The sequence below is a fragment of the Gracilinanus agilis genome, chromosome 3 (genome assembly GCF_016433145.1).
Source record: "Gracilinanus agilis isolate LMUSP501 chromosome 3, AgileGrace, whole genome shotgun sequence".
NCBI classification, from domain to species: Eukaryota; Metazoa; Chordata; class Mammalia; order Didelphimorphia; family Didelphidae; genus Gracilinanus; species Gracilinanus agilis.
Window position 1 is genome coordinate 90453166 of NC_058132.1, and position 63232 is coordinate 90516397.

General features: G+C 37.2%; 4 protein-coding genes across 4 annotated transcripts; 2 read left to right on the top strand and 2 right to left on the bottom strand.

Moving 5' to 3' along the window:
• The first annotated feature begins 10905 nt into the window (after window positions 1-10905).
• LOC123242864 (olfactory receptor 51M1-like) lies at window positions 10906-11844 on the top strand. The gene has a single exon (XM_044670975.1). The coding sequence runs from the start codon at window positions 10906-10908 to the stop codon at window positions 11842-11844; it is 939 nt and encodes a 312-aa protein (XP_044526910.1).
• A 23788-nt stretch (window positions 11845-35632) lies between these two features.
• On the top strand, window positions 35633-36595 carry LOC123238755 (olfactory receptor 51I2-like). The gene has a single exon (XM_044665959.1). It carries the CDS (start codon window positions 35633-35635, stop codon window positions 36593-36595), a length of 963 nt encoding a protein of 320 aa, XP_044521894.1.
• A 7748-nt stretch (window positions 36596-44343) lies between these two features.
• LOC123241181 (olfactory receptor 51E1) lies at window positions 44344-50837 on the bottom strand. Its single transcript, XM_044668885.1, is given in 2 exon segments — window positions 44344-45280; window positions 50821-50837. Coding segments are annotated over 2 exon segments (954 nt in total).
• Window positions 50838-57057: 6220 nt separating this feature from the next.
• On the bottom strand, window positions 57058-57999 carry LOC123241183 (olfactory receptor 51D1). The gene has a single exon (XM_044668886.1). It carries the CDS (start codon window positions 57997-57999, stop codon window positions 57058-57060), a length of 942 nt encoding a protein of 313 aa, XP_044524821.1.
• Between the last annotated feature and the right edge of the window lie 5233 nt (window positions 58000-63232).

The window sequence follows — 63232 nt, forward strand, 5'->3', positions numbered from 1 at the left end:
ATTATTTGCCTTAACATATGCACCGTGGTCATATAGGTTCCCTATAAATGTGTCTCTCTAAGAACGTTCCTGGCGTATGTCAATTCATTACAATATTGTTGCATGTGTTTGGTAGATTATGCCCCAGGTTTGTGATGAATATGCTATCATTATTTTTATTATTGAATTCTTTCAAGTGATTTTGCTTTGAATTTAGTTTGTCCTCTGAGTGATTATTAAAAGTAAATACCTTTGAGGGTATTTTGAGGGTAATACCTTGTCCCATTGTTAGATCTCATGAGCTATAGTTTTAGTGACTGCAAACCCATAAGTACCCTGAACATGAAACAACCACCTTTAGGGGACCTACCATTATTTAGGAGTGTGCTTCCAGGTACTACACAAATAATTGTTGATTGTAACTGTCAAAAGGGAAAAGATGCCAAGTAGGTGAATTATTAACCATTTTGCACTGCTTTCTCTTCATTTTTCTTCCTATGGAGAGACTTTTGATGTCATTCTTCACCTTTTTTTTCAAGTAGGAAGAAATGACCCCCTATTTTTGTATTCAATAAGCTGCCAAATCCTCGGATTCTACTGTTCCTTTTCTCTGTATATCTCTCCTTTCTTGTTTCTTTCTCTTTCTTATCATCAATTTTCTTTCTTATGACCACCTATTGCCTTCTTTCTTGAATCATAGGAACATGCTGAGTTCTGTACCTTATTTAGGAATGTCACTGATATATTTTTTTTTAAACCCTTGTACTTCGGTGTATTGTCTCATAGGTGGAAGATTGGTAAGGGTGGGCAATGGGGGTCAAGTGACTTGCCCAGGGTCACACAGCTGGGAAGTGGATGAGGCCGGGTTTGAACCTAGGACCTCCTGTCTCTAGGCCTGACTCTCACTCCACTGAGCTACCCAGCTGCCCCTCACTGATATATATTTTGAAATTTATTTACTTTTTTGTTACACTAAAATACCCAGGTAACTTCCTCCTACTCTTGCCCACTCCTACTAGGGAAGGTATCTTTTGATGAAAAGATATATGTATATGTAAAACTATGTCTTACTTATTTTTATTTCTCAGTTCTTTTTTTGGAAGTAGACATACACAACTCATTCTTCAAACAATATTTCTGTTGCTATATATATTCTCTTGGTTCTGCTTATTTCATTCTTCATATTCTCATATAGATCTTTTTGTTTTTAAAAAACTAATCTGCTTGTCATTTCTTACAGTGCAGTGGTATTCCATCACAATCATATACTATAACTTGCTTAGTAATTCACTCAATTGACAAATTCACTGATAAATTGAAGAACAGTGGGGTAGCTAGGTGACTTAGAACAGGGGTCAGCAACCTTTTTGGCTATGAGAGCCATAAATGCCACATATTTTAAAATGTAATTTCATGAGAGCCGTACAGTGCTCACAGTGCCGCTCCTGTAACAGTGCCTGAAAAAAAATGGACTTTATGGCTCCTGTAGAAAGAGCCATATCTGGCCCTCAAAAGAGCCAGATATGGCTTGAGAGCCATACGTTGCCAACCCCTGACTTCGAGGATGGAGAACCAAGCCTCCAAAGAGGAGGTCCTGGGTTCAAATTTGACTTTAGATACTTCCTGGCTGTGTGACCCTGGGAAAATTACTTAACTCCAGTTGCCTATCCCTTACCACACTTCTGCCTTGAAATCAATACTTAGCATTGATTATGAGAAGGAAGGTAAGTGGTTTTGTTTTTTTTTTAAACTGAAGAGTGGTCAAGGAATCTAGGATGATGAAGGACCTTGAATTCATTTCACATCAAAATCAAGTGAGTAATCTGGGGATGTTTTGACCTAAAGAAGAAAACACTAACAAGAATCACAATAAATGACTTTGCACATTTAAGGAACTCTCACTTGAGAGAAACCTTAGATTTCTTTTATTTAGCTCTAAAGGGAATAACCAAGAGCAATGGAGAAAGATATGTGACAATGGTCTTCCAGAACTTACTTTTTCATTTTAATTATTTGCAGACATGGTCACATGTTTCCCCCAATGTTTAATAAAAATTCAGTTAAACAAGGAAAATTAATATATCCTAAGACAGTGATGAGCAAACTACAGCCTGTGGGCCAGATGTGGCCCCCTAAAATGTTCTATCCAGCCAGGCAACATTATTCCTAATCTGACGAATACAATGAGTAAGAAACAATACAATGAAACTTCCAAAGAGTTGCCTTAGAAACAGGTTGACAGATGAGCATTTCCTTTCCTTTGGCCCCCTCTTTAAAAAGTTTGCCCATCACTGCCCTAAGAACAGAGACCATCCTTTTCTTATGTTCATGTGCCTGTAGATGTTGTCTTAGTAATGATTCAAAGGTTTAGAGATCAGTCAATCATTCATTGAGTATTTATTAAATATCTACTTTTTTGCTAAGTGGGTAGCTAAGTGGCACAATGGATAGAGTGCTGGGCCTGAAGTCAGGAAGATTCATAAAACAGAGGAAATCAATCTTCCACATTTATTCAGCACTATGTACCAGACTTGATGCTAAGTTCTGAGGATACAATGAAAAAATATTTTTTTCCTGTGTTCCTGTGTTCAAGGAGATTACAATCTAATGAGGGAAATTGTATTTACATATATGGGTACATATAAGATATATACAAAGTAGATTCAAGGCAGCATTAAAGAAGAAGATTCCAGAAGTTAGTGGTATTGGGAAAGGACTCTTAGAGAAGTTCATACTTTGGTTGAATCTTGAAAGAAGCTATGGATTCTAACAGGCAGAGTAGGGAAGGAAAAATTCCAGGAATGGAAATGAACGATATAAAGAAATATAACAATATAAAGAAAGAAATGAACAGTATAAAGGTATGGAAAGAAGAGAAAGCATTCTGTGTGAGGAACAGCACCTAGGGACAATATATCTGGAGGGTGGATTACAGAAAGTAGAGTAATGTATAAGAAAATTTGAATACTAGAAAGGTGCAAGGTGGTAAAGAGCTTTAAATGCCACACAGAAGTAATCTTAGAGGTAATAGGAATCCAGTGGAATTTACTGAGTGGAAGGAAGGGTAGCATTGACATTGTCAAGGCTGGTGTTTTGGGGAAATCATTATGTTGACTGTGGAAGGGACAGATTGGAGTAATGAGAGACCTGAATCAGGGAAGCATATTAGGAATACTTTAATGGTCCAGGAGAAAAGTGATTAAAGCTTAGAACTAGGGTGACTTTTATGCAAGAGGAGAGAAAGAAATGTATGCAAGATATTGTAGAGATAGAGATGACTAAGAGGTATACAAAATAAATTCAAAGTAATTGAGGTTAAAGGGAAGCAATAGCAGTTAGAAAAGATTTAGGAAAGGATTCTTGTATAAAATAGTTTTTGAGCTGATCTTTGGAGGAAACAAAGGATTCTATGAAGTGGAGATGAAGGCATGCAAAATATGAATGGGGAACAGCCAATAAAAAGACATGGAGACAGGACAAATAATATCCTGTATGAAGAATAGCAAGCAAGCTCATTTGGCTATACTGGAGGGTGAAGGGGAGTTCTTATTGTCCCCACAACTAGATTGTAATTCGTTAGATAGAGCAGTGACTGGCTTTTGCCTTTCTTTGAGGTCACAGTGCTTTCTTTACCCAGTGCTTGTGACACACTGGATGCTTAATAAATGCTTATTGACTAAATGATTAATTATGAAAAATAAGAAAAGACAAGCTGGAACCAGGTTTTTTAATATCTTTAAATGTACATTAGAAGAATTTATAATTTATTCTAGAGGTAACAAAAAGCCAGTAGAGTTCATTGAGCAGGAAAGTAGGATGGACAGAATTGAGTGTTGGGAAAATCACTTTGACATCCAAGTGAAGGATGGATTAGAGAAGATAGCTTCTTCAGTCAGGGAGATTACCAAGGAGGCAATCGCAATAATCTAGGGAAGGAAATATATGAATGATATTATGGAGGTAGATATCAACAATATTTAGCAACTAGCTGAACATGTGATGTTAGGGAGAATGAGAAAAAGATTGAGGTCTGTGCTTGGAGCTAGAACAACATAAAAGCTTCATGTAATAAAGGAAATGAGAAATTGTCTAGAAATCAAAAAATTCAAGTTCTGCTCTTAATTCTTTCTTTGACTTCCTCTGTGACTTAGGGCAAGTTAATTCACCTTAAAGGGCATTAAGTTCCTCCATCATAAAGGGGTAATAACAATCTTAATCTTCATTGGCTTACAGGACTCGTGAAACAAGAAAAATGAAAAAAAATTCTTAGGAATAAATCTCATAACCTAAAAGTGAAAGAATTTATCAGTTACGATTTTTCCATCTGGGTCTCTTGGGGCTTGTTTTGTATAATTATTCCCCAGGCAGTAAACTAGTCTAGTAGAACTTAGTGGCCCTGGGGGAGGGACTAAAAGAGAGATATTACAAATACCTCATGACCTTCAATCAGTCAGTGTGAATGATATGTTTATGCCATTTTTTTCCTCGTGAGCAAGCTCTCTATACTTAGCTATAGGCTCTAGGTAAGGTCTGTGGGGAGTATGGGAGGTAGCAAGGGTGATCAATTGAAACTTATGTAATCAGATTTTTTGATTGTTTACAAACATGAATATCAAAGTTCTCTAAGATAATATCAAGGGTTGACATGGTAAGGAAAACCATTTTAGTAAGGTTATCAACTCATTGAGAAGATTAGAAGATAGTCTTGGAGGTGTGTTGATGACAAGAGTAGAGACACTGTGGCACAAGGAGTAGCAGCTACAGATAGCCCAAAAGAGGAAAGACTACTCTGGAACTATAGTGGGGACCAAAGAGAATAGCTATCCTCCTCCTAGTCTGGTGAATATGAGATGCCATCTAATGTAGAACATTGCAAGACTGGGTGGATCAGAGAATAGTGTTGGAGTTGGAGAGAGAAAGATCTAAGTTTGACTCCTGCCTCAGCCTCTTACTAGCTCTATGATGCTGGGTAGGTCACTTAAACCCTCTTAGTCTCAGTTTCCTCACCTGTAACTCTCTTAGAGTTGTTGGAATCAAATGAAATAGCTTGTCAAGTACTTCCCAAACCATATAGTACTATATAAATGTAAGCTATTCCAAGAGAAATGTAATCCTTTTGAAGGGTCAGCTTTTAGTTTCAGTGGAGGAAGAAGGAATGTTGATTGTGAAGTTCAATGTTTCAGGGCAATTTGTTCACAATATAACAAGGATTCTAAGGAACATCTATCTGTCTACCCACCTGGGTCGTTATGACCAAGCGATCTGTAAGCTTTAACATACTATAACAATGTAAGTTACTCCAGTTATTATTATCATTATTGCATAAGATATAAGGTCTGTAAGAATGAAATTTTAATGTTAAAAATGTAGCTATTCTAATGAGGATAAAAAGGAGACCTTATAAAAAGAGATTGAGGTAAATGTACCAGGACATTATTAATAAATTTAGCTTTCTAAAAGATATATGCATATATATTTTAGAAAGCTAAATTTATATATATATATATACATATATTTATTTATTTATATTTGTATGAATTATGATAGAAACAAGATCAAGAGAAGGATGAATTCAAATGAATGATCTGGTCCTGGGACAAATACTATCAGAACCAGGTTGACCCCATAATAAATTTAAGAAATCAGTTAAACTTAAAGACAACAAAGCAAGAGAAATCAAAGTAGGATAAGACTATTGCTTGGTATAGATGAGGTGAAAATAATGGCCAAAGACAGAACTACTTACAGTTAATGAGCTTCTTCTTTACAGGACAAGAAGAATTAACTCTGAACTGGGAAGAATATATGAAAAAATGAGGAAATGAAAGACTGAAAACTAAGATAAGTGAGATGATAGTAAGAGAGGTAGTACAAGCCTTCAAATAATTCAAGTCACCAGATCCAATGCACAGCAATGAATAGCTAATGTATCACTGTCAGGAATTTTTTTTAATTACTGAGAAAAGCAGATGTGGCAAAGGATCTTAGGAAACAAAATATATCCAAATTTCAAGAAAGGGGAAAAGGTTTCTACAAACTATAGAAAATCAATATTGAATGTGCTCCAGATGCAATTCTTTTTCGTTGTTCAATCTCTTCAGTTATGTTTGACTCTGTAACTCCATTTGGGATTTTCTTGGCAAAGATAATGTAATGGTTTGCCAATTCTTTCTCCAGCTTATTTTACAGATGAGGAAACTGAGGAAACAAGGTTAAGTGACTTGCCTAGGGTCATCCAACTAATATCTGAGGCCATATCTGAACGCGGATCTTCCTGACTCCAGGTCAGCTCAATTCTAGAGTATATTATGAGAGAGATTATTTATGAATATTTGAAATCAAACTTGCCAGTTAAAGCTAGCATACTTTCATTAAGAATAGATCATTTCGGACTAGTCTAATTTTTTTTAGCCAGGATTAATAATAACTCTTCTCACTTGGATTTCAGAAAATCAGTTAACAAATTGATATACTATACTTGAGGATAAAATGGGAATATGTTGTAAATGGTAATTAGTTGAATGCATTTGAAAATGAAAGAATTATCAGACATCAAGAGCATCTGTGAATGACTTGATATCAAATTTGAGGCAGGTTTTTAATGGAATGTGTAATATATGTGTTCTTGGCTCTATGCTGTTTGATATTTTTATCAGTGACAAATGCATATGTATATTTGTATATAAACACATACACACCTTCATATGTGTATATATGCATGTGTGGTGCATATATCATACCTACCTTGCAATTTGCAAAAAATAAAGAAAGGAAAAAAAGTTAACATGTTAGTTGACAGTCCAAGAAAGGCCTCAGCAAGTTAAACTGAGTGGCTTGATCCAATAAGATAAAGTTTGACAGGAATACAAGTAACATCCTTCAAATGGGTTTCAAAAATGAACTTCATGATTAAGATGTAAGAGATATTATTTGTTGAAAAACAGTCATTTGGGGGGATAAAATCTCAGGATGATATGGAAACTTCAGAATCAGTTCACAGTTTGAAACAGCAGTCAAATAATCTAACAACATTGCAGATTGAATTAAGAAATGATTTCCAAAACAAAGTAATTTATAGATGTACTATGTTCTGCCATGATCAAACCATTTCTAGAATACTATATTCAGTCTTGAGTGCATCATGCTAGAAAAGACATTGGCAAGATGAAAAGCATCTAGATCAAAGGTTCTTAACCTGGGGTCCATGGACATCAAAAGAAGGAATCTATGGATAGATTTCAAAAGATCCATGAATTTGGAACTCTAAACTTTCTGATGCCTATATTTGAAATAGTCTTCTTCCTTTGTAATCCTGTGTTTCTAACTTATACACTTAAAACACATACAATTTGAGAATCCTAAATCTTGAAGATATTGACCAGGGAATGGATTGGAGACTATGATATATAGGTTGAAGGATCTGGTGATAATTAGACTGAAGAATGGATGATGGTGGCATGATAATGTTCATCAATTAGTTGAAGAGCTGTCTGTGGAAACGGGACTAAACTTATTCTGTCTCCAGATGTAATAACTAGAAGTAGTTAGGAGTTATAATTGACTTTAGAAAATATTGTCTAAAAATTAGTTTTTTTTCCAAAAGTGAAATAAGTTGCCCTGGGAGGTAGTATATTTTGCTCTACTGGGGCTCTTCAAAGCAAAGGCTCTGTGGTTAATGGTGAGATATTATAGATAAGAGTCTTGTTCATGAATGGACTGAACTAGATGATTCATCTTAAGTCCCTTCCAGCTCCAAGATTTTGTGAGTCAGAGAATGTCAGAGATTGTAAGGGAAATTAAAACTAAATAGGAAGAGTACAACAAAGGTTATTAATCTGAGGTCATGAATTTTTAAAAATGATTTCTATACTTTAATATGGAAACAGAAAGAAGACAAACACCAGAGAAGAAAGAATAAGAGGCAGAGGGGAACAGAGATAAAATTGAGGGAACAGAAAACTAGAGAGATGTCTCTTCCATCTCTTCCTAGGGACTATGCCCAAACCACAGTTTCTTGCCATGCTTCACCTGACACTCTTTGTGAAAAATTTTGAGCTTCAAGTGGGACTGAAAAGGGCCACATTAGAGCCCATAGGCAATAAAAGGGAAGATCCTTCAGCTGAGGGAGGAAGGAGCAAAATTAGTTTTGTCTTCTTTTGTCTCAAGTGACCTGTTGAAGTTATTAGATAATTTGTCATTGACAAAAAGGAATGAGAAAAAAAATGGAAGCCAAGACACAGGAGAGAATTCTTCACAATACCCCCCAAAATCAGAGGTTCTAAAGATTCTTTCCTAGTCATACTAATATCTCAGATCCTCTATCTTGATCCTCAGATCAGGCAGGGGTAATTTCAGAGAAAAAAAATTCCAGGTCCAGTTTATTGATGTTGAAGGAATCTAGGAGCACGTTATTACAATCAGCAAAGACATCAAGATATGGAAATCCAAATAGTTAGGAAGTTAATCAAAGAAAAAGATTTGTGAATGCTTTTGGTAAGAAGTCTGTGTGGAGGTAGCTCAGATAAATTAGATTGGATCTCTTCTATCATATTTTTCATCTATAACATTATACTGCAACTCCAAGTAATCTTCAAATCATCTTGTTGAAATAGTTACAGAGATGTCACCTACTCCTTTACCCCTTTTGGTAGAAAAACAATTATTGCATGCAAGACATTGTGCTAAATACTGGGGATAGAAACACAAATAAGCCAGAAAGAACCTACTCTCAAGGAGTTTATATTCTAGTGAAGGAAGACATCACATACAGGAATGTTAGACATGAGAAATTAGAGGAAGAAGTGTGGCAATGTGACAAATGAGGAGAAAGAGATGGAACTTGGAATTCATCAAGGTAAGAATGAGGTGAAACATAATTAGAGTACTTTCTTAGTTAATGCCCGTCTTCTTTTTTTTTAAAACCCTTACCTTCCATCTTGGAGTCAATATTGTGTATTGGCTCCAAGGCAGAATAGTGGTAAGGACTAGGCAATGGGGGTTAAGTGACTTGCCCAGGGTCACACAGCTGGGAAGTGTCTGAGGCCAGATTTGAACCTAGGACCTCCCATTTCTAGGCCTAGTTCTCAATCCACTGAGCTACCCAGTTTCCCCCGAGTCCTTTCTAAAATGGAATTTCTGAGTAGAGACCACCAGCGAGAGGAGAGTCTTATAAATATTTCCTAGGATGGCAATATAGAAGGCAAGGAGAGGTTGCACTCCAGTCCCTTTGGAAACATGGTGGTAGAGGTGAAGGCGGAGTATCTCTGACTTCTGTTCTAAAAAATCCTCAGGGGTATTGAATCCAATGCTTTTCCTTCCTTTGTTTAATTCAAGAGTTTGAAAAAATGAAGTGCTTACATTGTTCAAATCCCTATAGTAGTCTCTGAGAATATAAAGATAAATAAAATATGACCCCTGACTTTTGCAGCACTCATACAAATAATGGCAATACAAACTGACAATGATAGGTCCTTGAAAGGAGTACAAACCAAAGGCTATTTGAATTCTAAGAAGGAAGGAAAAGATCGTTTCAGGGAAACTTTCACAGAGGAGACAACATTGGGCTAAATTTGGAAGACTGCATATAATTTGTATATGTTACTATAAGTAAAAGTCATTGTTAATATATTATTATTATTGTGAGCAGCATTCTCTATATGAATGTTTCCTTTAAAAATCCATTGTTTTATGGAAGTTTTTTCCACCCTCTCTAGAATGCTCCTTTTTATAAAGGTCTTCATTAGAATGTTCATTTTATTTTTTAAAATATGTATTGTCACTTGGAATACTTCTTTATGAGAATGTGCTCCTTCTTAGAATGCTCTTTGTTAGAAAGTTCTATTTTAGAAGGTTGATATTTAGACTCTTCCTTCTTGGAATGTTTTGTTAGAATTTTCTTTAGTGTAGACTTTGATAGTCCTTTTCCCAATCCCCAGTCTTTTCAGATGGATTTTTTCCCTCTCCTTGTGTTTCTAGGAGGAGAGAAAGCCTAAAACCAGACCACAGGGTGTGTGTATTTAGTCAAAGATATGAAAAGTTAGGTATCCAGATGACATACAAACTCCAAAATGCCTTTCCAAGGACAAATCATTCCCCATCTCATTTCTAATTCAATGTACCCTTTTTTTTAATGTCTCCTGAAATTTCCCAGCTCCATTAGAATGAAAGTATCTCTACTCAGTCATACTATGAAAATATTAAACTGAGTCTCAGAGAGCAGGAAATGTGCTTTAAGCAAATAAAAGACCTTTAAGATAAATAGTCCCTTAGGAAAACTCCTTGTAGCTGAGAGTACAGACATCAAAAGTCTAATCTTTCCATAGCTAGTGACTCATTATAACGCTACCAACACCCACAAATTGACTTATTATTTTAGATATATTTAACCAGTACAGTGTGAGTGTTTTTGGACAAGTCATTTAATCACACTGGGCCTCAATTGGGCCATCAATTAAATGAGGAATGATACCCGATCCTTGCTTGATTTACTCCTCAGGGACCATGAGGAGTAAATGTCTAAAGTTGTTTTAACTTAGAATTCTGATAAACTAAATGGAAAAGCACTTTGGACAGATGATATGCCAATAGAAGTATGAGGCACTTGTGGAAAGAGCTATGGTTGTAAAGTCATAGGACTTCCATCTTCAGTACTAGTACCTGTATGACCCTAGAAAAGTCACCTTAGCTCTCTAGGTCTCAGTTAATTATCTCTAAAAGAAATTAATTGTGCTACATGGCTTCTTAGATCCTTTCTACATTTAAATTTTGTAGTATCTTTATTTCCTTGTATGTAATATGTGGGGAATATACTAAATGATATCTAAGAACTTAACATTTTAAAATCCTAGATCTATGAAATATCTCTAATTGTTATTTTTAGGTTCTCCTGGTTTCTTTCTATTCAAAGGGACAAAGACCATGTATGCCATGTCTACCCACAACCACACTCACTCTGGTGTGCTGACCTTCCTCCTTCCCAGCCTCCCAGGGCCAGGGGGCTCAGGATTCCTCACCATCCTTGGTTTGACCTATAGCACCACCCTTCTGGGAAATGGTCTGATCCTCCTCACCATCTGTGCTAACACCTACCTGCACCAACCTCAGTTCTTGCTACTGGCTCTGTTGGCCACTACAGACCTTGGTCTGGCCCTTTCTATGCTGCCCACCATTCTGGATGCTCTGTGGTTCCCAGCCCCTATTATCTCTAGGGATGTATGCCTCCTCCAAATGTGCTGCCTTTATGCCATCTCCACCGGGCAGTCCTCCGTGCTGCTGGCCATGGCCTTGGACCGTTGGCTAGCTGTGTGTCACCCTCTCTACTATGTGGCCTTCCTTACCCCCAACCGCCTTGCCTGGACCAGCCTGGCTTTCATTCTCCGGGCCACCATCCCTCTGTTGCCCACACCCTTGCTGATACCATCCTGCAATGCTCATAATCTCTCCCTCCCTTTCTGCTTCCCAACAGAAGTGCTGAAGCTATCCTGTGGAGGACTAGGGTGGACCTATCCAGTTGTGACTATGCTTACTACAGCCACTATGGATATAGTCCTCATTACCATCTCCTATAGTCTGGTCCTCCGGGAAGTGATGCAGAGGATATCTCCTGCTGGGCAGCACAAAGCCCTGAGAACATGCACTGCCCACCTCTGTGCCCTCCTTGTTTTTTATGGACCTCTTTTTGCTTCAGTCCTATTCCCTGACTCACTTCCAGGAAGCTTTGCCTCTCTTGGTCTTCTTGCATCCCCTGCCCTCCATCCCCTTGTCTATGGGATACAATCTCACCGGCTCCGGCGTGGCCTGCTTGGTGTCCTTGGTTGCCCCTCGACTTCAAGGATTGCTCCCAACCTAAAGAGGCCACGTCCCTAAGATACAGACTTTCCAAAGTGAACCAGAACTCAGGTTATTATTGGAGGCTGGAGCTCCTCATTCCCTCCAATTCCATGTTTCTTGCTGATCCCAGTCACTCAGACATCTAGGAACAGGCATTCAAAGACATGCAGCAGGATGGACGGAGGTTAGATACCAATATTAAGTTCTTTAGGGAGAGAGCAATATTATTCATTCTTGTGTGAGTGAAGAGGTGATGGAATCCTGTTTTTAAGGGACTAGAATAAAATAAACCCCCTGGATTATGCTCCTCATCTCTTCATGCCCAGGTACAGGGGAAGAGTTGTATCAACCAGTACTGCCCAGGAGTGAGACTGAGATGAGGGTTTATCACATCTTCCTTTCCAATGCAGATTCAATCTGGCAGGAAAGGAAATCCATCTAATGGGATTTGATGGGCAAAAGGAAGAACTCAAGAAGGCTCTAAGAATGATTTTGGCAAATATTCCAAAGATTGGCACTGATTTTTCTAAAATATTCTACCCATTAGGCTTCAAGGGCTAGACAATGGGTATCTTACAGAGATCAGAAAGTGATTCTGAAGAAAATCAGTCATCCTGACTTGAAAGAAAAATATGATACTCATTAGAGGGAAGAGGAGTTAAGTGCAATCAAGAAACAATTTAGCTCACCAGATGGTGATCCTGTATTAAGTACCTACTATGGTCTGGAGGTAGGTGGGGTGAAAGCTAAATGGCACAGTAGATACCATGCTAGGCCTGAAGTCAGGAAGACTCATCTTTCTGTGTTCAAATTTGGCCTCGGACACTTGATAGCTGTGTGATCCTGGGCAAGTCGTTTAACACTGCCTCAGTTTCCTCATTTGTCAAATTAGCTGGAGAAGGAAATAGCAAACTGTTCCAGTATCTTTGCCAAGAGATACCGTAATGGGGTCACAAAGTCAGACACAATTGAACAGCAATGACAATGCTCCAGGAACTTGCTAAGTGCTGGAAAGAAAACGAAAGGAGAAAAAAAGTAGCCCCTGGTCCCAGGTGCTCACATTCTGATGGAGGAGAAAACAGGCAAACTACAATGTACAAACAAGAACCATATAGAGAAAATCTCATAGAAGGGACAGACTAACATGAAAGGGGACTCAGAAAGGCTTCTTGTAGAAGTCTCTAAATTGAACTGAGTCATTAGCCAAGATCTGAAGGAAACTAAGAAAGCTAGAAAATGGAGATGAGGATGGAGAGAGTTCCAGGCATGAGGAACTGAGAGTGAAAATTCTTTTCTGGAGATGGAATGTCATAGACAAAGCAATACAAAGAGGTCAGTCTTGCTGAATCAGTGTGGGGATGAGAAAGATGTAAGAAGACTATAAAGCAAAGAGGGAGCCAAGGTATGAAGGACTATCAAAGCTGAACAGGGTTTTACATTTATTTGGGAGGAAATCGTGAACCCCTAAAGTAGAGAATGCAGGGGAGATGTGATCTGATAGAAGCATTAGGATTCCTAATTGTGGGACCCTATTGTGTTTGCTATGGCAGTTTTGTGAGGGAATAAAAACTGCCCTCCTCAGCCCTATCCCCAGGGATATCACAGGAAATGGACCAATCCCAGGTCAATCTATACCCAGAACATTCTGGTCTTAAAACTAAGCAAATACTCCACATTCTTGTATTCACGGAAACAGCTCCTTAAGATCCACCTACTTTAGGAAGCCTTTCCAGGTCCATGGCTGGGATGTTTTTCCTCTATTTTAAGCCATGACTTCATGAACCTCCATGCTCTGAATAGATACTGAATTCTCCTCTCTCTGTAAAACGAGGATCTGTTTTTCATGACCTACTTATTTGTTGTTCATTGATGTAGGTCAGGATCTTGTTAGAACTGGAGAGGAACTAGTTAACTCCTTACATTCTCACAAGACCAGCTGGTATTGTTGTGAGCACGAAGACTTAGTGTATTCCTAGAGAAATTTGGCTTCACTTTGCTCTCAGATGGATTATCTGGGGCCAGCTATCATTATCATCATCAACAACCAGCTTTTATAAAAATGCCTATTATATGCCAGGCACTCTGTCAAGCACTGGAGATGTAAAGGTATAAACTGTCAGAGACCTTGAGGAGCTCACATTCTAATTGGGGAGACAATATGCAAACAAATATGTATACATATGATATGAATAGAATGAATGGGAAACAATTAGAGAGAAAAGGCTCTAGCAGTGGGGAGGGGGGAACCATTAAAGGCTTTCTGAATAAATCTCAAGCATTTCTGAGTGAAGAGGATGTAAAATTTGTCCGAGATCTTGCAGAGAGCTCCCAAGTTCCCAAAAAACCTCTATTTCGATTGCTTTTAACCTCTTTCCCACTGACTTTTTATCTTCTTAAAATTCTTTTGAACTACTTTTGAAATGTCTTAGGTCAAGAAGTATTGAATATATATACATACATGCACATATATGTGTTGTGTATGTGTGTGGTGATTTTTAAAAAAAATTACTTGTTTTTTTCTTACCAAGAATCATCCCAAATAAGAAGAATATAAACTAGATGATCATTTATTTAACTATGTTTTTTTCTTTTGAACTTTTTTCAATTAATTTAAACCTTTTTTTTCTTTCTCCCACTTCCCTATCACTGAAAAAAAAATAGAAAAAGAAAGTCATGTTACAAATCCTGGTCCGTCCATTCATTATGCATTCCAGTATTTCCTTAGCCTATTTTAAACTCAAAGCTTTCACGAATCCATTGTCTGTTTTTTATGTATACTTATGTCCCAGGCTCTATGTCAAGATCTCTGCATCTGGATCAGTCAGGAGTCCATGAGATTAGTGTGTCAAACTAAGCGCCTTAGAAGCAGAGTGTGTATATCTGTGACAGTCTGGAGAAGAGGTCCCTGCGGGGAGGCAGTGTGTCAGATTGGGGTCCCTGGAGGCAGCGTCTTTGTGAAAGTCAATTCAATGTAAGCTAATTCAAATCAGTGCACACTTATGAAACTTTTTCTATGTCCTGAAAAAATATAATACGTTCAAAAGGAAGAAAAAATGTGTCAGCAGAGTCCCTGCTCCTATCATGTTTCTAGTCTAGAAAGAGGAGAAGCTACAAACACAGATAGACAGTATATATAATAACACAGAAGTACACTGGAGATGTGTCCAGTGAAGTTTTATGTGAAGCCTAAAAAGGAAGTTTATTTCTGACTGAGGAAGGATCAGGTTAGGCTTGTTGGCAGTTAGCATTTCAGATGGGCTTTAAGGAGGCATACAGCTACAAAGGCATGAGAACTGAAAAGGAGACTCACTGTGATAAGCAATTATTAAGTGCCTACAGTATACTAGTGCTGAGACCTAGGGAGGAAAAAGACAAAATCAAAACATTCCAAGCATGGGAAATGGCATAAGTAAAGGCATGAGATGGCAGAGTGTCAGCTCTGCTGACATAAGCACAATAATCCCAGTTGGGTAAGAATGTCGAATTAATACATCAGAATAATAAGAGATAGGCCTAATGAGTTGAGATAGCACTAAATTGTGAAACAACTTGAATACTAGGTTAGTCTATTTAGCCAATGTTAGGTATTTAATAGGGAGCCATTCAAACTTCATTAACAGATTAGTGAATTGGAATCATCTGAGGACAGGACAAGGTCTGTGTCTTTAAGTCAAATGGTAGACTACAGGACAGAATCTCTGTGTTTTTATGTCAGATTGAGAGTCCTTTGCTATATAGTGCCTAATTTAATCCAATAAATATTTGTTATTTGCCTACCATGTGCAAGGTAGCCTGAGCCTGTGTTACGGTTTTATAAAAAAATGATAATTATATTTCAATATAATTGATTTCATTCATATTCTTATGTATTTTATTTCATGCATTTAAAACATTATTCTAAGAAGAAATTCATTGACTTCCACAGATTGTCAAAGGGGTTCAGGACTCAAAACACTTAGAACTAGTAGTAAGCACTTTCTAGTTGAATTCCTTGCACACAAAGTGACAAGAATAGCTACTGGGTATCTTGATCAAGAAGCACTTGTTTAGGAACAGTGAGAGGAGACAATAAAAGGAAGAAAGTCACTATCACAAAATCTTTAAAGTTGGGAAAGATCTCAAAGACATAAAACTCAAGCTGGAATTGCAATCCAAAAACCCAGGATCCAATACCCCAATGAGCAGTTAGCCAATCTCTGCTTGAAACTCTTCAATAATGGGAAATTCACTCTTCAATGAGGCAGTCAATCCCATTTGGGGGTATGGTAATTATTAGAAAGCATATTCTTATGTTAAACTAAAATATGTTTTTTCTAAAATTTTCACCCATTTTTCTTACTTCTACCTCCTGGGACCAAACAAATGAAATTAAACTCTTCTTCAACATTGCCTAATTTCAAATGCTTCATAATAATATGTGTGAACCAAGTAAAGTGTTCCCATCTCTAGGCTTCAGGTCAACCAGGCTTTTATGACATAGTCTTTAGCCTAATCATACTTTTAGTGTTTTCCAATGTGGCAATACTCTCTTAATATCGTACCCAGAATTGAACATAAACATTTTCTGACATTTCTTCCCTCATTCTTGTTGTTCTAACTATATAAATCTAGTTTTCGTTAGACCCAACTCCCTTCCTTTCTCTAACTCATTACAACTTAACCCCTGTACCCCACATGCTCTCTTCATGATATTCCCTCTGGACCTTGAGTACATAGTCTAGAGAAATAGTGGCCAAAACATACTTTACTTATATGCAGACTTTTTTCCTAGAAACTGGAATTCAGAAGGAAGCTGTCATAGCCTGTATAGAGACTTCCATAATGCATCACTATCCTTGGTAATGCATTGATCCCATGGGCCCTAGATCAACCCAATTATCCTGTCAACTGTATGCTTGTAAAGTTGGAAGTCGTTGCCTTCCAAGATGAAGTAATGCATTATGTAACAGAACCACCCTAGGGTATTACTGACCACATAGTTTCATCACATATTAGTTCCTTCTCAGAAATTACCCATTGGGTTTGGATTGGATTTGGTCAGAGTGTTCTTTCTTTTTTAAAAAATTACATTTTCCCCATTTGTATATAGACATGATTTTAATAGTCATTTTATGACATTTTGCAATCCATGTTCTTTCTTTAACTCTCTCCTTTAACTCTTCCCCTCCCCAAGACAGCAAGTAATGTCATACAGGTAATACATGTGCATTTCAATGCATATTTCCATATTTGTCATATGGCTTATATAAGAAAAAACTCTTAAAGGAAATAAAGTGGAAAATGATTTTCTTAAATCTGCATTCAGACTCTATTAGTTGCTTCTATGGTAATGGATTGCATCTTTCATTATTAATCTTTTGGAGTTGTCTAGGATCCTTGATGACAACATTATTTTAGTTAATTCTATTACTAACAGTCACAGAGGTTAAAACAAAGAACTCAAATGACTGAATTGGCTATGAATTGGTCTTGCTTAGTTCCTAGAACCTGGAGGACTACATTTTTAAAAAGTCAATAAAATTATAAGAATCAGAGATGAACTTTTAAAGATAGATAAAGATTGAATTAACTATGAATTGGGTTTACTTCTTTTCCGAGGACTGAGTTTAAAGAAAAAAAAACACCTTCAATTATATCTCAATCACTCAAACACCTGGGATTCGACTACAACTAATACATCTTTCCCAAGCATCTCTGACTTTCTTTCCTAAGTTTCAGTGAACTCTTGTGATCACATTATTATTCACCTCTGTCCTAAAACTAGATAGGAATTCCACTTTCTATAGATCAGTGAAAATTACCAGTATCACATTGCTGGTATCTTTTCCCAAAACTATAGTCATCCCAGGCCATGGCTTTGTTTGATGGTTTTGATTATATGCTCTCTTTCCCTGAGAAAACTTGTTATTATAACTACTACTCTGGGAGTTCTGATTATTTTTCAAGTTGACACTGATAATAGTTAAATCATTCATAGTCAATCATCATACATTATTGCTGTTTCCATGATTCTGGACATTTTGTGTCACTTCATAGATGTCTTTCCAAGTTATTTTGTGGTTATCATATTTATCATTTTTATAGTACAATAGTATTTTAACATAATCATATACGACAACTTGTTCAGCCATTCCCCAGTTAATAGATATCCCTCCTGTTTCCAATTCTTTGCCACCACAAAAAGAGCTATTGTAAATATTTTTGTGCAAGTAGAGTCTTTCCTCCATATTTGATCTTCCCCCTGTCTTTGATATAGACATAGTAGGTATATTTGCTGGGTCAAAGCATATTCCCAGTTTTAAGGCCCTTTGGGCATGTTTACAAATTGCTCTCCAAGACAGTTATATCAGTTCACAGCTCCACTAACAGTGTATCAGTCCATTTTTGCCATATTAGCCAATTTGTTGATAGGCATGAGGTGGTTATCTCAGAGTTGTTTTAATTTGCATTTTTCTCATCAATAATGATTTGAAGGATTTTTTATCTGACTAAAGACAATTTTATCTTCTTCATCTGAGCATTGTCTGTTCATATCCTTTGACCATTTGTAAATTGGGGGATGCTTTGTATTCTTATAAATTTGACTCCGTTCTCTATATTCTTAAGAAATGAGATTCTTGTCAGATATACTTTCAGTGAATTTTGGTAGAAGTCTGGATCCAGCATGAGGGAATCTTGCATCTGATATTGTCAAACAGCCACTTCCTCAAACCCCAAAATAAGTTCAAGTCCCCTTTCTTAGTGCAGAATCTCATCAAACCCACTGGGATTGATTGGTCTCCTTGACCTTGTGCTCCTAGGCTTGTGCAAGTTAACTTTGTGCTCCTTGGTACTATGCAGTGGATGATCCCTCCTCCTGGAATCAGACACAATCAATTATCAAAGTCTGTCAGAGACCAAGGATCAAAACTTAGAGACCAAGGATCGAAACCTAAAAACCATGGAGACCATAGAAACGAAACTTAGTGAAGGATTTCCCAAGAAACGAAACTTATGTTAGGAATAGAAACTTATCCAGCTTCATCCGGGATAGGCGTGGCGAGACCAACGGCCCGAGACCACTGGAAAATTCCTTACCCCAGTCCTAGAAGCATATAAACCCACTCCCTGCACTCAATAAACGAGCCTTGTCACAATTAAGACTGATTTGTCTTTATTGCGCCTCGGTCTCCCTTCTCTCCCCCTATGGTTCTTCCAGGTGGCTGACTCACGGGTCTCTCACGGTTGTATCCGGCTGGATCCGGATAAAAGTCCCATAATATTGAACAATCAATGGCAGGTTTCCATAATATAAAGCTTTTGGGAATGCATTGACATTAGGGGTAATGGACATTTTAAAGTTATCCTAGAGCTAAACTAAAAAAGCATTAATATTGGTAACATGTGCTTTGAGTACAAAAAAATGAGAGAAAAAAGAAAACTCAAATACTCTATTGCACATTCAAGGAAAAACAATAATAATTTTTCAAAAATCTAAATATATAGTTCATATTCCATGAAAAAGGGATCCATGAAAAGGGGCTCAAAATAAAGGTTTCTCACCTAAAAATGAGAACCATTTCCTTTTTAACTTGGCCATGATCCACAATGTGAGTTTACATGATTTTCACCAAGTAACAGCTTTATAAAAACAGTAGTACAGCAGCTAATGCACATTCAAAGAAGTACCAAAATCATAAGAACACGTCAACTTCTCCAAAGATTACTAATACAGGTTTTGTCCAGCTAGTTTATGGACTTTTATAATGAGATTTTCTCCAGTTCAGGCATAAGACAGTACAAATAAAGACAGTGCAACAGAATATATAGCTAATAGCCAAAACACAGTAACAGAAAGTGACATATTGTAACAGAATATTATAGATTAAATTAATATATAAACTTAAAAACAAAATTAAATCTTAAAACAATCAGCAAATATAATAAGCATGACAGGATACAAGCACTTAGTGTTAATAGAAGGTTTTACATGGGAGCAATCAATCCCAGAGTCCTTTTCTCCGATTCTAATAGCTGCGTTACAGAGACTTCTTCACTATTTGGAGGGGAACAAAGTGAAACAGTTAGCATCAATAAGACAATGGAGTCTAAAAAGGCTTAAAATTCACCTCCAGACTCTTGGAGGTTCCTTCTCCTCCCCAGAATCATCATCCATCTAGATTCCTTTGGTCACACTTCTGGGGTTCCCCATAGAGGGGTGGATTTCCACATTGAGCACAGTGTGGACAAATCCCATATTAGATGTGTTGCAGAGACTGGGCATGCTTAGATAGTAAGGGGGATGAATCTCCCTTCTAAATCTTGAGATCACTCAAGCTAACAGCAAGGACAAATGCACCCAGGAACAGTAGTAAGAAAAGATATCCTAAAACTTTGAGCTGTGCGAGTTCGGTAATGCTCTCCTGGAAAGGGAGATATTTGAGAGAGGCAAGAAACTGGGCTATGCTTGCAATTCTACGTCCTGTCTGTAGGTGATGCTAGCCTAGTATGTACTGGCTAGGAGTAAAACCTCACATGGCTAGTAGATGGAGACACGTCCCAATCAGCCTTTGAATGAAGGATGGGGTGAAAAGCCCTTAGCCCAAGACTAAATTTAGGAGGGGAAACAAGAAAAGGCAAAACAAAACACAGTCTTGAAGGTAAAAAAAAATTCAGGAGTTAGCTAAGAGGTTTGGAAGTGTTACCTTCCTTCCCCTCCCCAACAGACGTAAAAACACCAAGGATCTGCTTGCTTCCACTATCATGTAGTCAGGGATTTAAGAAGGTGGAAGGGTCCCCTCAGTTAAAAGCTTTTAGGAAGCTAATTGTTGCCTAAGAGAAACACCCAGGCTTCCAAAACAGCAGCAAGCACTCAGCTGTTAATAATGTAATGGAAATTTATACTTTACCCTCCACGCAGAAAACTGCTCACACTGGCCCCCAGCCAATGTGCTCAGAAGAAGTGGCAGTGTCTGATCAAATGTGGGAGGTAGAGGCAGGTGAGAAATGTGGTTTTCTCAAAATAATCTACTCCCTATCTTTACTCTAAGACTCTTTTAAAAGAATCAAGGATTCTATCCCTTTGTGGCTCACCTACAATGTTAAATTTAAATTAATATCCAATAACTCAAGTATTATATTTTATAAGATTTATTAGTAATCACTTGAAGTAGAAGAAATACAAGAACACAAGTAAAAGCCTGAGTAAAGCCATGTGAGTAAAATTCTCCTACCTGGCACTCACTCAACTGCCACAGCCGCCTTCCTGGGAACAGAGAGAGAGAGCAGAACTACACAAAACTTATATCTTCCCTACATTAGTACATTAGCATAAATATGCAAATGGGATGCTGGGAAAGAGAGTCCTGGGGAGCAAATTCTAATTATATACTTTCAATCAGATTAATTTCTCTACTTCTGCAATAGACACTAATACCAGGTGCTCTCATGATTCAAATATAATTCTCTTTTCTTTTTTCTCCCTTCATTACTTCTGTCTATGTATTTTTAAAAAGGTCTGGATATTTTTTTTGGAATTTTATTTAAAAGAAGAAGTGTATATACAAATATCAAGAATAAATTTGCAGAACATTAAAGGTGCATAAAAATTAAATTACCTAGAACTGACTCGAAGGTCAGAGAGAGAAACTCATTTGATTCTCATGCTCATCCTGAGAGATAGGTGCTTTTATCATCCCTATTTATCAGTTGATGAAGCAGAAACTGGGAGAGATGAATCAGGATCACACATCCAGGAAGTGTTTGAGATCAGGATCACACATCCAGGAAGTGTTTGAGAAAGTAGGATTCGAACTTAAGTTTTCCTGATTCCAGATGTGTGTGGGACAAAATCTAAGAGTGAAAAGACTGGAGAGTGGAAAGATTCTATGGTAATCTCAAATGGTTTTTGCAGTAGGTGGGTAATAATGAGAGATTTAATTATATATAGTGACTAGGATTATGGGATCATAGTTATACATGGGAAGAGACCTCAAAGGCTATTTGCTTTAATCCATTTTAAAGAAGAAGAAATTGAAGCTTAGGAAGCTTAAGTGATCTGCCTATGATCACACAGATACTAAGTGTCAGAGATTGGATTTGATCTCAAGACCTCTGAGCCAGAGTTTTCGTGAGAACAGAGAAAGGAGAATGTATGCAAAGGGATGTTGAAAAAGTTTGAATGATAAAACTTGAAAACTGAATAAATATGAAGGGAACTGTCAAAAGAGCGTTAACAACAGTTGACATTTATAAAGCAGGCTTAGAAATGTAAATATGAAAAATGATAAAGGCTGGTATAAATATATAAATTAGTATTTTAATTAAAGCCATGTTGATAGATAAAATCATTAGACCACGCGCTTGTAAGCATTCAAAACTGCCGCCTCCATACTGTCTCCTGTTTCCTGGAAGCGCCTACTCGCCAAAGAGAGAGACCACTCCCTCCTAACCCACGAGATTTAAGCGCTCCCCTGCGTCAAGACGTCGGAAACGGAAACCAGTTGGACCATGTTGGATCAAGGGAAATGTAGTTTGTTTTTTTTTGTTTTTTTTTTTTTTAATTTTTTTTTTTTAATTTTAAACCCTTAACTTCTATGTATTGACTTATAGGTGGAAGAATGGTAAGGGTAGGCAATGGGGGTCAAGTGACTTGCCCAGAGTCACACAGCTGGGAAGTGTCTGAGGCCAGATTTGAACCTAGGACCTCCCGTCTCTAGGTCTAGCTCTCAATCCACTGAGCTACCCAGCTGCCCCTGGGAAATGTAGTTTTGATACATTTCCCTTGTCCATAGAAATATATACATTTTTAGATGGTTTTTTCCAATTTCCTTTTTACAGAAAGCATTATAACATTTTGTCATTTAATCTTTACAACAACTTATAAAGTTGATATTATAAGCGTTAGGCTCATTTTATAGATCAATTGGCTAGAACAAGTCACTTTAATGAGTGTCAGAGGGGCTAAATGATTTGTTCATGGTCACAAAGCTGATAAATATTGGTTATGAATTTCAGCCCTGCTTTTCCTCAATCCAGGCATAGCACTTACTCCCTGTGCCTATATTCTTCTCTAAGGGAAGACATGAATAGAATACCAAATTTAGGAATCTGGAAATCAGGATAAATAATGTTGATATTAGTAAATAATAATTAAATCAAAAGGAGAAGCAAATTAAGAAAGTATGAGAATTAGTTCAATATGGGACAAGTTACATTTTAGTTAGCTTTGTGAAGTTCATAAGATATGTAGAAGAGGTGTCCTGTAGGCAATGTAAGATACAGGTCAGAACCTCAGGAGAGGTTAGGACTGGAAATCTAGATTTAGTCTTCATCTACATGGACCAAAAGTAACCACATTCAAGTGAGATTTGCCAAAGGAAACAACAAAGCAAGAAAAGGGAAATGAATTGACAACAGAACTTTCCATCCCAGGTAAAGCTGGAATGATTGAGCTCAATGCCCTGTCTCTAAGAAGACATTGATAGTGCAGGCATCTTGTAGTGTAACAGTGAGAACCACAGAATTACCCACCCCCAGAGGACCAGGACTGACCCTCCACTGTGGGGCTTCCCAAAGATGGACTTCAGACTCTGAAGTTCATTCTCAAAGAGGTTTGGAATGGAAAGGGACACAATGTCCAGTCAAATTCCCTTAATAAGGAAATGGGAAAACTGAGGCCCAGAAAAGGGAGGAGAAGTAGACAAAGCAAACACACATCCAGAGAAATCAGTGTGGTCTTTTAGAGATGAGGAAGTAGGGATGTTTCATATTGATAGGAATTTGTATGCTTTGGTCTAGTAATTAAATGATGAAGGCTGTGATTATATTGGACACCTTGTATTTGTTCTTTTTCTCATTATCCCTCTGACACTCATTAAAGTGACTTGATCTAGCCAACTGATATAGAAAATGAGACTAATCCTAATAATGCCAACTTTATAAGTTGTTGTAAAGATCAAATACAAAAACAAAAAAATACAAATACAAAAGATCAAATACAAATACAAAATACAGGCTTTCCAAGCTTGCTTTATAAATGTCAACTGTTATTAATGCTCACTTGACAGTTCCCTTCATATTTATTCAGTTCTCAAGTTCTATCAATCAAACCTCAACATCCTTCACATATATTCCCCCTTCTCTGTTCTCGCCATCACTCTGACTCAGAGGGCATTCCTGGTCCAAGAAAGGCTATTCAGTGGTTCCCAAATTTTTTTGGCCTACTGCCCCCTTTCCAGAAAAAATATTACTTAGCGCCCCCTGGAAATTATGAAACTATTTATTGAACTCAGAATAGAATGTAATACAAAAAAGTGTGGCCATCACCACTCTCCTAGATCGCTGCAGCACCCACCAGGGGGCGATAGCACCCACTTTGGAAATCACTGGACTATCTCATTCTAGCATAGTTCCTAGTCTGAACAGGGAGATTTGGTTCATTCCTCTTAAGAGTTCCACTTTTGACAGGATTACACTAGGCAAGGAATGATATCTATGCCCTCTTATCAGTGACTACCCAGAGCCCTCCCTCCATGCTGAGGGGATTCCCCCCAACATACACATCCAAAAGCAAAGATCATATTGAGCACCAGAGGCTTCTTTGATAAAAATACTATCTCCTGCCTCATTCAGAGAACTCTCCAAAAATAGGGACCATATGTTTCTGCTCAGACAAGGCATAGCCAGTCTTTAAGAATAAAATTGGTCTGACCAATTCTGAAGGATCGTTTTAAGGCATGGCTGCCACATTTTAAGAAGGACATTGATTAAGCCAGAGGACATATGAAGGGGTGATCCAGGATAATGAAGGGTCTTGAATTCATATCATACCAATAATAGTTAAAGGAAATAGAGGTGTTTGGCCTGGAGAAGACTTTTAAAGTTTTTTAAAGACTTTTAAACTTTACCAGTTTAAAAGACTGTTAACTTGCTTTATTGGCTCAAGACAACAGAAATAGGGACAATGGATATAATTTTTTAAGAAGAAGATTTAGGTTTGACATAAGGAAAAACTATCTAAATACAGTAACTATTCCAAAGGCTTAGAATCAAATGAGATATTTATAACATGCTTGGCACTTGATAGATATTAGGCATTTTTCTTTTAGACCCTTACCTTCTGCCTTAGTATCAACCCTAAAACAAAAGAGCAAATCTAATATTTGGTGATTCTATGCCTGGAGCACGAAACAGATGACTATCTGGCTAAAAAGATGCTAAAGTAGGACACTAAGCTGTTGAGACAGTCCTTTGCATCAGTCACTAGAAGATAGAGAGCCTGTCATGGCCACTGAGCTGTCATAGAAGAAGAGAGGAAGGTATCAAAGGGATATTCTCTTTTTAGGAAGGCTTCCTGGAGGAGAAGGCCTCTTGGGATCTGCTGCAGTTGAACCAGCTTGCACAAAGAACTTTGGCTTGAGTTATGCCAGACCCATGAGGTCATGAGAGCCACGCAGGCACTTGTTTCTGTAAGAGAAATTTGTTTTTTTTTCCCCAGTGAAAGAGTGTCTCTGGGGAGCAAGGGTCATAAAAATCTAGGCTTGATTCCTGGCTATGTTTACTTTGGCCTTGTCAGCCCAGAGCACCAAACTAGGCCTCAGTTCCCACTGTGACTCAGAGAAGATACTGGAGTAGGAAGAATCACAGGTTGCTCAGGTCAATTCCTGCCTTACAGACCAGATTGCAACTAGCCCAGGGCTTAGGCAAGGAAGTAGGGGGTCGGGGGGGGAGGTGGAGGGAGGTCTCCATACTTGGAGAATCCATGCTGGGATTTCTATAATTACACAAGAAAATATTTTCACATGATATATATTCCCAGAAAGACAATATCAGAAAGGAAATTGCTTGATGTAGTGGAAAGGATGAGTTGAGCATCAGGAAAGATCTGGATTTAAATTCTTAATCTCTAATTTACTAACATTTTGACCTAGGACACATAATCTCTCTGAGGCTCCATTATTTTATCTGTAAAATGGAGGGAGTAAAATGGGTTTGTTGTGCAGAAAACTATCTAGAAACCTTCCCCCATCCCCGACAAAAGTTTCACCCAAATTACCATCCTCCTGTTTCCTTTGGGGCTCCTTCCTTTTTTAAAACAACCTTTGATTGTTACTTCTTTCTCTCTGCCTCTGGTTTCCTATGAAGCATTTCAGGAGGGGATGATTTGCTGCCTGTAAAATAGAAACACAGCCATTCAGGGATTGTGGAAAGGGAACACCGTTCAAAAGTAAACCTTAGGATACACTTTATTGTTATTCTTCAGTCCTATCTGACTTTTTGTGATCACGTTTGGGTTTTCCTGGCAATGATAATAGAATGATTTGTCATTTCCTTCTCCAGCTCCAGACAGATAAGGAAAGTGAGGCAAACAAGGTTGAGTGATTTTCCCAGGGGCACACAGCTAGTAAATGTCTGAGGTTACATTTGAACTCAGGTTTTCCTGACTCCAGATCTAATTTTCTATCCACAACATCACCTTGCAACCATGTCCTTTCTGGGGTTTGTTTTTTTTCCCCATTTTTCCTCAACCAGGCCCAAACTATAGAACTGTGAAATGTTGGTGGGGAGGAAAGAGAGGGGATGAGGGAAGAGCACCTCTCTCCCAATTCCCTAGATCTAACATGGAATAATTTAACTCATCCACTCGCATGTTTCTTGACACATTCAATGGAGTGAAATGGAAGAGTATTGAACCTGGAGAAGCAGATCTGGAGGGAGTAAAATACTCTGAAGGAGCAATATTCCATCCTAAAGCAAGTCAAGTCAGGAAGACTTGTGTTTGAATGCTGCTCTGGTACTTACTAGCTCTGCAACCTGCACATAGAGGAAGTTAGATAGATGTGGTGGTTGGATAGAAATCCAATCCTGGAGTCAGGAAGACCTGAATTTAAACACAGCCTTAGACCTTTACTGGCTATGTGACCCTGGCAAGTTACTTAATGTTTATTTCAATTTCTTCATCTCAATATATTTCTGTAAATATATGAAAATACAACTTTTTATTAAATATATACATACATATATCTTTATAAATAAATATAACTAAGCTCTATAAATAGAATCTCCAAATATCTCTCATGATATATTTGCTTAGTAGCCCAAATTAGATTAACTTGTGTAACTTCAAGTTCCATTTTTCCCCTAGAGAATATAAGTGGATTGATATTGCTCGCTATAGAAGACACACACACATACACACACATTTCCTCTTCTCTAAAATGGAACTGATAATAGTCTCTACCTCCCAGGGTTATTGTGAGAATCAAATGAGATAATTATTACAGATTGCTTAACACACATTAGGTGCCTGGCACACATTAGGTGCTATATAAAGGTTAGCTTAAAAAAGTCACTAACTTTCTGAGTCACACTTTCCTCAACTGATAAATGGGGATGAAAAACACGTGTAGTTGTAGTGGTTGTGTGACTCAAATGAGATAATAATGGATGTGAAGTATTTTAACACCATAAAGTAGTATAAAAATGTCAGCTATTAGTAGGAGTACATACAAGCTCTGTGAATTCTACCTCCTCAATCTTTCTTTTATCAGTAACATCCTTCCCTCCATTACCATTGCCATCATACCATTCAATGTGTCTCAGTAGACTATGGTAATAACTTCCAAACTGGTCTCCCTTTTCATCCCATTACTCATATAGCTAATAGAGTGGTTTTATTAATCCGTAGGTCTAACCATGTCACTCTCCAATTCAGGTTTACTGGTTCCTTATTTTCTGTAGGGAAAAAAATCCCTTATTTATTCCCAGTAATAAGAGAAGGCATATCTATGGTATTTTGAAGTTTGCAAAACATTTTTAAAATATTATCTCACTTTCATATTATCTTCTGTAATTGATAATTAGTCAAAAGATATGAATAGACAGTTTTTGGATGTAAAGAGGCTAAGTTATATACATGTATATAGTCATATTTAAAAAGTTTTAATCTCTACTGATTAGAGAAATGAAAATCAGAACAATTCTGAGCTATCATTTCACACCTATCAGATTGGCTAAATAATAGCCGTGTAAAATGACTAACGTTGGAGGGGCTGTGGAAAATTGGAGAAACTAGTAAACTGTTGATGAAAATGTAAGCTGATATGGCCATTTTGGAGAGCAATTTAGAATTACACCCCAAAAAGTATAATGCTGTGTATCCTTTTTGACCCAGAAATACCATTGTTGGATCTATTTCCCAAGGTAATCAGAGGAAAAGAAAAATAAATCATGTTCTAAAATATTCATAGCAGTTCTCTTTGTGGTGGCAAAGAACTAAACGCTGAGGGGATGCCCATCAATTGGTGAATAGATGAACAAATTGTGTCATGGGATTGTTATCGGATACTACTGCAGCATAAGAAATAAGAAGCAGGTTGATTTTTTTAAAGGCAAAATAAGAAGTACATGAAATTGTGAAATTGTGAAAACTGAAATGAGTAGTACCAACAACATTATAGTCAGCTACAGAATTAATGTTTGAAGACTATCTTGCAAATATCCAATTCCAGAGAAAAAACTGCCAGAATGTATAAGTTGGGTATCATGACTAGGATACATATATATACACTTACTTTGAGCATAATAATTTTATGTATGTTCATGTTGACTCTCCTTGTATAAACACACTTAATGTAGGGAATATTTCATTTTTAGCTTTGTTTTCCAAGTACTTTCACATAATCTGGCACCTATTAGATGCTTACTAAATCCTTTCAGTTGTTTGACTTGGTACCTGGCTTCAAGCAGAAATGGATTACAATATGAAATGGGTTTTAACACTTGCCCAAGTTAGACATAACTAGGAAGGAGTTGAAGTTGGAAAGAGGTAGGTGAAGGTTTAATGTAATAACAAAAAATATTTAACATTTAGGTAGCCTTTTAAGGTTTGCAAAGTGTTTTGTATTTATTAGCTCATTTGAGCCTCACAACAACCCTCTGAGATAAGTGCTATTATCATCCCTATTTTTTTACAGATGAGGAAACTGAGCTATGGAGAAGTTAAATGATTTCCCCAGGTCACACAGCTAACAAGTATATGAGGCAGGACAAGAACTCATGTTTTCCAGACTTTAAAATTGGTTCTCTAACCATTATGCCACCTAGCTGCCCAGTGTAAAGACAAATTTCTTTACAATTATAGCCAGCCAAAATTTAAAGGGGAATGAAGCATCTTCCCCTTCTTGGAGGAGTTCAAGAAGGGATTGGATGATCACATGTATATATTATAGAAACTATTCTTGTTCATCTATGGGTAGGATGAGATGGACTTCAAGTTACCTGCCAACTCTAATATTCTATGCTACAGGACTGTAAGACCATGAGATCCAATGAATTTCAGGTCTAATCCTCACCTGTTAGTACATCAGTTTGACTTAACTGAGAAAATAGAGAACTTGGTCCTGAGAAGGATGAGACAAGAGTTCAAACCACCATTAACTGACACCTATTGTTGTACTTAATATATTTTAATTGTTTTTCTTTTGTTCTCTTTTAACCTTAAAACAAATGGAAAAAGATTTCCAGCCTCCCTGATTATAATTTTATTAATGAATGCCTTGGCAGCTAGGAGGCATCACACATAGTGTCAATTCTGGTTTTGAGAAAACCTAAGTTCAACCATGAAGTCAACCATTTAATTAGCAATTCTACTCTGAGCAAGTCACTTAATCTCTGCCTCAGATTCCTCTTCTGTAAAGGGATCATAATAATAATACTTTCCTCCCTGGGTTGATGTGATGATTAAATGAGATGATATTTGTAAAATGCTTCATATAAGCACCCAGTAAGTGCCATATAAATATTAGCTGTTATTATTGAGTGAGCCCAAATGCTCTCATGGTGTGCCTAGTCTGATAGGTTTGATCATTCCCATGACCCTTATTAGACCATGCCAAGAAGATAAGGAATAATATTACAATCCTATAACTCTCATTCCCCAAAAACAAACCAAATGGAGGAATTTAAACACATGAGAGAAATTGATCAATGATCCTCATTTTAAAACTCCTAGAATTCACACAGAGAATCCTGTAATACTGCATATAACATGATTTTTGGAATATGTTGATTGGTTTTGATTATTTTTTCTCTTCTTTATCTCTCTTTTTTGAACTCTTTGTTATAAGAGGCATCTCCCTGGGGGAGAGAATAAGAAAGATACATGAGAAAATATTGGCAGTGTTAAAACAAAAGATAAATAAAAATATCTTTTAAAAAGCTTCTTAGAACTCACACAATGGACCCTCATTCAAATTGTTTCAATGAATGACCCTCATTCAGATATGAGAGGTACAAGAAAGGCTTTCTTATTCCTTGAATATCTTGCCACTGTATTATAATTGATATCTGAACACTTCCTATCCCTACCCACCCCATAAAAACCAGTAAGGCTTTCATCCCATGAAATAGGCTTTGCTGTCTTTAGACTACTTGAAGATCCCGAAGTCTGATCTGAAAGCAAAGCTAACAGATAACACCTTTCTCTTCACCAATCACTTTCTTAGAACCTTGGAAAAAGAGGGAGCATCCATAACATAAACCAGAGGAGGGACTTTTTCTGCAAAGAAGGTAATTTCAGAAGCCATCTTGGAAGCTGTCACAGAACATATTTAGCTCTGACAATTATTTATAAATAAATAATTGCTTATTTATTTATATGCATATTTGAAAAATAACAATACATTCTCTTTTCTCTAGCCTTCTCAAGTGCTAGAGAAGGGTTCTATTAGCAATATATAATAAGTTTTATTAAATATCCTTTGGACCTAAAAGTCTTATGTGGCGATTTTCTCTTTTACCCTTCACAAATACAGATACTGAGTTACTGGAACAACAGTTGTAGTAAGGTTGAATTGACATACAAGGTCCATTCCTTAGAGCATGTGGGTGACTATGTGGGAGCTTTAGGGACTGCTTCCAGCCATTTATGTTAAAGGATTGAGGCCTCTTATTGGCTATGGAGTTAGAAGACCTGATGACTCAGTGAATGTACAAAAGGGAATGACTGACTTCTCAACTCTTTCTGCCTTTTCAGCTACAAATTGTTTCAAGACTATCTCATGTTGCTTTCTGAGAGGGGGGTCAAGGAAGGAATTATATACCCTCATCCTCACCCTGGCCTCTATTTGCCAATGAGCATCTGGGATCTATATCTATATCTACATCTGCCTGATCTAGCCTGAACCTGGTCTGGTCTAGACTGTGTATATGTGTATACGTATGTCTATTTGTGTCAGCATGTGTACACGGACTCTGTGTTTTCTTTCCTGATCTTACTTGGGCAGATTTCTTTACTAAAATGGCAAAGTACAAATTGGAAAGCAACCTTGTAAGTTCTAAAACATCTGGAGGTCCTGGGTACCACTGTGTGAGAGCTAAATATGCACAGGGACAGAATGCCTGGTAACTGGCCAGTAGCTTAAAGAGGATGTCCATTGACAAAAGGATTAACTAAAGCTAGCTATTTTATCAGCAGATGAGTACTATGAGTTTTCTGCTTTTCCCTACTCATGTTTAGAGCTAACATGATTGGTAAAATGCCTAACTGAAAGTCCAGTAAATTGATTTATGTGCAGATGAGATTTAAGTATCATCATTACCAAATTGTAATAGTAGATATAATTTAAGTTATTTAATCAAGTTTTTAAGTAGTTCTAGTAATACTTGGTATGAGTCTTCTATGTTTAGCATTTCTTTTGTGTGTAAGAAGAAATATATGTCCCATTCTAGCATATTGCATATTGAATAGCTTTCTTCTACCTTTTTGGGAAATCTCAGACAATAATTTTAAATAAAGCTTTAAATAATTTGTTCCAAGGGTGTAGCAATGAGGATTTAGTGAGCCTATATCTTCTCTTAGTAGAGAATAGGCTCCTCAGGAATAAACCCTGCCCAAGTTACATGCCTGAATAGAGAAATGGGTACCTGGGTAGAGAAATGGGAGTAGCAGATTTTTCAAAGTTAGACATTCATTTGGAGAGGCTTTTGCTGACAAATGTAGAAGTTTAATCAAATAGTGGAAATTGAGCAAACTTTAAAACTTGTAAAATTGTCATGCTCATCCATCCTTTTTAAACAATTAATTTAATTTTCAGCTCATTTTTGTCTGTTCCTTTTATTTTAAAAATAATTACATATCTGCTCTCTTCTTTATCACTTTAATACCTGAGTAGTCCCCTGAATTTCAGTGGCAAGTCTTTTCCCACTCGGCCCCATCTAAAACATCCATCACAAAAGGAGTTGGTCAAACAAAGCTATTTCCTCTGAACCCTAGCCAACTCAGAGACTCCTACTCCAGATTTCTGTGTTCCCTTGGGGGCTACAGTTTCCTGGTGAGTCTTCTACAGAAGTATAAAGGAGCATCACGGGTGCCTTTTGGCTATGCAAGCGGCTGTATGAGGCAGAATGAACAGCAATATCTAACCATGATGTGAAAGCCGAGGTTAGTGGCCATAGGCTGGTACCCTACCTAAAACAGAGTTATACATAACTATCTTTTAGAGCTTTGTCAGGTATTTAGAGATAGATAAGATAGTTTTCTTCTCTTTATATTGAATTTAGATAAATGTACTTCATGGAAATCTTCTAATATTTTGGCAGTTGGTTCCTTCATCCTCACCTATTGCTATTTATGGATAGAGAGCAAATCAGATCTGAGGTTTTCTTAGTTGTCCAATTCCTAATATTGGAGTAGTTAAGTGAAATTACCAAAAGATAGGAATAAATGAGGTAAGAAGTAGATAATACATGGTAAAATATAATGAAAGATGGGGTAGAATATGGCTCCTTCCTAAAATATAAGAACTGCTTGTCAGAAGGAATGACCCAGAATATTATGAAACCATAACTGTAGTAAAAGAACCCACACAAAAATCATGTGTGCATGTTTGCATTCATATCTGTGTGATTTTTTTGTGTGAAAATATGTTTATGTGTATTTGTATCAGAATTCAAAGGAAGCTCAGACACTGTCTAACCCAGTACCTTCATTTTGCAAGTAGGGAAGCTGAGACTATTTGCATCTGCCCAAATTATGGCAAAGAAAAAGAATCAGGATTTTAACCATGGTTCCCTGAGTCCTAATTTAGTGAACTCTCCATTGTATCATAATATCTCCTTAAGACAAGAAATTGTATCAATGATCAAATAAGTTTTACTCATATTTCCATAGTCATGGTCTCTTCAAGCTGCAGGGACCTTTCGATGGGAAATAGAAAATATATGTGTGGTGTGGGAAAAGAGGCAGTTAATGAGTCAGTGTTACTCTAAGTACCAAATCCTTTCCAGGAAAATTGAAATATCACATTCTAGAATTTTAAATCTGGCAAATATTTTAGAGTTTATCCAGTGTGATTTCATCATTTTATAGAAAAGAAATAGAGATCCAGGGATTATAGTAAACAACTTGTCTGAAACTTCATGTTACTCAAGCCATCAGAGGTAGAGCCTCCCATCTCAAACAAAGCTGCATAAGCAATAATCCTTTCCAATTTGAGATTTTCTTTGTCCTTCTGCTCCTGCTTAGGTCATACAAAGATTCAGGTTCTAAGCCCAACCTTGACTCAGGAGAATTAAGTCCTGAGTGGTCTTTTTTCAACTTAGCTTCAGTGATTAGGGATGGTATAGGAATAGAGAGAAGTAAGACAACAGGAATTTCCCAACCTGGGGATTGATTCCTTCTGTAAGTAGAGTCCTGGGTTAGAAACTGTGGGGAAACTATGACTTCCCTTTTAGAGAATCACTGGTATGAAGATGGAATAGATCAAAATAATTGACTTGTGAATAAATATAAACATAAACAAGCAATCCTAAATATGGAGCCAAATGAAGACAGAATATAGGGAAGTTGAAAATGACTGAGATTGATTGGAGAAGGCTTCCTGGAGAAAGTGAGTTATGAACCAGGTTCTTTGTTCTTTGTTCATTTATTTTTGAGGAGATAGTCATGCATTGATGATGAGGAGAGAAGAAGGAAATACAAATTTGAGGAAATTCATGGCCAGGGATGAAGTAGCCTAAAATATACAAGCCATTAAAAAATGCCTGCTGTCTTACTTTTCCCCAATCCTTTGCCATCCCCAGTTAATTTGAGAAATTCAAGCCCAACCAAGATTTAATTCTCTTGATTCAAAGTTGGACCTAGGACCTGAATCTTCGTTTGACCTAAGCAAGAGCAGAGGGACAAAGACAAAATTGTGTTCCCTTTTCCCATTTTTATGTCCCCTCAAAGCTAGCTAGTGTTTAGTAGGTGGTTAATATATATTAAATGATGCTAGGAAAACAAAATTAGAATGCTAGAGAATCAGTATAGGATATGATTGGAAAGGGACTTAAAATCCTGGAATAAAGCCTTGGCATTTGTCTTGTGTTGTTGTCGATCTAATCCATTTGAGGTTTTTGTGAACATAGAAATAGTCTGGAAGATTACCATGGCAGCATATGCATGAAGGACTGGAAGACTAAACATGTCATACAGTTCAGCCAAAAGATGATGAGTGTGTTGTGAGAGGAGGGGGGAAAAGAGAAAGATTCAAAAGGTAGACAAAGTCAAATATTTCTCTATAAAAATGAATTTTTGCTTGTATTTTTATCTTTCTATCAATTTCATTTCCCTTTAGTATTCCTTTCACTCCCACTCCATTCTCCTTAAGAGCCAAGTACATTTTTATTTTAAGAGAAAGGAATAAGAAAGGAAATTTTCAACAAAAGTAATCCACACAGTAGAAAAAAATCTGACATGTAATGTTCTATGTCCCTGAACACACACTTTTGCAAAGAAACAGAGGAAGTATCCCTTCTTTGGAGGCAAACTTACTTCTTATCATTTTTTAACATTTAATTTTCATTGCTTTGTGGTTGTCACTCTTTCCATTGGTATTGTTAGTTACTATGCATCTTAATTTCCTGTTAAGTCCATTATAAAATGACTCCATTAGTTCCTGATCCTGTTTTTACATGAAATATCCTATCACTAGGAAAGAACAAGATAAGGAAATAAGATAAAGGAAAAGAAGGTTAGACTCTTTACCCTGCCTCCTAAAAGAAAGTGTGGAACATTCAGTAGAGCACTACAATGCAATTGGGAAGATTCCCACTTAACTCTTAACTCAGAGATTTATTAGTTGGTGTCCTTAAGTAATTCCCTTAATTTCTTAGTCTCCTCATCTGTAAAATGAGAATAATAATGGTGCCTCCATTATTGGGGGTATCCTCAAGATCAAAGGAGATAATGCAAGTAAAACATTTTGCAAACCTCACAGTGCTACATAAATATGAGTTATTAACTAAGGAGTATTTCTCTCCTCACAGTCCTCCTAAACTGAATAGCAGAAAGAAAATAAAGCCTCATAGCCTCTAAAATCCTTTTACTTTAAGACTTAACTATGGATTGAAACCCCCTAAAATCAAAAAAGCCCCCCCTCCAAATTTCAGTCATTCCCACAATTCTATTTCCCCAGTGCCTAATTAAAGACTCTAGGTCTGGCAAAGGCACTAAGCTAGTTTATGTTAAACCATGGTTTCCTTTTCTTATATGCCCTTTAAAAAACTGAAGTTGACTAAATCCTGCATGCTTCCTATGGGAAACCATCAGAATTCTTTCATTCTCAAATTTATCCAAATCTATTCTAGTTTAGGGCACCTATTGATAGATCCCCAAATACTGCCTTATAACTCCAAAGAAAGCCAAACTCTACTCTCTGGAATCTGCAAAACACATCTAGGGACCCTTCTGCATTGTCTTGGAAGAAAAAAAAGTAGACTTTTATTTTAATCTCCTCTCTAGATCTGTCTGGACAGACTGGGGAAGTGTGATCTATTGAGAGTCTGCTCTTTCCCTCCAAGGATGTCCCTTCCTCATTCCCATGACAACAGCTCCTTCTTCCAACCATCTACTTTCCTGTTGATTGGTGTTCCAGGTCTGGAAGCAGTGCATGGATGGGTCTCCATCCCTTTCTCTTCCATGTACACGGTGGCTCTTACTGGAAATTGCCTGATCCTGCTAGCTGTGAGGAGGACACCCAGTCTACATCAGCCCATGTATTACTTCTTATCCATGTTGGCTCTCACTGATCTGGGCCTTACGATGTCCACACTTCCCACAACCTTGGCTGTGCTCTGGTTTGACTATCGCCGCATAGCCTTTGATGCCTGCTTGACCCAGATGTTCTTCCTCCATTCCTTCTCTGTTGTGGAATCTTCAGTACTGCTGGCCATGTCCTTTGACCGCTTTGTGGCCATCTCTAACCCACTACGCTATGCCTCTGTCCTTACCAACAGTGTCATTGTGAGGATTGGAATGGCTATTGTGGCTCGTGCAACTATATCCCTTTTTCCAGTCCCCTTCTTACTTAAGAGGCTGAACTTTTGTCCTAGAAAAATCCTTCTGTCTCACTCATTCTGTTTCCATGCAGATGTTATGAAACGAGCCTGTGCTGACATCACTGTTAATATCCTATATGGGCTCTATGTAGTGCTGTCTACAGTGGGTATTGATTCCTTGCTAATTGTTCTCTCCTATGGACTCATCTTACACACAGTGATGGGTCTAGCTTCTCCTCGAGAACGAATTCGGGCCCTCAATACCTGTGTTTCTCATATTCTGGCTGTTTTGGTCTTCTACATCCCAGTAATTGGAGTGTCCATGATCCACCGCTTTGGTAGGCATGCACCTCCCATTGTACATGCCCTTGTTGCCTATGTCTACTTGGTAGTGCCCCCTGTGCTCAATCCTATCATCTACAGTGTCAAGTCCAAGCACATCCGGGAGGCACTGCTCAAAATGCTAAGGAGAAAGGACCAGGGGTGATTTGGCCAGGAAATAGTCACAGGATCCTAGGGATGTTATGGTGGTAGAATGGATACTATGGGTAGGCAGATAGCACCATGGACAGAATAAGCTCTTTTTCAAAGGCCTTCTACTACAGTGAATAACACAGAAAGACCTCTCAAAGAGCTTTATCTAGATGGTCTTTGAGTTCTCTTCTAGCTCTCAATTTACTATTATAAATTTAATGGGTGAGACAGTTCACAAACTCAGTTAATTATTCAATAGAGAATAAAAACACCAGCATAGAGTAATCTGAAACCCAAAAGTATGAAAGAGAGGAAATATAATGTGAAGAGCTTTTTTCTTGAAGATTAAAGACATTAAGTGTCTTATCTGACACTTATTAACTATGAAACTCAGTAAAGTACTTAATCTCTCTTGGCCAAAACTATCTCCCTAATAAAATAGAGTTAATAATAATAATAATAATAATAATAGGAGGGTAAATAATCATTACACAGTCCAGTTCTTTATTCTCATGTTTTTCAGAGTGACCTATTCAGAATACTAGAGCTAACCTATAGTTTGCTTACAGCCTGTTGTTCCCAGTCTAGAATAATATCTTTTACCAGTGTCATAACTCTCAGTTCTTGAGGCTTTCCATCTTCATGTTGGAAAAGCTTAGCTCACTCTAAGGATTGTAATTCATCACCATGTCCCTAATCAAAAAGTTTTATACTCTAATACTTCCATGGGTTCATAGTGTTTTGATTAGCATATTATCAATTAATTAGTCAAATATTGATTCACAGCCTACTATGTGTCAGGCATTGTACTAAGCAGTGGGGATACAAAAGTGACAAAAGAATGCCCCTACACTCAAGGAGATAACAATCTAATACTAAAATCCACACCAAACATTGACTCATTCTGCCTATTACTGAAATTAGGAAGGCATGACCAATGAACTGAGAGTGAAAGCAGAAATGTGGTAGATGTTGCCATAACTCTAGTGTGTTTTCTTCTCTGTGGCTTCCTACTAACAACAGATTGTTCTTCTAAGTTGTCACTTCCATTATAGCTGCAGAAGTGATTTTTAGCAGGAGAAAAATCATAAGAGAAAAAAATCATTTTGTAGGAGAGCACTTTGATTCTGAAGTGTTTATATTTTCTAAGGAACTTTCCTTGTATTTCTGTACTCTCTTGTGCCTTGTTTATTCCTATGAAAGTCTCTTATACTCTGATATTCAGCAAGCTACCTGAAGACTTAGACACAGAAAATACCAAAGGGTTTGATCAATGATGGTTTTGTGTCACAAACTCAATGGACAGAGCTCTAGACCTGGAGACAGGAAGACCTGAGTTCAAATTCAGCCTTTAGGACTTATCTGTGACCCTGGGCAAGTCACTTAATCCTTTTTGCCTTGATTTCTTCATCTGCAAAATGGGCTAGGGAAGAAAATGACAAACCACTCAAATATCTTTGACAAGAAAATCCCAAGTAGGGTCATAAAGAGCTGGACAGGATTGAAATGACTGATTGCAAAAATCGTGAACTCAGTTCTAGCTTTATTCTTAAGGTGGCTTTTCGAGTCTTTTTCTGGTTTCTTTCTGGAGATCCTGAAAGAAAGATGATTTTCCCACTAGTCCTGGTATCCTGACCCAGTCAATCACCAGCTTCACTCCAGAATTTCATAGATACCCATTTTCATATGTATACTACATAACTCAGTAAGCTATTGAGAAGAATCAAATGAGATAATATATTGATTTGCTATGAACACAAAGAACTTATGAATAAGTTTTTTATTTTAATTAGTGAGATAAAGGCCATGATGTAGGAAGTTGGCCTTGAAGCTAGGAAGCTTCCTAAGAAGACCTGATTAATAAAATTTTATTACAAGATTTATAAGCATTTATTTATAAAGAGAGATAAAAGGGATTTATAGCTTTTCTAACTTCAGGCAAACCTCAATCCTTCATTGCAGCTGGCTCAGACTGTGGTTTGCCAGATATCAAGAGATAAGGGAAGAGACTGCAGAGAGAGCAACTCCAGAGATCATTCATTCAAAGGTGGAAGCAAAAAGACCTCTTCCTGCTCTGGTTTTAAACTCAACTCATTCCTCCCTCTGTGGCAACATTGTGCTGGCTCTGGCACACTGGGGACCCAGGCATCTGGCCATCATGACTCTGTGACTTCTATGTCCCACCACTAAGGAATTCAAGTCCCCTAAATAATTACCTTACACAATTCCCGCCACCTCCTTAATTCTTTGGGAGGCCAGCATGTTAAGACTCCCCACTCTTGGTTCTCTGGGAGATTAACGTGTCAGTCTCCCTAGTGAATTCCACACATAGAGTCTATACATTCAGGATTTTCTCACTAGAGGATATAAGAGCACCAAAGATACTGTACATTTCATGGAGGAGGTTACTACTGTTTGGAGAATAAAAGAAAGAGAGAAATAAAAATAATTGAAGAGCACATTGACAAAGAGCCACGTGGTGGCATGTCCCTTTGGCATAAGTGTTTACAATCAGGATAAATGGAGGCCACAAACCTCTCTTAGTTCAGTTCATTATAGCCAGAAGTTCACTCTGAATCTTTTGATGTAGTGTTTGATTTCTGCAAGTATCTTTACAGCATCTTCTCCAGAAAATCTGCTTTCCTGCTCCAGGGTATTAGCGATTATCTTCTCCTAAAATTACTTTTAAAAGAGCTTAGATGTTGAACTGTTAGGATAATTATATAATCCCACCCCTCAGAAGGATATACACCAACAATACAATTGACAAAGGATTCATGGCTAAGCCATAAGGTCTATGAATCAATTCTCCCAAAAACAAGAGGAGAGAGAAAATTTAAATTAAAAATATAATAAAATCATATGTGTATATAAATATAAGTATAGGTTAAAATCATAACAGGTCCTTGATTCACCATCAAGGTAGCTTATACCCTACAAGCATGTATCAATATTGCAGTTACCCACAATCAGCCAAGACTACAGAAAATTGCCATACTAAAGGACAAAGAAGGGAAAAGTCTGAGGAAAAGAGGAATATGATTCCCTGATCTGATTTCTACTTCAGTCATAGGGATAGTGAGTGAAAGTTAAAGCCAGACAGAGATACATTTAGTCTCATATAAAGGCAGAAAACAGGGAAGTCCAAACTCAGGATGTTGAATAGCCACTTCCAAGAATCCTCTGAGATAGGTCTTCTACACTGGCATTAATATTCACCAACCCCACAGGGACTGTTGGTCTCCTTGATCCCATGCTCCTTCACATTGATCAGTGGCTCATTAGCAATCTTACTAATAAATGCTTATAAGTCTAGTAATGTCTCTAGGCTAACTTTTTTTTATAATATGAGATAAAGTTTCACTTCTGATACAAACAAGTTATATGACTCTGAAAAAGCTCACTTAATCTCAGTGCCCTAAGCAATTTTCTTTTTCTTTTCTTTTCTTTTTTTAATGTCACATTTATTATATCAAGCACAGCAGAATGTAATTGTTTTCTACCATCAGAAATGGTTCAATCATTCTTTTCTAAAACTCTTACCTTATGTCTTAGAATCAGTACTAAATACTCGTTGAAAGGCAGAAGAGTCAGAGTAGGCAATTGAGGTCAAATGACTTTTGGCAACTTTCTAAGACTAAAATATAAGAAGATATTGACCAGCAGTCTCCTCATTGGGGAATTTTCTACACCAATAAAATCACATGTCTAATGGTGCATGGATAGAGTACTGTACCTGGAATCAGGAACCTTTAGTTCAAATCTATTCTTAGTAACCCTGGATATATCACTTAATCTTTCCCTTAGTTTCCTCAACTATATAACGGAGATAACAACAGCACCCGTAGCAAGCAACAAGGTTGTAGTCAAACCCTGGTCCTCTGATTCCAAATGTGTGACCCTTTCCTCTGTGACCTTATACAAGTAATTTAACCTCTCCTGATCTCATTTTCACATTAATACAATGAAAGATTTGGACTGATTTACCTTAATCATGTCCTCAAGCTCTAGATGTTAGAATTTATGAAAGGATTAGTTCAGTCCTGAACACTAGGGCACAACAGAGAACAAAGTCACAGTAGCACAGAATCATAGACATCAGAATTAGAAGTACAAGGCTTTAATAGTTAGCTTTTAGTTAGAAGATATTTCATTATTCTTGAAGAGAAATTCCTTCAACAACATCTCAAACAAGTGGCCACCAAGCTTTTTCTAAGAAGTCTCTGGTGAAGGGATACTCACTTTCAGAGTCCATCCTTTTCTTTTCAAAGTAGCTTTGATATTTTTCAGAACAATTTCAGTACATCTAGGTGAAATTTCCTCCTCTGATCCTTCTATTCATTGTATCTAGTTCTTTCCCCTGGGTCAAAGAAGAACAAATTTAATTCTTATTTGATATGATTATTATATTGAAAATATTGACTTTGTCTTAATTGAGTCTTCTTAAGATCCATGTTGGTTTTTGTTTGTTTTGTTTTATTTTTTTAAATGAATCTACATGGGATGGTTTCCAGACTTCTCATTATCCTGGTATCATCTGGTGCAGTGATGGGCAACCTTTTGAGCTTGGTGTATCAAAATTCACCAAAAAACCAAGCATAACTCTAGTGGTATGTCACTTCATGAAAAAAACCATAATTTTGCAATATTTATAGTTTAAATAACAAAAATGTATAATTATAATATGTAACTGTATTTAATAAACCAAAATGAGTAAATTAATATACGTAAAATTGTCATCTATAGTACACAGAGTGTCTACAACTACACTACAGCAAATGTGTCATCCTCAGCATGTGGTCCCATACTTCTTTGTATGCTGCCACATGCGGCCATGTGTCATCAAAAATGGCTACGTATGTCAGTGCTGACACGTGTGTCATAGGTTTGCCATCACAATCTAGTGTGTCAACATCTGTCTTAAATGTAGTGTCTAAAATGTAACTTTTTGTTCCATGTATTATTTAACCATTTCAAAATGTAATGTATACATGGTTCTATATCTCTAATTCTGGATAATACACCTCTAGAAATTATCCAATTCAATAACTCTCTGAGATAATGAACATTAATAAAGGTATAAAATATGGAGATTTATGCCCATAAAACTATACATATTCATTGTAATGAAAGTGTTCTAAGAACGGAATCCAGATAGAGGAGGGATTTTTGTGGATGGTAAAATTCTCCAGATGCTCCTGTTTATGCATGATACTTTGGGGAGTGTCTCCAAGTCAGGAGAAGATGCTGATGAAGGCCAAGAATTCCCAAATCTTCAGATTTCTTTATCATGATAAAGGAGCTTCCTCACCTTGGAAATTCACATCTCTGGATTTCTAATCCAGAAAAAACTCTCCAACCATATGATCCCTTAATATGATTGACTCATTCCTCTCTGAACCTACATTTTAAGGAAAATACTCAGGTCAGTCCTATCTTCCTTCCTTTTTAGATTCCAGTTCTGATTCTCCAGACATTTTCCTGCATGTTCCCAGCATAGTACTTTTCTCACTCCCTGTTTTTTAATTTCCTTTTTATATCTTGTTTTCCCTCATTAGAATGTAAGCTTCTTGAGGACAAAGATTATTCTCTCTCTCTCTCTCTCTCTCTCTCTCTCCCTCTCTCTCTCTCTCTCTCTCTCTTCTTTCCTTCCTTCCTTCCTTTCTTTCTGAAAAAATGGATGGTGTGCCAAACCTGGAGTCAGGAAGACCTTTGTTAAAAATTATCCTTAGAACTTCCCAGCTATGTGACCCTGGGCAAGTCACTTAACCTCTGTTTGCCTCAGTTTCCTTAACTATAGAATGAAGATAATAATAGCACCCACCCCAAAAGGTTGTTGTGAGGATCAAATAAGTTAATATTTTTAAAGTGCTTAATACAGTGCCAGATACATAATAGGTGATTAATAAATGCTTTCCCTCTTCCTTTCCATTGGCTTAAAGGGCTATGTAGGCAGGCCAACACATAACCACTGAGACTACAATTCAGAACAAGGCTTTAAACCTGCACACTCTTATCATTAACTCACTTAGTAATGTTCCCTTCAACTCAAGAAATATTTAGTCACCAATGCTTGTGTGCAAGGCCATGAGGATATAAAGAAAATATGCAAAATAATCCCTACTTTCTACTTGAGGTGAATAGAGCAATTGCACTGATAATAAAGCTCAAAATGGCAATCTGGAATCATGCCCAAAGAGTTATAAATCTGTGTATATCCTTGCACCCAGCAATATCACCATTGGATCTATTTCCCAAGGTGATCAGAGGAAAAAGAAAAGAGCTTATATGTTCTAAAATATTTATAGCATTACCTCTGTGGTAGCAAAGAACTAGAAATTTACAGGATGTCCACCAATTGGGAAAAGGCAGATCAAGCTGTGGCATATGATTGTGATAGAATACTACCATATTGTAAGAAACGATGAGCAGGTTAATTTAAAAAATATGGGAAGACCTATGTGAAAATTATGAAAAGTGAAATGAGTAGAATCAAGAGGATATTATATACAGCTATAATTACATTTAATTACAATTACAACAATTAATACAAGCAATTAATATTTGAAGAATAACTTGTGAATGTTCACCTCCTGAGAAAGGACTGATAAGCAGAAACACAGAAAGACAGTTTATATATACATATATCTTTGGCAAGTGATGCCTTCACTAGTACAGGGAGAGGATGGAGGGAAGAAGATACTTGAGAATTTTAATATAACCAACAAAGAAAAAGTTTAATTAAAAAAAAAAGAATAAGAAAAGAAAAAAGAATAAAATCACTCAAGGAAGGAAGTTTACCTCCCAAATAGGAAAATCATGAAATGTTTTCCTTCTGTGGTTGCACTGCAGTTGAGCCTTTGTGGTATGTTAAGGATTTAAGTAGCATTCCAGGCATTAGGGATCCTCTATGGAAAGAGGTGGAGGTGAGAGATTAATTGATAAAATTTAGGGAATAGAAGGCAGAGGGTTTTGACTGGAATTGAGGCTATGAGAGGGAGAGATGTGATAAAATCCTAGAAAAGTATACTTGGGCCAAACAATTAGAGGCTTTAAATACAAAGCTCTCTCCTCCCCACCCCATTCAATAGGAAAGAGTGGGAAATAGAATTTTCAAAAGATTATGAGCAGGGGGCAGCTGGGTAGCTCAGTGGATTGAGAGCCAGGCCTAGAGACGGGAGGTCCTAGGTTCAAATCCGGCCTCAGACACTTCCCAGCTGTGTGACCCTGGGCAAGTCACTTGACCCCCATTGCCTACCCTTATCACTCTTCCACCTATAAGTCAATACACAGAAGTTAAGGGTTAAAAAAAAAAGATTATGAGCAGATAAAGACTACTTTTTTATGATCTTGAAAAGTACACAGATATCTCACTTTGCTTTAGAAAGAGCATTTTTGATTGAAAGTCAAAAGATATGGGTTTTGGATTCTGCTTTGTCATTGTCATTGCATGACTAAGTCATTTAAATTCTCTAAGCTATGTGTGTGTTACGTGCCAGCAAAATGAGAATATTAATATTTATCTTGCTAAGCTCTTGCAGTTGAGAAGAACAAATGGAATAAAAGATATAAAAATATTCTGGAAATGATATAGCATTAAGTGTGCATTTTTCTTTCTTGTTCACATTAAATATAAATTTTTCAAGAGCTTTACTCTTAATAGGGAATAGAGGAGACAAGGAAATAATGTTCGAATATTTGTATCCAATTCAGAAGTTTTCACTTATTTTTGGAACTCTAAAGTGATGAGAACACTTGGGCCTATAAGTCTGAGGTGCCTGATGCTGAGCGAAACAGCTGTACGATCCTCTGGCGAATCTGCTTAGTCTTCACACCATAAACAATAGGGTTTAACACAGGAGGCACAATTAAGTACACATTAGCCATGATAATGTGTAAATTAGAGCCAGTCCTTTTGCCAAAGCGGTGTACCATAGACAGGCCAATGAAAGGAACAAAAAAGATAAAAACTGCACACACGTGCGAAACACAGGTGCTAAAAGCCTTTGTCTGGGCCTCTCGTGTCAGGCCCAATACAGTCTTGAGGATGAATAAGTATGAAAGAGATATGAGCACTGAGTCTAAGCCAATGGCAGAGATGATAACAATGAGGCCATAGATCACATTAACACGGATGTCAGCACATGCTAGCTTCATGACGTCCTGGTGGAGACAGTAGGAATGGGAAAGAATGTTAGAACGGCAAAAAGGATGCAGCTTGATGAAGACAGGCAATGGGGCCATCAGGGCTGCCCCTCGAATCACAGCTGCCAAGCCAATCTTGGCAATACGAGGGGAAGTGAACACAGCAGCATGGCGTAAAGGGTGGCAAATGGCTACGTAGCGGTCAAAGGCCATGGCCAGGAGAACTGTGGACTCCATGCCAGAAAGGGAATGGATGGCAAACATCTGTACCAAGCAAGCATCGAACTGGATGGTGGTGGCATTGAACCAGAAGATAGCCAACATTTTGGGCATGGAGGAAGTAGATATAAGGATATCAATTGTAGAAAGCATGCCCAGGAAGAGGTACATGGGCTCATGTAGACTCCGCTCGGTTCTTATGATGTAAATGATGGTGAGGTTGCCTAATACAGCAATGAGGTATAGGAAACACAGAGGAAAGGCCAGCCAGAACTGAGCTGCCTCCATACCTGGGATACCTATCAGGATGAAGTAGGTGGCACTTGAGTGGTTACTTTTGGGAAATAACATGATGAAGGTGGCTGGTCAGGAGCAGGGCCAATCTAGGAAAAACTAAAAAACAAAGTTAATGAATTTAGCCTACTCTGAGAGTCAATGAATCCAAAACTAATCCTGATCCTGATCTATTTGGATAGTGATGCTGTTCTCTGACTCAGACTCTCAACTCAAGACAAACTGAGACTGAAAACTTAATCTCAAACCAGTCACACTATAATTTGAATCTTGTCCTAATTTTGAGATCATCCCTAACCTTTATCTTATCTCTGAACTCACTTTTAATTAGAACTCTAGTCCTAATCTTAAGATTATACTAATTGAGTTCCATATTAAAATGAATAAGAAGAAAACAAAACTTCAAACACAGTAAAAATGATGTTGCTGTTGTTTAGTCATGTCCAATTCTTCAAGACCTAATTTGGGGTTTTCTTTTTTTAAATTTGAAAAATTTTATCTAATTAATTAATTTAGAATATTTTTCCATGGTTATATGATTCAAGTTCTTTCCCTCCCCTCCTCCCACCCCACTCCCATAGCCAAAAAGCAGTTCCACTGGATTTTATATTTGTCATTGATCAAGACCATTTAGGATTTTCTTGGCAGAGATCCTGGGGTGGTGTGCCATTTCCTACTCCAGCTCATTTTACAGATGAGGAACTAAGGCATATAGGGTTAAGTGACTTACCCAAGGCCACACAGCTAATAAATGTCTGAGGCCAGGTTTGAACTCATGAAGCTGAATCTTCCTGATATGGGCCCAGCATTCTATCTACTGCACTATCTAGATGCAATAAAAGGTATACTCATATAAAAAAAAAAAAACAATTGAAGCATCTCCAGAAGCTTATCTATAATACTGAACCTTAATGAATTCATCCCTCTCTTGTCATTTTCTTAAAAGTCAGAACTACAATACAAATAAGAAAGTTCTAAACCTAGTTCCATGATTGTAGCCTCCAGTAGTGAGAGCAGGTCCCTATAATAACATCAGAGCCATCAGCTAGAAAAGCAAACTTTCCCTCTCCCCAAATACTGGATGTCCAGCCAAAAAAATAATGATACAAGAGTTCTGTGAGAAGAACCTACAGTACTGGGTCATACATTGATATGTTGACATGTGATTTACTATCCTACAGAAAACAATGTTTAGAGCCACTAAGGCAATCTACTTCCATTGTTTCCATCTTGTAAATCATTGCCAATCATTGTTCCTGCAAAAGGCTTACCTAATCGCCTATGTCACTTTCTCTATAAAAATACTAGCTGTGATCAATCAACTTTGCCACCGATTGCTACCAGCTTCATTAGCCCTCCCGATGCGTGTCATCCTTCTCCCCACGTCTCATTCTCCTCCCCCCTTCAGGACCTCCCAGTGTTTGTCAGGACGTCTTCAGACCTGTCACATAATTTAACTACATAGTCAAAGGCATATAGTAGCTACATATTAGTGTGGGCTTCGGTTACCAAATTGCCCTGGGAAAAAAACTTAGCTTCTAAGAAACTTTGTCACTGAATCAGTGGAATAATTGTGGCAATATTTTTATTAACTGACAGTACTATATTAAGGAAAATCTTTTGAAAATCTTAAGAGTTTATCATGATGAATAATGATTTGGAAATATGCAAATGAAGTCCATACTCTGACCTAGAGATTCTACTGCTCAGAATATACCTAAAGGAGACCATTGATGTAGACATAAAGGTTCCATGTATATACAGTATATCAGTATATACATTTTAGTTTATTATGTAAACTATAAATATAACTATGTTGTTATAAAACCATAGTTATATAACTATATAATTAGAAACATTAAAGAACTAGAAACAAAATAGATGCCCATATGTTTAGTAGTACTAAAAAGAAAAAAATTGGGTATATGAATATAATGAAATATTTCTGTGCTATAAGAATATGATGAATACAGAGAAACAAGGAAAGACTTACATTAACTGGCACAAAGTAAAATATGCAAAGCCACGAAAATAGATATATAACGTAAATGAAAAGAACAACAATAAAACAATAGAGAACAAATGTTACAAAATTCCAAAGAACAAGTTTGGCCTCAAAAGATTGCTATGAAAAGATAACTATCTTACCATTTTATTGCCTAGATACATGTGGAAGGGAGTAGTTTCATAGATATGGAATATTGCATATATTTTTAATGTATTGGTGGTTTTTTTAATTTTAAAAAATCTTTTTTGTTCTTTTTTTCTTTTAATAATAAATCTTATTCATATTAAACTGTTTCTTTAGGAGTCATGAAGAGGAAAGAAACAAGATAAGTTAAGGAAATGGAAAAACAATAGCAACAGCAAAAACAAACTATCCACAAAAATGTTTAACATCTTAAGGCCTTATATGAGAGTGAGTTATTCAAATTTAGAGACAATACGGTGTAATGGAGAGAGTGTAAGGATTAGAGATCAGAGATTAGGATTCAAGTTCTGGCTGTGACATTTATGATCTGGGGAATTCATAACCTAATTTCTGTATTCTTATGAGCCTCAGGTTGCTCAAATGTAAAAGAGGAGATAGTAATATTTGGATTATCAATATCACTGAGCTATAATAAAGGAAAGTAGCAAGGTGGTTCAGTGGATAGAGTAATGGACCTAGAATCAGGAAGTTTTGTGTTCAAATATTGACTCAGACACTCACCAACTATGTGACCCTGGGCAAATCACTTAACCCTCTTTGCCTCAATTTCCTCATTTTTAGAATGAGCTGGAAAAGGAAATGGCAAGTCAATCCAACATCTTTGCCAAGAAAACCCTGAAAGGGGTCATGAAAAGTAAGACATTTTTGAGAATTTTTTCATATATTCTATTAATTCCTACATCAGGACTCTGGTTTAGAAAGGCCCTAATCAATTACTGTATACCAGAGAGAATTCCTATGCCAGGGTTTTGGATCATAGACACCATTCAAATTACAGATTGTCCTTAGGAATTCCAAGGAATGTATTGCTTTTAACAAAAAGTTTGTTAATGGAAAGGAGACACAAGGATTCTTTTTCTGTCTTTGAGATCCCCATCACATCAGAATGGGGAGGAATATGTGATTTGAAGGATCACCTCCTAATTAGCTATTTACCATTTAGAAATGTCTTGAAATACTCAAGGGATGACATGAATAATGAGCTCTCTAAAGTGAATATAGGTACATAGAGGTACATGGACCAGGACAGAGGGTTGTAATTTTAAGGCGAATCATTTGACCAGATTAAAATTAAGAAATACTGCCCTTAGAGAATTTCAGTCTTCACACATAACAAACAACTGAACAACAACAAATAATAAAGGAAGTTGATTATAAACCTTATAATGCTATATTAATATAGTAATTATTATTACTACTTCAAATCTAACATTAATTTTATAGTAATGGTAATAAGCATTATCTTCATTTTTTTCTTTAATCCTAGCTCAGAATTTAATCTGCAATCCTAAAAAATACCTCTATCAGTGGGCCTAGAAAAGTAATAAATATTCTAGAAAAACTATCATCACAACTTTATGGACCAGAGGAATTTTCACTTGCATTTTCTTGGGGTAGCAATGGGATATAGTGTACAAGAACACAAGTACTTGGTTTAAATTTTATCTGTGTTCCTCTTACCTGTGTGATGCTGGACATGTCGCTTAATTGCTTTAAGTCTCAGATTCTTCATATTTAAAATGAGGATGCTAATACTTGCTCTACTGATATTGCCAAGTTGTAAGATAAATCCTCCATTAATATGAATTGTTTAGCACAGGTGGGGAGGGGTGCAGATTGCTTTGAGGCCTCTTGAGATAGGAATTAGAGCATTTTTCCCAACTCTAACTCTAACCTGAACTCTAATATCAAATCCTTCATACTCAAAATAATGCCAATTCCTGACCTAATATTATCTTTATATTTAACCCTTATCCTAGCTCTAAAACTTAAAACTAATTGCCACCACTCTACACAATTGTTCCTTCTAAAGTAACTGATGATCTTATCACTGAACCCTGAGTCCTTTTTTGAGTTCTTACCCTCTTTTGATTCTGTTAATCTTTCCCTGCTTCTAATTACAATTATGGTTCTGTTAACACCTCCCAAATTAAAGAACTAGTTCTATCTACTGAAGCATCCCTAAAGTAGAATATGTGGCTTCAGAATATAGTACCAACATGTTTTCCCTAAAGATCTGATTATAAGGCTGCCAGATCACCTTTTAGGGATATCATAGAAGGGATAGCTGTATTCTTGTCAGTTGGACTGGAAAAAAAAATCCAAAAAGTCTCATCCAGCTCTAAGATTTAGAGATTCTCTGTGGCTACTTCTGGTTCTTTTCCCAGCTCCACAAATGCAACTCTGTTTTTAGTGAAAACCTTTTTCTTTTTAATTTGTTTTTATCATGGTTTTAGCTATCACCTCTTCACAGATCATTTGCAGAATATATATCTCCTCCCACACCACACTCACCATTCCTGAACTCTAATGCTATATTTCCAACAGTCTGAGAGATATCCTCACTTGCAATTCTTGTCAGAGCCTCAAAGTCAACATAGCTCCCTTTACCAACTCTTTTTCCCCTAATTTCCATCAACATCAATGATTCCCTTCTGTAAATATTTGAGAATCATTCACAGTCATGGTATATGTATGTATACATAAATAAATGATGTAAATTCTTATTTAGAGATTTTTCAGTTCACAAATAATTAGCAAACCAGGTAAAGATTACAGGTTTAGGAGTCAAAATCTTGCCATTTATGCTTATTACACTGTATAACCTTGAGCAGGTCTCATTTTCCTCATCTTTAAGGTGAAAAGGTGAAAAGGTAGCCTCCATTGTCCCTTCAAGATCTATATTTACAGTCCTATTATTTCTGAAAGGAAGAATGTCTGAGATTATAGAGAGCAGTACTTGAAACCAGGAAGCCCTCTGTTCAAGTCCTTCCTTTGACATACACAGGATATATGACCCTAAGCAAGTCCCTTAACCTTTGAGTGTCCCATGGCAGTTCTAGAGAAAAGCTGCTGATGGGCTTTGGTAGAGTAAGTTTCTTCACCTATGCTTTGTCACAAAAATGAAAACCTATGAGGAATGCTATCCATCTCCAGAGAAAGAACTGTTGGAGTTATCTTTCACATCAGTGTATTTATGGTTTTATTTGGGAGTTTAGGTTATTTTAAGTGTGCTCTTACAACAATGACCAATATGGAAGTGTTTTGCAGGCCAATAAAAATAAAATTTTTTAAAATGAAATCATAGATGTGGAAGGAAAATATGCTATTCTGTTAGAGTTAGTTACTGGCCCAACATGGAGGACACAGGTAGGAAAGTAACTGTTACACACAAACCCTAGAACCTCTTAGATCAATTATTTGTATGCACTAATAGTAGTAGAATAAGAGAAGGAATTATCTGGCAACTCTGGGATGTGCACTACATTAGAAAAGTCAAAAATCAGCAAACACTTCTTAAGCACTTCCTATGTGTCAAGTACTGGACTAAACATTGGGGATGCAAAAAAGGGCAAAATAGTACTTACCCTCAAGGAGATCCCATTGTAATGGAAGAAATAATGTTTAACTAATTAAGTACATATAAAATATAAATTCATGTTCTTATATCTATACTATTTATAACTTGTAGGTACATATACATATACATACATACTTTCTTTACTTAACTTCTGAAATATAATGAATCAGAACAAAAAAACACTGTAATTAAAGAAAACAAAAAGTTCACTTGAGGTTGGAAATGTGGCTGTATTTTTTAATTGGAAAGAACAATTTGAATGGAGAGTAAGAACACTGGGATTTAATTCTAGTTTTGCCACTAACTTGATAGGTAACCTTGAACAAATCATCTATGTCTCTGCACTTCAATTTCATCATCTGTAAAAAAAAAATATTGGACTAAATTAAATTGAATTATTTTAATAACTATATGTCTACATGGGCCAAGGACGGTCCCTAGCCCGGATGAAAAAGGAGGAGGGTTGGGCATGGGGCTAGCAACCCCACCCTGTAAAAACTACATCTCCTAAAGAAACTGCAACCTAAAGTAGGGGCAGCTGGGCTAGCTCAGTGGATTGAGAGCCAGGCCTAGAGACGGAAGGTCCTAGGTTCAAATCCGGGCTCAGACACTTCCCACCCAGCTGGGTGACCCTGAGCGACTGTGTGACCCATTGCCTACTGGTTGTGGCCCTATGCTCCTTGAATGGAGTCCCAGGATAAAAAAAAATGTCTACATAATTGGCTTCCTTTTAGATCCTATGTATCCAGCTTGACATAGTGAAAACATTATTAAAAGAAGGAGTTAATAGACTTCATCTGACTATCAAAGGGGGTCCATTATACAAAAATGGTTAAGAACTTCTAAACTAAATGATCTCAAAGTGCTTTATAGCTTTAAGATCTTTGATTCTTGGTTGTTATGACATATGAATCCAGATGGAATGTTGGGAGGTCCCTAGCTCAAGGTGTGTGTTTCCTCCTCTGCCTTGTGTTGTTAGAGAAAAAGAGAAAAGGCCAAGACAAGATCTCCTTACTTATGTCCATAAAACTGAGAGCTTCTCTTGATTCAGTGTCATAAAATAGTTGTGACCAAAAAAAGGTGACCAAAGGTCAAGGTGCTACTGGAAATTAGCTCATATCTTCTTGGAATATTTGGAGGAAATTTTTGGAGGAGATTCAAGAAACACCTGAAAACCTTGGAATATTTCTTCCTGATCCTATAAATGGAAATAAAATGGCAGGAAAACTCTTCTTACTAGATGGAAATTTCAGAAGTCCTCAGATGCAGTCCTGTCCCATAAGAAAAAAATGCATCCTCTGTAGATGCATAAAGACACAACATCTCATTCTTCAACTCAAGATTATTTTTTCCCAGACTCCTATTGCTACAGCATTGAACACTTAATTTTCATTAAAACAGTCCTTGTAAGGCAATTGAATATTTCCTAGGAAGTAGATAAACACAAATACCCATGGGAAGAAAGAACAAGATAGAAGCAGTAGAAAAACTTATTTGGGTCCGTTAGAAATTCCTGAAATATAAGAATCTGGAGACCTAGGGATTCATCTCATTTTCTCTATACTTATGTTGACCTTATATATCCCCAGCTTCTCTTTGGGTCTCAGCTTTCCTTCCTTCCCCAGAATTGAGATGTCTTTCGTCAGAATCAGAAAATTATAGATTTAGAGGTGGCACAGTCTTCAGATGCCCTTCTCACTCATTTTATAATACTCAGAATGTAATTTCCTTGGAGATAGGGATTCTTGCTTCATTATATTCTCATGCTCATGCATTCTAAAACACTTCTGTGCCTAGTGGTTGGAACATATTAAATCTTTTCTATCGAGATACTGAGGCACAAAGAGGTTAATTCATTTATCCAGGATTACTAGTGTGCTAGTAAGTTTCTAAGGTAGAATTTGAGCCCATTTCTTCCTGATTCCAACCCAAGTAAGTAATCCCCTATGACAAACTTCTCTTGGCTCCTGCCATTCCATCCTCCAAAGAAAGGGCCAAAAGGCCAAAGACACTAACTATACTGCCTACGAGAATACCTGTTACCCTTTTCTTGCCCCTTTTTCATATAGAACTAAGTCCATTAGGTTCTGTCTTTAATGATGTCCAGTGTGTGAGAATGTCATTAGATAATCAAGTAGAAACTGACATGAGATAAGTTAGATTCTCATGACTCAAAGTTATCAATTAGGAGAGAGGAAAAGCTCTAATGGTGCAGCTCAGAATGGGAGACAGAATACTAAAACTTGGAGCATTTTAAAACAAGAGAGAATTTTGACTTAGCTCCAGATTCTCTGAGAGATGTCTACTACTTTCTTAACCCAATTAGTTACATTCAGAAAAAAAACCTTTTCAATAAACAAACATTTTCTTTTAGCCCTAAAATCATTGATTCCTAACTCTAGACACAGGATGAATCCTAACCTTTTCCACAGATTTGGAGCTATCTCTAACTGCAGACTGAGTTCCTGACCCCAAAGAGGGAGTATGGTCTAGAAGAAAGAATGCTGGATTTCATATCAGAGGACATTGAATAAGTCATTTAATCTTTCTGGATCTTAGTTTCCTCATCTATAAAAGGAGGGTATTTGTTTTCTAAAGCCCCATTCAGCTCTAAATCTATAATCTTAAGAGATTACCTGTAGACTAAGTTAAAATGTTAGCTAACATAGACTATCTCTTCATTTAGGCTGTCTCTTGAACCTTAACCCCGGCCAAAGACTACAAATACAAATTGACCATGTCTTCTTCAAAGCCCTTCTTAGGAATATCAACAAATATGGGATTAGAAAATAATTTTGGTCATTCCTTTTGGATTCCTGCTTTTCAGCAGCTGATACTGTGTTTATTCTCTTCCCTCTTATTACTACCCTCTCTGCAAAGATTCAAAGTACCACATGTTGACTTTGCCCACTTTTTCATGCTCCCCATTGTGGGAATTATTTCAACCACCCCACTCCCTACCTCATCCCAATTTGGCACACAAGCCTAGTGTGAAAAAGAAAAAACTCCCTCCTGTGGACTCACCTAAACTGCAGAAAAATCAGGAGGAAACCTCCTCTCTTCTCTCTCTCAATAGAGAGTTGTGAGTTGGCTATTTTCCAGGCCTCCCAGATACTGAGCTATTCATTTCTGATATCCAATCATAATAATCAGTTTGTAATATGTTCCTGCAGTTCTCTACTCCCTCTTGGGAGGAAACTAGAGGAGACAAAAATTAGAGGGAGTGCTTTCTGGGTATCTTCTCAGTCCAGCAGAAAGCCCCCAGTTCACAGGAAGAAGGTGTTCTTTCCTTCCAGGTCCATTTGTTGAATATATTCTGAACAAAAAATTAGGTAGGGCAAAGGATAAAAATGCCAGTGCCCAAAAGCTGGTACATATGTGTGTGAAGAAGGGTATATGTGAGTTGTCTTTCTCCAAATCCCCTTTAGGCTAAGAGACACTATTCCCCCATCACTAAATGGCTTAGCTACAAGAGAAGCCCAACTTGGAGATAAAGAGGATGAGCTAACTCTAGAAGGGTCCATTAGCTGTTCTCACTCCTGAAGCTTGCTTTGTTCCTTCTAGCTGACAATCTGACTCTGGTAGCACCTTTAATAGGAAGAGAAAGTATATTTTCTCCATCTCTCTGGGATCCAGGCCTAAACTCTTCAGTCTCCCTTGGGGTCTAGAAGTTGATATCTGCCTAAGCTATAATGGTGGCTCCCCTGTGATCATTCCTTTTAGCAGACTCTCCCCTTAATCCTGGAGGTTTTAAAGAGTTCCTTGCCTGATCTCCAGATACAACAGGAGAATCCCTTCCCACCTATACCTCAGAAGGAAGATCCTTTCCCACCTATACCTCAGAGGGAGGATCCTTCCCCACCTGTACCTCAAGTGGAATTTCTCCTCTCTCTGCTCATACAGCTTCTGGCCACCCTGTCATCCTTTGCCCCTTCTCCTAGCAGCCTACCAAGCTTGAGCCAAAAGCCAAAGCCCCCCAAAAAGTCCCTCAGCATGGGTTTCAGTAAATTTATAAATAAACCCATGCTAGGGTGCAACACCCGGACACAAGACAAGGGAACCCCGGGAAGAGTAAAGAATGCTGGGAAATGAAGTCCCCAGGGTACCAATTTTTAAAACACACAATCCTATGCATTAAATTGCCAAATATCTAAGGAAGAACACATTGTCCTTTCTTCCTTTAACCTTTTTCATACCTATTAACCAATTAAAATTAGCTATTATTTGATGTGTTTCTTGGGAAGAAAAATTAGTTTCCTATTAGATTTATTTACTTTTAAGACTGACTACCTTGAAACTAGGTAATTTTCAACTCTGTAAGTAAGTAATCTTTCACCTTTTTTAGGGATCCAATCAGTGATGTCATTGGAATAGTTTAAAGAAATGATAGTCCAATTCACCTCAACCAGTACTTACTTAGCACCTACTGTGCCAGGATTATATATAAAGTTAGGGGCAGAGTCAGATAACCTGAATCCTAGCCCAGGATTCTGTCCACTAAGCCTTTATAGTGATATATGAGAAGGAATTCAAGCAATATTTATGTTTTCTTTTTATCCAGTTGTAAATGAATCCTTGTCCAATAGAAAGATGAGTAGATGATCTCTAAGTTCCATTCAACTCTATAGGTCTTTGCCCTTCCTTAAAATCATAGCCCTTCTCATGACCTCTGAAAAGGGAGGAGTAATCGTGGTTGTAGTTTGGCACAGTGTCTGGAATATAACAGGCACTTATATCCTTATGAGGTGATAGTATTTAGAAGCAAGCAGCACCGTGGCCAATGTTGTCTTATAAAAACTAAGAACTAACATTGTGATAGAGTAGTGAGCCTAAAGTCCATGTTTTCCCTCGAATCCATTCCTAATAAAACTCATTTGAATAGAAGATCTAATCCAAAAAGAAAGTTCACTTATGTCCCCATAGAAGATAAAGACAACCAGGCAATAATAGAGGGGATTTATATGGTCCAAACTAGAGTGAATGTCTTATTTATAGTTGAGCAAATGAAGACAAAGAATGTCTTTTTTGCCAGCCAAACTGATAGAGGAATTCTCTTTGTTAGTCATTGGTCTGGGGTAGTCATGATACATAGAGAGTAGTTAGGCTGGAAGGTAACTCTCCAAGGCTAGGTACCAATATTAATACTGATCAATTTTAAGTAAGTCTTAAATAACTAACCTAAACTGAATTATTTCATTTTTTACCAAGCTAGTATCCATACTCCCCCATTGTGCTCCAGAAAATTTTTCATGCTGGAAATCCATTTAATTGATGATATTGATATCTTGCAAGTATTATAAGTCCCCTAGATGATTTCTCCCTGACCCTCCATTTTTGCAGGTTGCCATCAAACTATATCTTCATTTGTTACCAGGCAGCAGCCAGGACTCCTCCATGATGCCATTGTGCAGGGTGTCTTCTTTTCCCAATCCCTTTTTAGCTTCCTTTTATGTGTTGCCTTCCTCTATTAGAAACCAAGAACCTTAACGGCAGGAATTGTCATTCATTTTGGTTGTATTTGTATTGCTAGCACTTAGAACAGAGTTTGAAGTGTACTGAATAACTATTACTGTTGTGGGATTTTTTCATCTTTTTTCCATTATTCCTATAAAATGTTTTTCTCCTCCATCTTTGGTAATTATTATCAACAATGCTAGGCAAAATGTTTATTAAACAGTACTATTTTTGGAGCTCTACAAAAAAAGGCATGCAAAATTCTCTCTATAAAAGAAGGCTGACTTAGTGGCATATATATATATATAATTAGGAAAACAAAAATAATTATTATATCATGGTTATAAAAATAATGACTAATATTTATATAGCAATTTTTATATTTATTTATGTAAGTTTGTAAAGCACACTACATGCAATATTTCATTTGATGATCAAAACAATTTATTAGTGAAATGCTTATTAAATAAACCAATAGTATGCATTTTGTACTTTGTAGACAAGAAAAGGACAAAATACAAAAGATATCCAGGAATCAACACTGACAATTCCATATTGACTCTAAATAAGATAGTTAAAGAATTTATTATCCAAGTGAATATATTTACTAGTTACCCTCTCAGCAATCCAGAATAGGTTTTCAAAAAGAAATAGATGAAGAGAAGTGGTTAATAGCCTGCATAGTGCCATCTCCATGATATCCAACTAGCTCCTTCAAATCTTTCATGTCCTTGTGATATGTAATGGAGAAGGGTTCCCTTCTTTCAGATAATGACATTTAGTCCCCCAATTACCCAGCCTCACGTTGGAACATATGGAGAATCCTAACCCTGATCTGCTTTGTTTTGGCCCCATAGACAATGGGGTTGACAACAGGGGGAAGTAGGAGATAAACATTGGCCATGACCACATGGAGCAATGAGGTGGGACCACCCAGCCGATGCACCACAGACAGGCCAATGAGGGGTACATAGAACACCAGGACTGCACAAAGATGAGAGATACAGGTATTGAAGGCCTTGAAGGCAGCCCCCCTGGAAGACAGTCCCAGTACAGCCTGTAGGATCAGAATGTAGGAGAAACCAATGAAAAGTGAGTCAACTCCCATGACAGAGAGGATGATGAAGAGCCCATAGACAACATTAACTGTGGTATCTGTGCATGAGAGCTTCATGATGTCTTGATGGAGGCAGAAGGAATGGGTGACTGTATTGCTGTGGCAGTAGGACAATCTCTTCAGGATGAAGGGTAAAGGGAAAAAGAAGACAAAGCCCCGGGCAAGAGCCACCAGTCCAATTTTCCCCACAACAGGTGTTGTGAGCACAGATGCATGGCGTAGAGGGTGGCAGATGGCCACAAAGCGATCAAAGGCCATTGCCAAAAGTACAGCTGATTCCATGGCTGACAATGCATGGATAAGAAACATCTGAGTCAGACAGAGGTTGAACTCTATCTCTTGGTTTCCTGTGAAGAAGAGGCTGGCCATCTTAGGCATGGTAACAGAAGACAGGACCATATCAATGGTGGAGAGCATGGCCAGAAAGAGATACATGGGTTCGTGAAGGGTCTGATCAGCACGGATGATGAGGACAATGGTGAGGTTGCCCAAGGTGGCCATGGCATACATAAAACAGAGTGGGAAGGCCATCCAGAAGTGAGTGTTGGACCCTAATCCAGGAATACCCACTAAGAGGAAGGCTGCTGGATGGATCAGTGTATCATTTAGTTTCATCATAATGAAAGACTGAGAGGAGAGGATAATTCGGAATAGTTATCTGAGGGCTGGTTATGAGGAGGAGCAGGGTGTAACAGTGATGGTAGTCAGGTGAGGACTTGGAAAGGAATCAGAAAACAGGGGAAAATAATTCAGAAAATGAAACCTGTAAGTAAAAGATATTTGCATTGGAAGGGAGCTTAATCCTTTCAAAAATTTAGTTTTTGCTTACTCCAATTCTTCTGATAAATAGTTGTAAGAACAGATTGCCCCTACATATTTTACAGGGATAGATATTTATCAACAACTCTAATAAATTTGCAAAGTAATATATGGAGCATTTTAATGAAGAATTGAGAAACTACTGTATATGAGGTTATCATTGGTAAGTGGGTTATATCTGCATTAAATTACCCAAAATCTTTACTACTGGTGACTAATCACATGTAAGAGGCAACTAATCAGGATGGATTATTTTTTTGACTGAAGTTGGGAAATCAATCTATGTTAGGGTCAAGGATTCAGTCCTTTGTCTTCTGTAAGAATGAGAGGAAAGTCCAAGGCCAGTATCATTATCATTGATTTATCACTGTAAGGGACCCTAGAGATCATGTAGTCCAACTCCCTTGTTTTATAGATGAGGAAATGAGGGCTTAAAGAAATTAAATGACTAGACCACAGTTACACAGATTATAAATAATGGAAGTGAAATCTGAATGCAAGTCTTAGGATGTCAAATTTAATATTCTTTCCAAACAGTAGTATGGTATTACAAATACATTGCCTTATTCAAGAGATCAGTTCATGGTTAGGATAAGAATTTGAATTTGAAGTTTATTCTAAATTTATGGCTATGTTGGGAATCTATTTCCAATTTGGACTAGGATTTAGATTTGAAGTGAGGGATTCAATCTGAGTCATTTTGATGAGGATCAGTTTATGGTCAAGATCTTGGAATCAAGTCTGTGGTCAGTTTGGCAAAGAAAAGCATTCTCTTAAAGTAGGCAATAACTAAGATTTAATATAAATAAGACAAAAGGTCTTCTTTAGTCAAATTAGCCTGAAACTAATGAATTCGATAATGTCTTTAGTCATTTATCAATTTCTTAATAGTTAATTGTTAATACTTTTAACATAATCCAACAATAAATATTTCATAGAAAGCAACCTAGAATGTATCTCATCTCTACTCTGCTTCCTACCTCTAGGCTTTCTGTTGTTAATTTCTATCCTATTTCTGGGGCTAGACTAATCCAGTTCACTCTGTAGGTCAGTGATGGGCAGACTTTTTAAAGAGGGGGCCAAAGGAAAGGAAATGCTCATCTCTCAGTCTGTTTCTAAGGCAACTCTTTTGAAGTTTCATTGTATTGTATCCTACTCATTGTATACGTAGGATTAGGAATACTGTTGCCTGGCTGGATAGAACATTTCAGGGGGCTGCATCTGGCCCTCAGGCCATAGTTTGCCCATCACTGCTTTAGAGGAAGAGACTTGATGTAAAACAACTTGAACTAGAAGTCCAGTTCCCTCCTTCGGAATGTCTTAACCTATTGAAACCTTTGATCCAATTGTGCAAATATGTTCCTATTGAGCTAATATGACTTAGTCTTTGGAGTGCTATCCACTGCCTTATTTATCCAAATACTTCCAAGTTTGGAAGTGCTGATGGGGGGAGGCAGATAGGTGATAAAGTTAATAAAATGCTGGATTTGGAGTCAAGAAGAATTTAGTTTTAATCCTGCCTCAGGAACTTATTAGTTATGGGCAAATCACAGCCTTTCTCACTCACAACCTCCTAATCTATAAAATGACAGTCTGATTTGATAACTTCAAAATTATTTTCCATTGTTTGAATGAAATATTCTTTTTTCCTTTAAAGGGTGGGGAGGAAGAGTTTTAGTTTAAGTTGCCTGATAGCTCAACGGGGTACTGTTACAATGTTTGGATTACTGTTAGGGATGGTATCCTACAATGTCTCATCCCCAGACTGCAATGTCCCAGAGGAGTTATCAAAGGCAAATCCGTAAACTGCTAAAGATTTTGTTCAATATGTGACACAATTCACTCCCTTCTTTTTGTTCTCTCTAAAAAGCTAGCCATTAAGCCCAACTAAAAGCAATTTTTAATCTTCGATCCTTTTCATGAGCTTGTTTTACTTCAGGTTCCCTTTATAAGGTTTCATCCTTTCCCCCAAACTTCTTTTTATAGACACCCCTTCCTCAGTGACTAACAAACTCACCACTGGCCACAGAGAACAGGAGCTGCATCTGAAAGAAATAAACAGCTATGCAGGCTTTTAAAGCTGTGTTCAGATTCCTGGGGGAGGGAGCAAACAAGGGATACTCTAGAACCAAACTCAGGGTAGGGACCAAGGGATAAACAGAGAAAAGCTTCACCCTGTCACCAAGGAGAGGCAGGGATGGAAACTATGAGGTTTTGTCCTCATTCCCTATCAATTCCTCAAGGGGATAAGCTCTGAGAGTACTGGGAGAGGGCAATGCCTAGGTCCCAGGAAAGCTGGAGTCATTTGCTTCTGTAAGGACATATTTCACTGGGAATATTCTGCTTTTATAGCTGCCCTAAAATTCACATGTGTCTGGAGGTGTATAGAAACAGATAAAAGAGAGGAGTGTGTCAATGGTCAGGAGGTGTGCATTCAGAGTGGACATATAATGAATATCACCTTTTCTTTAAAAATTGAGTTGAATTCCATTTATGTATGAAAAAATAGGAAAGAGACAGAAGCTAAGGAAAGCAGCTTCTTGCTGTTGCTGCCCCCTTGTGGGAATTTCTGTGATTGCAAGAAACAACGACAGTTACCTGTTCTGGAATAAGGCTCTAAGAGGAAATGGCCTTTCCTTGCTTTTCATAAAACTTGCATCCAAATTTTAAATAGGAGAAATAAAATAATGGAAATAAATATATTATTGATATTGATATGAATAGCTATTGATCCATCCTCATCAAAGGAAAGAGATAATAAAATATACAGGGAGTTGTGTTTCCGGGGACTCCCGTAATAGGCGAAAATCTGCAAAGTAGCGGCGTTATATTTATTTTATTATTTATAGATATTTTAAGACATTATAAGCCCTTTCCACTCTCCTATAAATCCTTTCCACACTCTCATTAACCTTTCTCACAATCTTATAAACACTTTATCTGCTCTGAAACACTGTACAGGAGAGCAAACAGACAAATGCTACAGTCACTGAGCCAGTCAGCATCCAGGATACAGAACACAGCGCTGTGATTGGTCGCCTTTCATTCCATCAGCCAATAGTGTACCGTGTACAATCTTGGGTTGGCAAACTTGCGCAAGAGGTAGTAGCATATTGCATTTCCATTGTTACAGTACAGTATTCATCTGCAAAATCCCGCCATATAGTGAAAACTCCACAATACAGAATTAGATATATATTTTTAGAAACCCGTGATACAGTGAAACCATGAGGGATGACTGTACCTCTATCCATTATTTTTTCAGAGATGGGTATAGAAAATAATCTTGTCAGACTTTGTATCTTGCTTGATTTTGTTTAATTTCTCTTTTCCTTCTTTATTATTGTTTGCTTTAAGGGATAATTTATTGGTAGAGGAGAGGGAAGGGATATATTTGAAAATTAAAGTATAACAAAAATATATCATTTTTTATAAAATGTACATTATTATTATGAAGCTAAAGAAACTGTAAGTAAGTATCCTGGAGAAGAAAAGACCTAAGGGAAATGTAAGGGACATTTCAAGTTTTTGAAAAGACTTTCTTGCCAAAAGGAAACATCCGAATTCTAATTACTACACAGAATTTTATCACTATCTCCCCTATACAAAGAACTATCTGCTGGATATGTCTAGCAGCAAGAACAATAATCAAATGAGTTTATTTTTATTTTTAAGTTTATTTTATTTTAATAACAAATTTCCACCTTTTCCAAAGTTATATGATTCATATTGTCTCCTCCCCTTCTTCCCTCACCCCTCCCAGAGTCTGGGTTACACAGGTATTATCAAGTTAAACATATTTCCTAGTCAAATAGTCATAAAGAACATGATCAAAGAGTAATGCATGACTTGCAAGGTTGAGTGAAATGGAGGCACATTTCTAATATAGTTACTCATACCAAAAGATGGAAGATGCAGGTTCTCTTCTTTTTGTGGTTTTTTTTTTTGTCTCCATAAGCTCATACCTTGGCCTTCTGACCTTAATCTAAGAATTCTTTCTATTATTACACCATCCTCTGATAAATGAATCCTTTACCATGATGGTAAATATAGCACGACTTAAAGTATATACTGTCTTAGAAGAACTGTGCCTGGTTAAAAAAATTTTAGTGAATGCTTCTTTCATGTGATGACTCAGAATTGTTTCCACACTCTGATGCCAAGAAGAAATCATACCTGAACCATGGTGATCATGTCCAATTGTTTTTCAGGTACAAGAACCTGAATCTTTTTATTTTCTTTCTATATGCTCTTCTACAGCAAAACTGAAACTTATTGACCTTGCCAGTTGATAAATATTTGAGCACCTATAATGTGTTAGCCACTGTATTAAACATCGTGTATGAAAAAAGGCAAAAGGCAATTTATGCTCTCAAGGAGCTCACAATCTAAGATAGGAAGCAGCCTGAAAATAACTTTGTACAAAGAAGCTAAAGAGATAATAAACAGAAAGAAGGAGCCAGAATTAAAGGGAATCAGGAAAGCCTTTTCATAGAAGATAGAATCTTAGCTGGGACATAAAGGAAGCCAGGAAAGTCAAAAAGTAGCTGGAAGAGTATTCTAGGCATGGAAAACAGCCAGTGAAAATGCTGAGAGTTTAGAGATGGAATGTTTTGTTTGAAGAATAGCAAGGTCAGTGTTACTGGATCACAGAGTATGTTTGCAAGGGGGTACAGAGAATAAAGTATAAGAAAACTGGAAAGTTAGGAGGGGGAAGGCTGTGAGGTCCTTAAAATGCTAAATAGAAGATTTTATATTTGATACAAGAAGGCGTAAGAAGTATGTCCAGAGAAAAGCAGGAAAAGATCTCACCTTTTCTCATTGATCTAAAGACTCACATATCTATTATTGACATGCAATGTGGTCTGGTTCATAGGGCTATAGGCTTGGAGTCACGGAGGACTAAATTCAAGTCCTTCCTCTGAAGAATATTGGCTGTGAGACTGTCAGTTATATCACTTAAACTTGGACAAATAAACTCTCTCTCTCTCTCTCTCTCTCTCTCTCTCTCTATATATATATATATATA

Bases quoted from the DNA above. Each gene is read 5' to 3' on its own strand.
- LOC123241183 (XM_044668886.1), bottom strand. From the start codon at position 57,999: ATGAAACTAAATGATACACTGATCCATCCAGCAGCCTTCCTCTTAGTG.
- LOC123238755 (XM_044665959.1), top strand. From the start codon at position 35,633: ATGTCCCTTCCTCATTCCCATGACAACAGCTCCTTCTTCCAACCATCT.
- LOC123242864 (XM_044670975.1), top strand. From the start codon at position 10,906: ATGTCTACCCACAACCACACTCACTCTGGTGTGCTGACCTTCCTCCTT.